The 60,948-nt window shown below is 36.1% G+C and overlaps 3 protein-coding genes and 1 long non-coding RNA gene across 9 annotated transcripts; 2 read left to right on the top strand and 2 right to left on the bottom strand.

Annotated features, from left to right (window-relative positions):
* Window positions 1-3,151: 3,151 nt before the first annotated feature.
* LOC104109151 (NAD-dependent protein deacylase SRT2) lies at window positions 3,152-14,201 on the bottom strand. The gene is made up of 11 exons (XM_009618370.4): window positions 14,016-14,201; window positions 13,340-13,382; window positions 13,008-13,242; window positions 10,406-10,471; window positions 9,618-9,663; window positions 7,530-7,690; window positions 7,326-7,455; window positions 6,338-6,499; window positions 4,489-4,616; window positions 3,877-3,976; window positions 3,152-3,611 (listed from the first exon to the last, which is right to left on the bottom strand). The coding sequence occupies exons 1-11, from the start codon at window positions 14,055-14,057 to the stop codon at window positions 3,561-3,563; spliced, it is 1,164 nt and encodes a 387-aa protein (XP_009616665.1). The 5' UTR covers window positions 14,058-14,201; the 3' UTR covers window positions 3,152-3,560.
* Window positions 14,202-15,910: 1,709 nt separating this feature from the next.
* On the top strand, window positions 15,911-19,583 carry LOC104109157 (psbP domain-containing protein 2, chloroplastic). The gene is made up of 3 exons (XM_009618377.4): window positions 15,911-16,280; window positions 16,957-17,112; window positions 19,055-19,583. The coding sequence occupies exons 1-3, from the start codon at window positions 15,936-15,938 to the stop codon at window positions 19,313-19,315; spliced, it is 762 nt and encodes a 253-aa protein (XP_009616672.1). The 5' UTR covers window positions 15,911-15,935; the 3' UTR covers window positions 19,316-19,583.
* Window positions 19,584-22,792: 3,209 nt separating this feature from the next.
* Window positions 22,793-34,361, bottom strand: LOC104109165 (proteasome subunit beta type-3-A). 6 transcript variants are annotated; one of them, XR_011415275.1, is made up of 11 exons: window positions 34,145-34,317; window positions 32,374-32,459; window positions 31,527-32,132; window positions 31,202-31,423; window positions 30,796-30,920; window positions 28,076-28,257; window positions 27,164-27,271; window positions 25,231-25,320; window positions 25,024-25,108; window positions 23,982-24,076; window positions 22,793-23,292 (listed from the first exon to the last, which is right to left on the bottom strand). XR_011415275.1 is itself a non-coding variant. In XM_033659461.2 (8 exons), exons 2-8 carry the CDS (start codon window positions 30,844-30,846, stop codon window positions 23,244-23,246), a joined length of 660 nt encoding a protein of 219 aa, XP_033515352.1. In that variant the 5' UTR covers window positions 30,847-30,920; window positions 31,202-31,334; the 3' UTR covers window positions 23,032-23,243. The 6 variants fall into 6 exon arrangements, 3 of the variants coding, with proteins under 3 accessions (XP_033515352.1, XP_009616684.1, XP_009616695.1); XM_033659461.2 differs by lacking the exons at window positions 31,527-32,132; window positions 32,374-32,459; window positions 34,145-34,317 and having other exon boundaries at window positions 23,032-23,292; window positions 31,202-31,334; XM_009618389.4 differs by lacking the exons at window positions 30,796-30,920; window positions 31,202-31,423; window positions 31,527-32,132; window positions 32,374-32,459; window positions 34,145-34,317 and adding an exon at window positions 28,400-28,593 and having other exon boundaries at window positions 23,032-23,292.
* A 16,097-nt stretch (window positions 34,362-50,458) lies between these two features.
* On the top strand, window positions 50,459-55,007 carry LOC117279844 (uncharacterized). Its single transcript, XR_011415274.1, has 2 exons — window positions 50,459-51,191; window positions 52,662-55,007. It is a non-coding gene; the product is annotated as an uncharacterized lncRNA (long non-coding RNA).
* The last annotated feature ends 5,941 nt before the right edge of the window (window positions 55,008-60,948 follow it).

Genomic DNA, 60,948 nt, shown 5'->3' with positions numbered 1-60,948 from the left:
TGCAAAATGTGAGTACAAGCCAATACCTCCAAAGCACAAATATTGACATCTCTAGATAAAACTAAAGCCAGTCACCAAATATACCCTACCCATAAAAAAGCAAATTCAACAACCAGTAAAATAAAATGAACTTGGTCATTATTATATCTGTCTGAAAAGGACAAACGAGACCACTCGTGCGCTGCCCACCTCAATACAGTCAAAGGATATTAGAAGAATATTAAACTAGTTTGCTCATGGGTCAAAACTTTAACTAGTTTCATTCTACTATCTTCTTATTACACCATGACTTACGTAAAACTCGAGTACTAAGAGTTCGTTGGGTTTAAAGAAGTTATACAAAAATTAATTATATTGGAATTAATTATATTGAGATTAATTATGTTGAGATTAGTTAAGTATTAGGAGTATTATTTTTATTGATTGTTTGGTATGTTGTATTAATTCTAGTATTGTTAATTTTATCGTTTTATCTTAGGATAACTTATTATGGGATTACTATTCCAGCATCTTACAGGTATAGTTATCCCGGTACTATTTTTAATTATGAGATAGTTTATCCTGGGATTAGTAACTAAATCAAGAGATAAGATGGTAATAAATTTTTAATCCATAATTATTTCTACTTATCCATCATACCTAACGACCCTTAAGTGTGATCTGTTTTTATTTTTGTTCTTTTTTTTACTTTCTCCCTATTCTTTTTTTGGTAATTACAAAATATTATTTATCAATTGCAAAATATGTACAAGCTATAGCCAACTAAACTTGGATATAGTCCCAAGTAGTAGCAGATATTCAAACTACAACTCCTTATCAACTATACACCCAAGACATTATAAGGATAAAAATTTGAAATTCTTAGCCCAAGACTAGTTAATTTTGGCTTCAAACTTCCTCTAAACACTGCTTCTTGAATTATCAAAAGTACGAGTATTTCAGGACATCTCTGTTTAGCTTGGAAAACTCTCAAATTTCGTTCTTGCCAGATAGTAAATATAGCTTGAAAAACTCTCAATATAGAAGCGTCGGACCACAAGGGTCTATTGTAGCGGCGAAGCCACATGCACCCACGGGGTGTCAACCGACACCCTTTCGTTAGAAAATTACACTGTTTAGCTCGGTAATTTTTTTTAAAATATGTATATATACTATACAATGACACCCCTTGACTTCTTGGTGAATTTATTTCTTATATTTTGACTCCCCTTAATGAAAATCCTGACTCCGCCACTGGTCTATTGTACGCAACTTTACTCTGTATTTTTGGAAGAAGCTATTTTCATGGCTTGAAGCCGTGACCTTCAGGTCACACGACAACAACTTTACCACTTACTCTGAGAGAACACACAAGGGAAAAATAGATGATTAACAGTTTCAAGACAGACTCCACAAATATTCGTATTTATGTCAAGTTATTTGAATAGGTATAAAGTTTAAAAAAAAAATTGATACTAGTGATTTTAGAAATGCTACGACATTTCGTTGGCTATACATTCATGTCACTAATGAAAAAAATAAAAAATTTAAACTTGAAATTATTTCTCATTATAAAAATATATAATATTTTTTAAAATATATTAAAAATGAAAAAAAATATTAGTACCTAAAATGGAACAGATGAAGTACCATGAGAATTGATTTTCTGATTTTCTCTAGATAAAACAAACCCAGAAAAAGCAAATTTAACAACCAATAAAATTAAATGAAATTGGTCAAATCTAAAAAAGGACAAGCAGGTGCTAAAACCTGGCAAAGGACAATGAATTCAAAAGGCTAATAACCCTTTGACTAGAAATTAAAGCACTTTAGGCCACCAAGCAAGAAATTTAAAATAAAATAAAAAAACTAAAAACTGCTGAATTTTTCCATTTTCATAAGACAGCTCAGATGATGTGAAGTGTTGACCACATTATTACGTGCTCCATGAGATTATGTTTGTGGACCCCACCCCTCGAAGCTTCTTATTGCTAAAATGGTTTGGGTAATATGTTTATAAAAAAATAAATAAAAAAAGATATTTCGAGTTCTAAATCTGGTATCATAACGAGGGAAAACAAAAATAAATCAGAAATACCTGATTTACAATTGGTAAATAAAAATAACACTATTTCAAAAGTAATCGAATTTAGTTATTTTGTTTATGTAAAGATAAAATCTGAATAAAAACATGCTTGATAATCCGGAAAAATTTCAGCATAATATGATGAAATTCGAATTTTTTTACATATGAAATTCTAGCATAATCAGGGGCGGACCTAGCGTATACTCTGCGGGTTCAATTGAACCCATAACTTTTGATGCGGAGTAAAAATTTATATGTAAAAATTTATTAAAATTGCAAAAATTAGTTGAGATGAACCCATAACTTTAAAATATAATGGGTTCAATGCTAAAAAAATTTAAAAGTTGAACCTACAGGATTTAAATCCTGGATCCGCCTCTGAGCATAATGTGCTGGAATTTCATAATATGTTGGAATTCCTATATAATCTGTTGAAAGTTTATACGCATAAGCTCCATAATCCAGCATATTATGCTGAAACTTTCCATGTGATAGAGTTCCAACATAATATGCTGAAAGTTTATACGCAGGAGCTCCATACTCTCGCATATTACGCTGGAACTTTCCGTGTTTCAATAAAATAGTAGTTATTTTTTAATGACTTTACAAACGCGGACTATTTTTCAATTAACAGTCCAAAAACTTACTAAACGGTACTATTTTCACCATAATGAGTCCTACATGGCTGCCTGAATTAATTGAGCTAGTTGATTTCGATTACCAAATAATTAAAAAAATACACACAGAAACGGTAATTTGACATTCGACTTCGTCCACATAAAAGCTTATAGAAGCAGAAACCTTAAAAGTGCAAGGGACCATCATAAGATTAGACAATTCCACAGTATGAACTTTAGAATAATGGAGAAAAAATATGGTGAAGGAATAGATGAGGACTCAGTGATTTAATGGTTAAATTTCCTTTTGATCTTCAAAAGGAATAGTAGTTTAGTAAATAAAATTACGTCATGCAAAAATTAATTCTCTTGTTTTTCTTCTCTGTAGCTTTTTACCCAAAAGCAGAAAACTACTTCAACAGGAATCATAATTTTGGGTTAAAAGATATTGTTTTCAATATTCCAAAGCTTGGCGAAAGATCTATGAGTTGATCTTATAAAAGAAATCGGTATTCAACTTGGTTCATATAGAATCCTAACTATACAAGCAGAAACCTTTAAAGATTTGCTAATTCCAAGCAATATCGTTTGTGCTCGACTTTCAGCTTCAATTCACTAATAAGGAAAGCCCAATATCCATTTCTAAATAGTCGAACTGTGTTGAAATACAGATATGTCTACACGTAAAGGTGCCAATCGATCGAGTGTGTGGGGGTATTTGAGCAGTTCATTTTTAAGAGCTACAACAAAATCAAGGTGGTAGTGATTGCGCAACACGTTAAATGCAGTAAGCTTGCATGTCCCAGCCAAGTGAACAATCCGTTGCAGCAACTGATGAGCAAGAATTGGATACTAATAACACAGTTCTGTATCTGGAACTAGAGAGCAGGGATACTCAAGGATCCAACATTAAGCAATCTTGGAAGTATCTGCACCGCACACCATAATAATTGTAAAAGCTACAGTTCCATTGGCGTTGCATTGCAAAAATAAATGCGAGGATGGCTAAAGAGAAAACTAGAACTTCCTATATTCCATATTGGGGGAATTCACTTAGCTCATTTTCCCTTTTTTACTTTCTTGGCGATATTTAGATATAGTATTTTGTATATCAGACTAGTGTAATTCCCACAGTATGGTATTTGGAAGTTCGAGTTCCCCATCTTGTTTTTCTCTTGCTATACAAAAACTAACCTCTCCAACTCGAGCATTAATTTTCAAAGGTACAAGATCGTCAGCTCGTGTCACCCCAATATTTACAATTGCAGTCGCAGCGCCTGCCTCGTGCGCAGCTCTGTGCAAAGCAATTTAATGGATTATTCTCCTGGTGTTGATATAAGTTACCCAAAACAGGGGGAAGTGAAAAAAAAACACCAACAGAAAGATGGATGTCATGATGCTGAAAATCAAACAGTTTTATGCTAAGAGAGAAAAGATGTTAAGTTTCCTAAACCATCAGAAATCCTTTTGAAAAGGACAAAAGAAAATAAACCAGAAAGGTCCACTCTCACAAATGGGACCCTCAGGTTACGCACCGCAATCCCAGTCGAAAACTTATGCTTGCTCTGGGACCAATTCATGAATTACGCACTTAGACAAGAACCAAATGAGCAAACAAGGTAAAACTTTTCAAGTACACCAGAGCTTTCTTTAAAAGAATGTAAGAATGAACCAATGCATTTCTTATGGGACCAATTCATGAATGACGCACTTAGACAAGAACCAATGAGCAAACAAGGTAAAACTTTCCAAGTAGACTAGAGCTTCTTTTAAAAGAATGGAAGAATGAACCAATGCATTTCTTACTTGATAAGCCGGAAAGCAGACATGGTCATCATAGATGAACCAAGTACAAGGAAGGCATCACATCCCTTTGCAGCTTCCATGGCAGCATCAGCTCTAGCTTTAGGGACATTATCCCCAAAGAAGACAACCTGCAATTATACCAGATCAATGACAATACCAATATACTACTACCGGTACAGCCATAAATTTAGTGGAAAATTAATTAATCAAATAACCATTTATAAAATTGCTAGGCAAAGGTGGATTGGTGTTTTTCTTCCTTTTCTTAATGCACTTTTAGAAGTTAACTATTCCATTGACTAGATATCGTAATAAGTAGCAGAAACTTTAAACAAACTATTAAAAATAACAAGGAACTTTTAGCATTCTGGTATCCTAAAGCGCAATTGAGTTTGAAGTTTCCTAGGTGTGAACTGCAAGATCAAACCTACCTTCTAACATGCAGAGCTATAATCAGCATGGAGCAAGAATTGATATATGTTATAAGCCGGACTAACACTGGTACTACTTAACATCAATTATTTTGTGATAGTTCAAGATAACCTCTTGAAGTAGCTTCAGGGATTATTCATGTATGCTTTACAGTATCTTGAAGTTGTAGTATATATGTTTATATTAACCAATAGGAACCGTGACATAAAACAGGGGAATCGTATTATCTAACATTCATCTTATGCATCTGCATTGACATATATAATCTGGTCAGACCTGAAAACAATGATAATTTGCTTCTGCTCTCTCATACATTTGTATTTGTCTCTCCTTCACGGGCCTCTGATTTATTGTCAACCAAATAATCTCTCTATTTATATTTCTGATCCCTGCCATTCTGCTCATATTTTTAACATACAGTGGGAAGATACCATCGAATTATATCCTTAAAGATGGCGCCTTGAAACTGGCTGAACCATAAAGTTGGTAGGGAAGTTTTTACATAGTAGACTGTCAATGCAAGAGATTAACCTTTTAAATGTTGCTATAATATTTAGTTATATTATGAGCAAGTTGTAATATGGAGAGGATGTTCAGAGGTCGCCGAGGAAGGGGCAATGGTATATCAATTCCATAAGCAGTTGCTTAAATGCACATTGGGCTTCTGTCCAAACAATACCTCTCTCCAGTTATATTGAGCTGCTTCTGGGACTTCCATCTCACTTATGGAGAAATGAAGTACATTCACTGATGTTCAGCAACTGAAGCACCGTAGATGATGTATAAAGTGACAACTAAAGTTTTTCAAAAATCAACTTTTGGCAGTTGTGGGGATATCTCCTTTCTATACATATGAGTTTCATTTTAAATCAGCAGACTAATTACTTGACTTTTTCCTATTGAGATTTTTCCAATGTAAGAATGGGAAAACCATTATTATTTGAACTTCTTTCCTATGGTATTGTGTGTATAATTATTGGCACTTCTTAGAATTTTGAAATCTCTACCTATAGGCTGTTCTTGTTCTCCATGGTGCAAGGCTCGTTGTTCAATTCCAGAATATTCTTCTAACATATTCGTAATAACAAGGGAGGTTTTCATCTTATGCAATTTGCTGAAATGCTACATTCGCCTAATCAGTGTCGTATTTAGCAATAGGTTCATAAGTTCAACAAAACTCAGTGCTTCAGAACTCGTTCTATCAACATAGAACCTACATCTAAATTCTGGATTCACACTTAATTGGTTTTAGTTATATGTTTAACCTTTTTTAGTAGGAGGGTGATCACAACTTGTAGACAGTGAGGGTATACCTAGTTTAAGCTCCAGTAGAAAAAAAAACATAAAGAAAGAGAAAAGAGAGGCTGCTCCAAGTTCATACAGACTAGTGCGTCTCATATGTAGAAAAAACACTTACGTCAGGTTTGAGAACTCCTTGGCACCTCTCACAATCAGGAATGTAGAAATCCTCCTCCCAGAATTTCTCATCGATCTCAATATCCCCATCAGGCCTTTGCTTCATACCAAAGCTCTCGTCTGATCGGCTGTCATAATCCAAACTTTCGATAGCTGCTGCCCACTGCAGTACTATAACTTCTCCAATTCAGTTTATGCCAACGGACCAAAACAGTGAATAGATTATGCCCAATCAATTGAAGTATGAACAACACATATAGAAACACCTAAGAAAGCTTAGAAAACGAGCACTAAATAAGGTCTAGATTCACCAACGTGCCTTGACACATGAAACAATTAGTGGAAAAGTCATTGTGACAATGAAATCAATAACATTCTACACGCCAAAATTTGGCGGCCAAAGTATCCATCATTTTCTTTTTGCCGGGCAAGTATAAGCGGTGTTATTACAAGCCATCCCTTTGTCACTTAAAGCGAGGAAGATATGCGAAGTAAGAGGATATTGCTTCGTGGATGAGCACTTCAAACAATGACGGACAAAGTGCTCTCAACGAGAAGTGAGCAGCATTTCAAATTTCAACTTTGGGATTTGGATTTATATATTAGTTATGTTAATTTCCATATGATCACTACATTGCTAAATTCATATATGTTTGGTTCGGTAAACCATGCACTTCACTTCAAAGAGGCGCACGCTTCACTTCACACTTTTCGCTTCAAGCCCCATGGACCTTGTCTTTTTTTTGTGTGTGCTTTTTGCTTTTAACAACACCAAGTATATGAAAAGCATATCGATGTCTACAGGACTTATAGGACCTGTGCCTATTAGCATAAGTGCCCCGTGGAACAGTGCTGAAACCAATTTCGCTCTCATCTTTCATCAAGTCAAATTCACATAACTCAAATCAATAGTTAGCAAGTGATTTCAATATCGTGTATGGGCTTATATGAGCATTAGTAGATTAATAGGATAATTGAACAAAGATAACCTTAGGATTTTGAGCCTTCACTTGATCTTGAAACAGTTCTCGAGGTAGAGTAAAACCACAATTTGTACAGGCAACAATGTAGACGGTCCCATGCAATTCAAGTGGATTGCTGCCAGCCCGATGATGCAGCCTGAGAGGAAATGTAATAAGTTAGTGTTAAAAGGCTCATAAAATCAAAGATAAACGAAAAGATGAGCCAACCACCTGTCCACATTCTGTGTAATCATAAAACTTATATGGCCTGCTTTCTCAAGAGATGATAGAGCTATATGACCTGTACTAGGTTGAGCTGCAGTGAAACGTCTCCAGCCAGCATAACTCCGTGTCCAATAACGCCTTCGAGCCTTGCTTGATCGGAGAAACTCCTGCAATAGGAAACAATGAAAAATTTAATCAGAAAATATGAAATGTCTGCAGTGTAGATAAACAAGTGCAATGTGAGAAAATGTTACTTGAAGGAAGACCAAATAGAAGCTAACACTGCAAATGTAAGAGGAAACTGACAACTTTTCTCGCACCCAAGGATATGGCTTAGCAGCAAATAAATTGGGATAAAATCATGGAAGACCAAGGCTCAAATCTCAGAGTTACCCGGTACATGTGTTGGTGGGAAGTAGCACCTACCGGGTGGAATAGCTAAGAGAGCGCGTGCTGACCCAGACTGATTTTTTTTTATTTTTAAAAAAGCTGAAAACTTTTTCTAAATCCTGTCAGGAAGATGAAGAATTAAGCTTTTGAAAATCCTGTGAAGAACAGGAGGATTAAAGAAAAACTGATTTCGGAGTGATAACTGGCATATAATATGCGATGAAGCATCTTTTGACTGCACCGATTAAGTAGATGCTGACACAAGAAAGTTATAAACTACAAAAGAGTGTAAAATTTTAACTTCAGAAAATCCAGGGACAAAAAGGACAGTATGTAAAGTCGCATTTCAGTTCATGTACTATCTACTTAATTTTCTTTTGAGGCTATTGTTTTTACCAAGTCTATGATTGCACACACTGACACTCACATCTTTAGGCAAATTATGCATGCATGGATTAACTTAAGGAACAAGGAAATACATAAACTGCATGAATAAATAAGAAAAAGGAGAAGAAACAGCATTTGACAAGTCGAGGAAGGATGCTAAAAAATGTAGAGTCATTATGGCAGTGAAGAAGAATGATCAGATTTAAGGAAGGAGATGAGATCAAACTACTGTTCGGTGGTTCCTAGAATGGCTGTTTAAACAAATAGAAGAAGCCATGCTAGTTCAATAACAGATTGAGAAATTTGTGAGAGGCATCAAATAAACAGGGTAATGAGATGGGGAAGGAAATCTATCGAAAAAATCATCAGAAACTGGAAGAAGATCATGAACTGTAGAAGCTTGAAAATTCAACATATTACTTAGCCAGATAAAAAAAAATTAAACAGTTTGAAGGATGGTTGCTCCAAATTTTTTATTCTTTGGGCATAAGTTGGATTTATTTTTTATCCTTTTCGGTTTCACAAGAACAACAACAACAACAACAACAACAACAACAATAAAAAACCCAGTGAAATCCCACAAGTGGGGTTTGGGGAGGGTAAAGTTTATGCAGACCTTACCCCTACCTTATGACGATAGAGAGACTATTTCTGGAAGACCCTCGGCTCAAGAGAAGTGATTTCGGTTTCACGAGAAAAAAGATGAAATGCATAGAATTACAATAAGATAGGTTGAAAGGGAGGAGCGCTGCTACATGAATATTATGCTAAAGTCATGTTCAATAAAAAATATTACAATATAGGAGTGAATATTGGGGATCCAAAGGCCTCTAATGAAGTATATGTAAGGTTAGATGATCTGTTTTTTGTAGGAAAAAATATCTCATTACCAAGTAGATTGCCAGTTCCCTTCCAGTTCAATTAATGCAATTCTTTAATTGAAAACTTCTTGTCCTCTAGCAACTCCTTATAACTCTAGTAGACAAATCTCTTTTGCAAGAAAAAGTATATGCATACATGTTTAGAGAAGACCAAAACCTAAATTCATGTAGGATTTGTTGTGGAGAAGATATATATATATATAGAACTAAACACAGTAGAATTTATTGCCTGATCATGCTAAATTATTTTCAAGCTTTTCGAGCAAACATATTATATGCACAGCTTCTCTTTTGCAACTGCAGCCGCTTTTTTTCTACCTTCAGGATCAGACTGTTGCATTTTTTCCCTCTGTAAGTTATGGGAGAAATGGTATTTATGACGCCAAAAATAACACTTTAATGAAACCAAGAATCACAGCACATGCCTTTAGATCACCTGATGGGTAATTGGTTTGAAACCAGTACTATATGCTCCATTTGGGCTGCCAAGAAAAGAGGGAAAAGCATTACCAGTTGCTAAATTATAAGTATTACTTAACTAACCATACAAATAAGTTCGAGCCCCAATATAAAATCTCGAAGCAGCACAAAGCTGTAATACCAAAATTCCCCACTCCATCTTTAACCTCAATCAAGACGTACCACCCTATAAAAACAGGCCAAGAGTGCAGACAAAACAGAATAAATAAATTTATGTTTCACAATACTTTAATGCATTGTTTCGAACAGGATATCTAGCCTGCACTTTCAGAATTAATCCTTACTTCATGCAATTTAGCTAAATGCTCAACACCGGAAAAATTGGCTTTTTAATATTCATATCAATCTGGATGTGTCTTTTGTTCTTCTCTTTAATGAAGCACCAGAGGAGTCGTTCAGATATGATGATAACCAAGACAGTAAAACATTTTATGAAATCACTCAAAGCAATCAGAGCCTCAAAAGCCAAGCCGGAGATCATAATGACAAAGAAAATCAATTTAAAGTATTACTGCACCAAATAGCATACAAACTAAAGATCGAAAACTTTCTTCTCTTTAGAGCAAAATGTGACTCCTTTTAAAGAGATGTAACTCAGATAGCATAAGAGTAAAGCATTGACAACTTTATTTTCTTTTCAGTAAATGTGTTCCCTTTTTAAAAAAATGTAACTCAGATGACCAACTTCAGAGAATGATCAAACTTTCAAGCACATTGCGCCTGCTCATCTAATTATTGACTAACCTCCTGTAATCCGGAATTCCACTCTCTGTGCTCATGCCAGCTCCCGTCAATACAACAAGCTTGGTACTACAAAAACAATGGAATAAAACTCGCCAGCAATTGATTTGGTGTAATAGATGTTATCTTTTGCAGTAGAAAACACATCAGAAAGAAAGTATTTTAAAACTCATGTGCAGCTAAAGGGACACCCAAGTTGACCTAGGATAATCAAGTATTCTCCAGCACAATAAAAGTAGCTAAACATCCACTTTTTGTACTTATAATCCGTGTCACACCTCCTTTTTTCGAAGATAGGGGTTTTTTACAATTAAAGTGACATTATTCGAAATAAGATTATTTATTTAATTCGAATCGCCACTTGGAATAATTATGATGGTGTCCCAAGTCACCGGTTTATTTTAAAATCCCAAATCGAGGAAATTGACTCTACTTATGGTCCGCGAACACAGAAGACCGGCTAAGGAATTCTGTTAACCCGGGAGAAGGTGTGAGGCACTACCGAGTTCCGTGGTTTTAGTTTTAGCACGGTCGCTTGACAATTAATATTTGGCTTAATTATCTAATATTATTGCGTGTTTATGAACCTTTTATGCATTGCTGCTTTTATACCGCTTTTATTTATTTTGAGCCATTTTCAGTATTTATGGAATTTATTTGAACAAGTCGCGATGTCGCGCACTTGTTGTTTTTGTACATATTGCAAATCACGTCACGTGAAACGTACCCGCGATTTACAACATGTTTATTTTATTACTTCTAAGTTGTAGGTCGAGTCACGCGAACGTGCACTTCGAATTTGGAGTTGCGTATCACGGCTATGCCACGGGAATCATACCCATAGCCATGATAATTTATTTTATTAATCGCGCCTAAAGCAAACTACGATTGTTCATGAATAATTTTCCTAAACTACTTGAGATTTGTTGTGAGGCTAAGAATTTATGAAATCATTAGGGAAGAGATGGTATGAATTGATTATCAACCTTATTGAAGATACGGTATTGGAACTTATCAATTATGTACTAAAGACTTGCTAATTATTTTTATTTTTTAACCATAGAAGACAATTCTTAGTAGGGCAACTTTGAACAATCATACAACAACATCCAATTAACACGAAATCAACCAGCAGAATATCCTTAATTTGACAAATCACAATGGCCTACCTAGATAACATATAGACTTGACCAAACCAAACTAAAACAGAATAGTGCTCACATGATTAATGGAGCTTACCTTAAAATCAAATCAATAAATATCATGCCAACAAACTGAATTTATGAGTATCTATATCAATGTAGTCTAGCAATAAGTGAAATGTGACTCTATTCCAACAAATAAGCAAATCAAGAGTAAGGGATCGTGTAGCTAAACGAGACCAAAATGCTAAAACATGAATATGCTGTGATATTTTTACACCTTTGAACAAATCATCTTAGTGAATATGAACACCAATCAAATAGTAAACACATCAATAAAATCAGCCAAGTGAAACTCAAATATTCTGTAAAGGAAAGGAATGGACCTTTAGAGGCTGAAATATTTTAGATATAAGAACTTCTTGGGATGTCGAGTACAAGAACATCCGGCAACAACGATTTGAACAGAACAAAAAACTAAAACAGGGGCCTTCAAACCGAGCAGAACTAATCGGCACCTCGAAAGCGACCTTGGCTAATCCTCAATTGCTGGAGCTATTTTGGAATTGGTGTTTTTTGTGAGAAAGGGCTGCTTTAATAGCATTTTTCAGGTGATTTATTGTTTTTAAGGAGGGATTTTGGAAGCTGCTTTTAGCTGCTTTTTGTGGGAGTTTAATGGAGTTTTGTAGCTAAAGTTGGTGTTTTCTCGGGTCTGTTGCAGTGGCGGATTTGGTGCGTTTTTGCTGGATTTTCGTTGGGTTTGAGCTCCTGTTTTGGACTGATTTTCACTGGAGTTTGGTGAAGGATTTGAGCTCGTTTTGGGGCTACTTGGTTATGGGATTTGAGCTGGAGTTTTCAGGTTACTCCCATGGCCAGAAATGGACCTTTAGTGGTGGTTTTGAGGGGGTGAAGCTGCTGTCTTTTGAGGGAGATAGAGGTGTTTTCATTTATAATGTGAGTGAGAGTGTGAATTGGAAAGCAAAAATAAAAAGTGTGTGAGCATGTGAGTGACGTGAGTGGAGGGAATATTTTGAGTAAGACAAAGTTCGTTACTAAATTTATATCCATTTGTGCCAAAAAGTGCTTTTTTTTCTTCTTTTTTTTCTTTTAAAAGGATAATAAATAAAAGGAAAATTAATATTCTTACATACTCAATATTTATTTGTTTAGAACCTCTAACTTAGAAAATACACTAAAGTAAATAAGAAATATATTCTTGGAAACTTTTCTTTCTTTTCTACAAAAGTTAAAGCTATTACTCTAAAAATTCGACACTCTCTTCTCTTTTTTTGCGATTTTCTAATTTTCTTAAGTAAAACCTACAAAAAGTGAAACAAAAGCTAAAATCAAGATTAAACTTTAAAACTATTTAAATACTAAAAAAACAGTAAATAATCAATTATGATAAAAAATTAAGTGCTCAAAATCCCCCCCCCCCAAAAAACGAGAAGTACAATTCCTACCTCCTATCAAAGAATTCATACAAACTGTCCACATCTTTCATGCTAGGGGGATCCGAATAAGGAACCTTCTTTTTGTGACTCAAAAAATTCGAAGGGGAATTATCTTTACAATCTGATGAGATCTTTGGAAATGTTATTCTTGCTGTTGTTTGCACAAACTTAACATATCCCTCAAAGGGAATGAACTTTTTTACTCCACTAAACCATTTCCTCATTGGGATATTCAAATGATTAGCTGTAAACAAGAAAACAAATTGTTAGAAAATCAGAGCCAGCTAATCAAGTTAGTACAATATATATTACAAACTTGCTATTCCTGAACAAAGACTTACCTGCCAAATCTAAGCCCAGCAAATCTCTTTTATTCTTTAAGCCCTGCCCATTCAGTTCACACACATTATCACCATAGTTTTATTAGAAAACAGCATCAGCAACAACAACAACAACGCATCCATCCCAACCAAGTTCCGGTCGGTTATATGAATCCTCACTAACCACGTTACTCCATTTAAACTCGTCTCATTCCAATACTAGGCAAATAAAAAGTAATAAAGTTTTATATATTTTCTTTTTGCACCCAAGGATGTAGCTTAGTGGTCAATTAAGTGGGTGGAGAATTATGAAGTCTAGCAGGTTAGTTCTTCTCATCTGTCTAAGCTTTAGTGGACAAAGTTAGCTGGTGTACCCGATGGAATTAGTCGAGGTGCGCCCAAGCTAGAATAACACCGTTATCAAAAAGAAAAAATTGAAGTTCTGTATATTTTCTAAACATATAAATCTCTGGAAGGTTATAACTCTATAAGTATCACCAAACATTAATCATGTTAAAGGCAACCACAATAAAGAATATTTGGTCCTAACATCAGATAAAATTAGCTACTGATATTAACAAACTGTGCTGGAATTTTAGCATCATCAAGGATAATTGGAATTACCGGAAAATAAGATAAAACATAAATTTCACGAAAATGACATAGAGATTTGGGAATGAAGATTATAATAACTTACAGAAATTGAGGGTTCGCAACAAAGTCGAAGAGACATGGACATGGATATGGCCAATTCGAACAATTTGTGTTTGAGATGTGCTCTCAGTCTCAAGTCCCTTTTTTTAGCTCACGTTCGAACATTGAGCGTATTGTCTTCCACGTAGCACAACTCTCCACCGCTCAGAACTGAAATTAAGTGAGGTTTTCAATAGCTTCTTTGCAACATGTTTTGACGGTTGTTTTGTATTGCATCCGATTGTTATTTTGATTGTTAATTAAATTTAATTATATCGTATCGTTAAATATATTGTTACGTAACGACAAAATGTGTCACTTTATATAACGATCGATTTGGTATGGTCACGTCGTTACCTTATTTTTTTTCTCAATCTCACCCTTCATTATTATTAAATAATTTTATTTTATCATTTACCCTACCTTTTTATATACCGTATTATAATTTTTTTTTATAATATTACAAGTTTATTCTTCATATTGCTGGTTGTGATATTATAAAACGACGTCAAATGGCACAATATATCCAAATATTATATTTATCAAACGATACAGTACAATACAATACAATACAATACGATACATTACCAAACGATACGTAACAACCATCTAAACAATGCATTAGTAGTGTACCAAAGGGAGGTACCAAATTAGCTTTTGGATCCATTTGATTTTTTGTGTCTTAATTTAAGTGGGACAAATAAAGAAAGTAGAGAGTTGTGACTTGTGATCTTAATAAATTAAAAGAAGTATACAATGTGTTTAGAAATTAGCATTTGAATATTGTGGTGTTAGATACGACAGGTGAGATGTTAGAATAAAATAATTATTACATATAAAAATTAATATTTTTAACACACTAAAAGGCAACGTAAGACATAAAAATAAAAACAAAATTTTATATTATTTTCCAGAAACCTAATTATATTGATTTGTAGTACTTTTTATGTAATTTTTAAATATATAAATTTTAATTTTAATTTTTAAAAAATTTATAGTACTTTACAATACTTTCTATATACTTTTTACGTAATTTTTACATATATATACTTTTTATATAATTTTTGAAAATAAATTTGTAGTACTTTTTATGGAATTTTTAAATATATAAATTTAATTTAAAAATTAAAAAATTGTAGTAAAATCACATTAAAAATTAGATATATTAACCGCATCCTTCATTCGGTTACACAAATTGAAATGGAGAGTAGTTTTTTAACCTTCTCTTTTTGTTAAAATCTTTTTTAAAAAAAAATCTTCTTTCTGTAAGTACTCCCTCCATTCAATTCATTTGTTCATTATATTAAAAATATATATTTATTTTTACTTATTCATTTTAGCAAATAAAAAAAATACAATCTTTTCTTATGTTATCTTTATTATTAACTATTCATTCCCAAATGATTCCAAAGACTTTTTGAAATGTTATCATATAAGTAAAATATATATTTTATTTATTTTTTCTTAAAGGGAGTGTAAAGTCACAAGTAACAAACATCATAATACTATTATAATAGTGCTGATTAGATCATCGAAGCTCATTTTGTTTCAACAGAATAATAATTCTACCACTCAAACATATTACTTTTTAAAAATATCTTTAAACATAAATTTTGTGATTCGTTAAGCTTAACAAAATAAACAAATCATTAATGTTTTAGATTACTTTTTACATAATTTTTAAATATTTACATATCACTTTAAAAAATTATAAGAATTCAAGCTTAAATTTATCCTTTCTTTTCTATCAAACTTTATAGTTCACCTTTTAATGGAAAGCGTTTTTTCTCCCAAAATAAGATGGCATTAATTCGAATTAATAAGGTATTAAGATGACACCAAAAGAGAATATCCTAATTTTAACTGCTTCTAAAGAATATAAGATGACACTTCCCTTCATTTTCGCCCAATTTATAAGGGAACAATGTCTACCTTAAGCTCAGTAACTCGCTCAATTGCGTACAATGGCTTCTTCCAAAACCTTATTATGACTATGCCCATTACTCCACCACAGATTATAAAGAGAAAGCGAAGTTTAACTGTATCATCACTCTCCATTCCTCACAATAATGAGACGAACAAATCCATGGCAGAAATGGTTCCAATTGTTTCAAACAGGCGAGTGCTTAATTTATCCATTTTGACGGTCTTATTGTGGGACCCTTTCTCAACCTTCTCTGTAGCCATTGGTGGTGAGGTGTTAGAGCTTGAAAGATACACTGATTCTACTGAAGGTTTCACTCTCCTCAGACCTTCTTCTTGGATTAAGGTCCGTCCCCCTTTCTTTGCCCCTATTTTTGAAACTTGCAGTTGTAAATATTACTTCTTCTTATGTCATCTTTGACTATGTGCGTTTTAGTTATTGCATAGTCTAATAGGTAAGATTAGCCTTGTCGGATTTGTTGTAGTCATAACAAAAATGTTATCAAGACCATTGTTGGACAATTCTTATTCTGGGCAGCCTGGTACTCTAGGCATCCCCGCATTCATGCAGGGTCTGGGGAAGGGTCGCACCCCGAGTCTTCCATAGTTCGAACCCGTGACCTATAGTTCACACAGAGACAATTCTTACTCTATCAAGTAGAAACACACACTCACATAGTGAACGGAAAGGAAATAGAAGTACTTTTAGAGTCAGCGGTGGAGCTAGAAATTGAATTAATATAAGGAGATTAAAAAAAATACTAGAATGTCATAGTTGAAATTTGAACTTGTGATCTAAAGCAACTTTTACACCCCTATAATAGAATTTTACCATATGTAGGATGTTACAATAGGTTATATATAACCAATTCTTTATTTTTTATATTTATCCTATTTGTACAGTATAATTTTTCAACAAAGGGATTTAATTGAACCTCCTTTCCTCTTATTAAGCTCCGCCATTAGAGTTATATCATATGAGGAGGTTTTGGAAATTAATTGTGCGATATTGGGTTCTTTAGGTTGATAAGGCTGGGGCAACTGTCCTGTTTCAGGATGCAAACAAGGGATCCAACAATGTAGGCGTTGTGGTTATCCCTGTAAAAATAGCAACCCTTAGCCAATTCGGGACTCCACAATTTGTGGCAGATAAGCTAATTCTGGCTGAAAAGCGCAAGGTCAGAATCCTTTTACTTTTGCAGTTCTTCTCTTTCTGTTTCTCTTTCTGTTTCTGTTTTGTTGCTGTTTTGTAATTCCATTTTACTAACAAGGGATTATTCAAGTAGCTTATATTGGTTTATAACAAAGTACGTGGGTAGAGCTCAAAAAGTAGGAATGTTGATGAGGTCGAAAGTCTAGTGGTTATTGCTCACATATTTTGTCCTGGTAATCTCCATTTCCTTGGCAGTGTCATTTTTTGTGGGCAAACTATTTGTATGTAGTAGAGTAGCTCTCCCTCTACTATATCGCAGTTGTGGGGGGGCCAACGTGTAATCCACTTGTGAATCTAAAGAAGGGTAAAGGAGGAGTCCAATCAGCAAGTGAGATTTTTAGATTTTGGGATTGAAAAGAAAGATGCATAAGTTAAGACTGTAGATCCTAGTGGAAAAGAATAATAAAAATATAAAATTATTTCAAATCACTGGAGAAGTAGAATTTGCAAAAAGATAACATGGGTTGAATGTTGCAATGTGTATTAATTCCCCATCCCTGATTTTTTTAAACTCTTTTTCATGAGTGTTGGACGCACTGACACTTGTCTTGGTGCATGCTGTTCGCGGATGATATAGTCTGATTGATGAGACGCAAGTTGGCGTTAACGAGAGACTGGAGGTATGGAGGCAGACCCTGGAGTCTAAAGGTTTCAAGTTGAGTAGGACCAAGACGGAATATTTGGAATGTAAGTTCAGCGACGTGTTGGGGGAAGCGGATGTGGAAGTGAGGCTTGACTCACAAGTCATCCCTAAGAGAGAGAGTTTCAAGTACCTAGGGTCTATTATCCAGGGAGATGGGGAGATCGACGGGGATGTCACACACCGTATCGGGGTGGGGTGGATGAAATTGAGGTTAGCGTCTGGAGTCCTGTGTGACAAGAATGTGCCACTGAAACTTAAAGGTAAGTTCTACAGAGCGGTGGTTAGACCGACTATGTTGTATGTGGCTGAGTGTTGGCCAGTCAAGATTTTACATACTCAGAAGATGAAAGTAGCAGAAATGAGAATGTTGAGATGGATGTGCGGGCACACTAGGATGGATAAAATTAGGAATAAGGATATTCGGGAGAGGGTGGGCGTGACTCCCGTGAATGACAAGATGCGGGAAGCGGGACGTAGATGGTTCAGGCACATGCGGAGGAGAAACCTAGATGCTCCGGTTAGGAGGTGTGAGCGGTTGGCTCTAGCAGGTACAAGAAGAGGTAGAGGGTGGCCTAAGAAGTATTGGGGCGAGGTGATCAGGCAGGACATGATGCGGTTTCAGATTTCCGAGGACATGACCCTTGATAGGAAGGTGTGGAGGTCGAGCATTAAGGTTATAGGTTAGGGGGTAGTCGAGCGTTTCTCTTCACTGCGCCGGCTAGTCTGATAGTGTTTTGTCCAGGACTGCTAGCGGTTTTTATTGTGTTTCACATTTTTTTTTCTATCTTTCACATTTTGGCCTTTCCATTTATTTGCTGTATTTTACGATACTATTTTTCTGATTTCTGTTGTTGTTACGGATCTATTGTCTCTGAGCCGAGGGTCTCCTGGAAACAGCCTCTCTATCCCTTCAGGTAGGGGTAAGGTCTGCGTCCACTCTACCCTCCCCTGACCCCACTAGTAGGATTCTACTGGGTTGTTGTTGTTGTTGTTTTCCATGAGTGTTGGAAAATTTGGTTGTTGTAAAGGGCAGCGCAGTGCACTAAGCTCCTGCTATGTATGAGATTTGGGGAAGGGCTGGACACATTGAGTCTTATGTACGCAACATTGGGTCTTATATATGCAACCTTACCTTGCATTGTTGCAAGAGGTTGTTTCCGTGGCTTGAACCCGTGCCTCCCGGCTACATGGAGCTTATACACAATTTTAGCTTTTGTGCCCAACAATATTGGCAACTAATAATACTATGTCATCTTACTCTTAGGAGAGTACAAAGGAGGCTGAGGTGATTGCAGTATCAGAAAGAACGGGAGAAGGAGGTCTTCAAGTGTATGAGTTTGAGTACAAGATTGATAGCACCAGAGGAGGGATGAAGAGGATATTGTCTGCTGCATTTGTGGCGTCTGGGAAGCTCTATCTGTTAAATATTGCACACTCTGATGGATTAGAAAGTCCTATCGACCCAGATAGAAGAAATACGTTGGAACAGATTCTTCATTCCTTTGATACTGCTCCGTCGACCTAAATACTCATAAGCTCATTGTTTTTCCCTCACTGGGCATCATTTTTCATGCCTTTTACTGGGATCAAAACCAAAGGTATTTTCCCAGTTTTTTTAATTTGAGTCCTGTGTTGTAATTCTCTGACTTAATAGTGGCATCACAACTTGTCGAAGTGGCATCACAACCTTGTCTCCAAGTCTTAGGTTTTTATTGAGCTAGAAGAGTATTCCAATCAATCAAGTACTCCGCAATCTGAAATATTTGGTGTTATCTACATAACTTCTGTATCCATTCTGTTCTATTCAGGTCCATTTCATTCTAATACTAAATATTTGTCTTTTAAGGCAAAGTAGGGGTTCTTTAAAACCATAAGTTCTCCAAATCTCACACTTATCCCTAATCTATAGATGACCGTCTTTGCCAACCAAATTGATATATACAAGCCAGCACAGATATACATTTGCAATATATGTACACATGAAAATCAGCTTGCAAAAGTCATTGGTATGTGTATTTTATCCAGATATATGCAGTTTTAGAATTACAAAGAACATTTTAACCCATCTCCCCCCTCATTACTGATTCCGTCGTTCCTTTCAGTTATTACTGCATTCAGATTCACTGATACTCTCCTGCTCACTGTTGAAGCAATCTCTCCAAAAAAATGCTTAGTTCTATGTTAAAATTTTTCTAGCAGCCCTTATACAGTTTGTTCCTTGTCATGTTATCGGTTCCGCAGAAACCTTTGTCACTTTTAATCAGCCACTATTGGCTGAGGCTTTACCAAATGGTGTCAACATGATAATGACATCCTGGGATGATGGAAAGTTAGCTAAATGAACTTTTTTTGTAATAGAGATTATTGGGCTTTCTTATGCGTCAGTAAGAACTTCCTATGGTCTCCGGAGGAGGTTGAGCCATCATTCTTAGTTCAGAAAGGAAGTTGGGAATATAGACCTTGGCACTAGTCTTGGATAGTAAGTCTCACATATTTGGTTCATTGGATCAGAGGCCTAGTTGTTGAAAATGTTATCGCATAGTTGGCATCCAAAGGTGTGGCCTAGTGGTCAATGAAATGAGTGCAAACCTACGAAATCAGGGTTCAAATCCCAGCTGAGTAAAAACAAAAAGGTGATTTCTTCCCATTTGCATAAATCTTGGTGAAGGAAATTATCCGGTACCTGTGATGGTGGCAAGTAGCAGGTACTCGATGAAAAGTCGAGTTACACGTAAGTTGGTCCAGGCATTACAGATATCCATCACTGTTGAGCTTGTGCCGAGTAAGAAAGGGATTAAGTCCATTCCCGGAGCTTTATTTCTTAAACTTCTTGTCTTCTCAGGGTGTTTTGTTTCGCTTAATCATATACAGGGTGAAGACATTTAGTTTGAGCTCCAATGTGGTGCAATTGTGGATATGAATATGCATCTGGTTGTAGACGATTTGGCACTAAAGCACTAAAACACATAGAAGCAAATGAATGTTCAACAGTCTTTGGTGAAGTTCTTTTAGCAGCTTTAGTTTATGTCGTTTTACTAATATAATCTGGTGGAAGATGGTATAAGTTAGGGCTATCAAATTTGGCCCAAGCCCAAATGACCGGTCCAACCGCCCCAAGGTTGTGTTTGGTTATTGACCCGCATATTTATTAAACTCAGCTCATCTTGACCCAATCCATCTCAACCCATTTAAAGTTGGGCTAATTTTTAACCTTAATTGATCTATGAGTAACTTTGCAAAAATATCTTAGAAATAATTCTTTTTTGTTTGATATATGACCATAACAAAAGAAAAAAAAATCTTATTTAATAATTATAAAGTTCATAAGAAAATAACACATACAGTCAGACCTCTCTATTACAATATCCCTGTATGACAACCATTCACTATAAAAACCAAGTTTTCCTTAGAACCGATTTTTTAAGATATATTTTACCTCTCTATAACAGTTTTTTTTACCTATAACAGCAACAACCATATCTATAGCAGAACGCTCTTTGTAAAATTATCCCTCTATAACAGCTATATAGAATCTTTAAGATTACTAATAATAATTCTAAAAATATGCACACAATCTTTTCCATTGAACAAAGTTTCTATCTTGCATAAGACATAAGATTTGAAGATCTGCACATGATATATTTTCCATTGGATATCTTTTTGCTGGAAATTTAGACACGAATCTTCGCCAATTCAAGCGTTGTATCAGTAGTAAGAGAATGAAATCTATGAAACAACTATAATTACAAAGTTTTTCTATCAATCTTGAAAGAATTTATTTTCCTAGTAGCTTTAAAATGTGTGCCTTATAGTTTAAATTTTTGTTCGTTTAGTTATGAATTAATTAATGTTGTATTAGCTTTCTTCAATATATACCTGGTGAAATATGCATATCTTCTGAGATTTTAAATTTGAAGAATTTTCTTATCTTTTATATGTAACATTAAAAAAAGAAAAATAATTAATTTTTGGATAAGTTTTATTTATAACGGCCAAAAAATATTTGAACGTCAAATGTTGTTATAGGTGTATAACAGTCATTCGCTATAAAAGCCAAAAGATATCGGAACAAACGATGTTATAGAGAGGTTTGACTGATTAAAGCTTCGTAAGAGTTGGGCGGGTTGGGTTATAACCCAAATTTTAGCCCATCTTGACCCAATCCATCTCAGTCCAAGTACCTTTTGGGTGGGTCATTTGACCCGCCTATTTATTGACTCGGCTCATTTTGACCCGTCCAAAATCGACTCAACTCGCCCATTTGACACCCCTAGTATAGCTTAACCTTCTGCAAAGCATTACTTTAAGGATAAATAGAAGTGCATGCCTTTTCCTTAAAGTGATGGTATTAGCATTGTTATTTCTTTACATGAAATGGGATACAAATGTTTAAGGACATATGGTTGTGAGTGGCGTGGATTTATAAGCAACTGTTAAAAGGTTTTTGTAATAAAAGTTGACTTTATTTCACACTTTTAATTGAATGGAGGGTGACATATTTATATAGTCTTCCCTTAATTTCTCAGCAACTAGGGATACAAATTCCTTCAATAATCATCGAAATATATACTCCACTCGAGCTCCATCAGTGCTTTAACAAAGATTCTCCTAACTGTTTTACAATCTTGATTTGAGATAATTTTCTGATGAATCTTTTAACAATCTAAATGACAATTAATCTCAATGTGTTTGGTTCTTCTGAAATACTGGATTAGAAGCAAGCAACATGAAGAGCAATTGGTTTTAACAACATAATTTGCAGTTCGAGTAGCAATCTTAAGACCAATATTTCAACACAGATTGTGCCATAGCTCTGTATTTGAGAGACCATGCTTTGTAACACAAATACCCCCAACAAAAACACGGTATCTAGAAGTTGATCTCCTCCGACTTAAAACTATATTTGTTTGTTCATAACGTCTTTCCAAAGTCTGCCATTTATTTAGTACTTGGTGAGAGATGATTTGATTTACCACACTGACCAACTATGTAATGTCAGGACTCAGGAACATCGCTGTAAGATTTTATTGGTGAAATTTTATCAGAAAAGGTCGACCAAAAAAATAAAAATAAAAATTAATTCCAACAGTAGGAAGGCAGAGTAAGTGCTCTATAGAGAACTAAATCTATCCTCGTCACACCATATTTGGTGGTCGAGTGGGACAGGATGTAGAAGGTTGACCATTTGGGTGGCGAATCCTCCCCACCGGCCCAACTGACACACGCTACGCCGGCACAATGTAAAGTAAATCCGTTAGAAAGCTCAAATAGCTAATTGTCAACTAACTAGAATGTTCACATTCATTAGTGACCAACCACTGAATATATAAATAACAATCCTGGAGAGAAGCGAATACGATAGTATCAAATCTGAAATGTGGAGTATTCATCAATGAAAGTGAAATGTCCTCCCAGTGAGTGCAATGTTGAACAAGTATAGCACCTACAAGTGTTTAGTCCATCCTTCCCTTCAAGATCTTCTCTGTCACTTCAGTTGGTGTACTGCAACCACACACAGATTGGACCAAATAAGATGGGAGTACCGAAAAAAGATTACTTGCTTCAACTAATATGATATCATGAAATATGCTCCCATTCCACCCCTAAGGACCAAATAACATAAAAGGAAAAAGGAAGGAAAACGAGAGAGATGCATAAAGAGAGCATGTTAAAGTTTAGTACTCTACTTGGAGCTGGGAAATGCGTCACATAAAGAGTTAATGACAACCAAAGTCCTCGATCTTTGGAAAAATAGAAGTGCAATAATAATCCCTTACAGCTCACGCTTTGGGGGAGAACTACAAAAGGTCATAACTATTGCCTCCAACCAACCATCCCTCCGCCAGAGCCCCTTCTCTCCACTATTGCTTAGGCTCCCAGCTCGTCATCTTCCAGAACCCAGTTCTCCCCGTTCCTGAGCCTCAAGTAAGAACCCATATCTCCAACATTTGAAGGGCGATCATTTCATCACTCCCACCCAGCCACCTCCCCATGCCCAATAATGTGTACCATACTTTAGGCTCATCTTTTTCTATTTCTGTTTTTAGGAGGGCATTTTCCCAAATATTACCTAATCCTCTAAACATGGATGATTATCATAGAGTAATTTTGTTTCGTACAGGGACTACGGTAGATATTACTAAGGAGAAATGATTAATAAAATGAGCATATGAAAGCAACTGAATACTTACACAACATAAACATGTCCTCCCCAACCACTTAAACAGTCACGGTCCACTGATGACAAAAGTGCCTGAGAGATGGTCTCAAACAATTCTTCTGGTTCCTGAAATGTTACCATGCAATAAAAAGCCTTAAAGCCAATAAAAATGAGAAATAAATGCATGACAAACACCAGAAGCATTGCAAGGAAGTACCAGATAGAAAAATTCTAAAGCATGTACATGTAATGTTGGATAGGAAGATCTGAACCTCGAGCGAACTTAAATACCTGCTCTAATAATTAACATGTACAAATTTAATCTTATTTATTAGTCAAAAATCATTTCAGTGACAACACACCAAGCTGGTGTCAGAAACTATTTTAAAACATGTGAGTGGCTCAACCACCATACTCTATCTGGCTATCTAATCATCTATACACACACTGTGTTCCTTCCTCTACAATCAAAAGAATATGTGATATGAAAATATCTTAAGAAACATCTTTGCACTACCACGGCTTAATCTCTTGCTCTCTATCCAAATAGACCAAAAAACGCATGGTGGTTTACTTTTTCATGCGGCTTTGTCCTACTAGTCAATTCTCTGTGTTTTCTAACAGGTGATATCTTTGCCGCCTCATCAGCATCATCAAAGTCAGATCAACTAAAAAAGTGCAAGATTCCACAACTGTGTTGTGAGCTGACAACATAAAACGATGTGATTTGTATCCTTATACCACTCATTACATAAAAACACCAATGCAGATCTAATAAAGCTGATTTTTCACCCATAAAGCAGCATCTTCTAGAAAGAGAAACCTGCTGGCAGTTTTACTAAATCAACACACAGAATGGTGACTACAAAGACTCCACGTTTTTTCTCTAAACGTGTCTACCAAATATACTAATCCTCAAATGCCAGCTGAAATAAGCATCGAATAAAAGCAGCACCTCAGCAACTCTAGGATGATTATCTCCATTAGGGAAGAAAAAATTGACATGTAATATATGTCAGTCAATCTAGAGATTATGTAATTATAAAAAAATAAAAGCAAGAGCGGTAACAAACCAGGTCAGGTTTGAACATGGCCTCACAGGCACCATATAGTGATTCAGATGCAGTGCCAGCAACAACAAAATCTTTTGCAAGCTCCCTGCACGACAAGAATAACATCCAAGTAACAATATTGTAAGCATTCAATGCATGGAGACCCCGGCAGAGTACAAAAGTCTCGATAATTTAAAACTTGATGCAGTAGGAAGAAACTCAACATACTTTGCTCCGATAGCATCCATTGTGCAAATAAAAGGTTTGTCATCGTCTCCTAATCCAGCAATTACAGGTTGGCAAAAGTATGGACCAAACCTAGATAAAAGCAAATGGATAATGCAGTTATTACAAGTTGAAGAAGCATCAATCATGGATGACCAGACAAACACCCCCGACTCGAATTTTGATAGGTTTTGTCCAACAAAACATCTATTTGGAGTGAACAATTGTTATCAAGCTTGTTAATTTCAAATTCTTGGCTCGGTGAATTTTTGAGCTAAAATATGAACGAGGAGATGTTCGACAAGGAAGTTCGAGAGCTCGGCTTGATTTTAATTTATCACTTAATATGGGTCATACCCGTAAATTCATTGTGTGGGATGTTTAACATGTCTGCATGAGGATTGCCAAGACATATTGACAAATTCTCGGGTTAGAATTTTATTATAGAATTCAGTTGGAAAAACTAATGGGAAGTAAGAACACATCATCTGATGTGTTTTTTACCGACATTAGAATTTGATCCTTCTTTTCTTCCAGGTACATCCTCCTATCTCGAGTAGCCTTTACATACGATTTAGGAAACATTTTCACGCTAAAGAGTACTTTCTGCTCTCGTCTGATTTGTTGCTAATCATTCTTCAATCTTCCCATATCTTCTCTCTTTTCATTAATCCAATAGATAATAGATCTCAGATCTAATCTATTAAATGGCAAATGATGCCTTACCCCACTCAAGAGCTGAAGTCAACTTAAAACTAAGATCCAATGGATTAATTGCAAACTTTTGCTCAAAACCAAGCATTAGTTCATGTCATATTTGAGCTTGACTTTCAAAGTTAGTACATACATTTGATTTAACCAAAACTTTATGGAGTTCAGCTTAATTTGTTTGGATTACTGCTAAAAGAAAGATTGGGGCTAACACAGATTTATAAGAATCAGAAAATAAATAACACTGTGCTGGGACCAAATATTTTCTTCATCTATCTACTCAAATCTAGAACTAAAAACCACAAGATACGAAGAACAGTACATAGGCATAGAGGAGAAAAATCTTTCACAGCTTTAAATGTGCTTCAATGACTTGCAACTTATTTCATCCCCCCCGCCCCCCAACATATATCAGGAAGTATTATATACACCAAGAGGTATAATGCCTCTACAACTAGGTTCCAGCGATATCTCGCAACTAAGCGGACAGATAGAATATACAACAGTAAGTGTACAATAGCACTTCACTGCTACTCAATTGTCCATAATGATGTCTTTGTAAACGAAACTAAGGATCAAGGTTAAATGATTTGCCAAGACTAGAACACATTGACCAATAAAGAAACAACAGAACCTTAAGATAGATATTTCTTCAGATGTTGTATTGGCAGGAATTAGTTACATTTAAAGTGGGGAATCCTCCAATAATCATGGGCAACCTGCAGCTCAAGCTCCGCATGGAAGGCAAAATGGGATCATCAGAAACCCTTAACCAAGGAGTTTCCAATAGGTATTTGGTGGAACATGAAACAAGTTAAAAAGCGAGCCCTTTTTCCCTTTTGCCAGCAACAGTTCGTTTTTAACTTTATCAAGGAATAAAATCCAGGAATCCTATAAAATTACGTGGCATATTGAAGTCCTTCACCAGAAATTTGGTGAAGCTGTTCTAATGTTTCTAAATATTTTGTTAAAGATATGATAGGCATATAAAGAAACTTCATATAAAATTATAAACATCTATAAAAATAAATATATTTATATGTTTGTTTGGTGCAGTATTTTCTTATTCAATACCAAACCAAATACATGTCAGTTTTTTTGAAGTCAGTTTTATACAGTTTTTAAATCTGATTTGGTCTTCTGGTTTTCCTTGAGCACCCATAACCGTGGGTAATCTTCAGGAAATAAACGTTAATGCCACAGAACATATAACTAGTTTACCAACCTTTTCTCATAAAGAATAGCAGATACAAGGCTGGCAAAAGTTTCAGGCTTCATATCCCTCTCTTCTCTAAGCTCATATAGCTTGTGACGGAAGACAAGCCTTTGATACCTAAAAAACCGTAATCAAAAACACAAATCAGTGTGCAAAATCCAAAGAAATCATGCTAATAAACAGATTTTGATGCACCCCCTCATCATCCCACAATCAACAAGAAAGCAGCACCAAATAAGAGAAAGATAAAAAAACAGTTCCACCCTTTATTTCGCACCCCCCACATCCCCAACCTGGATGAAGCATCTTAGTCAGTTATCACTAACTCCAAGCACCAGTCAATTTCCATGCTTAAAATTTCTACAGCAATATAATTTTCTATATTCTTTTTTGGATGACGGTGGTGTTTAGCCCAGCGGGAGACGCACATCACTATTGCACCAGGTACCTGCTACCTCCCACTAGCACAACTACCGGGTAACTCAGCCCACATTTTAAGCAGATTGAAAGAAACCACTTAGTGTTTTTTTGCCTCTGCAATATTTGAACCTAAGACTTCATGGTTCTCTTCACGCTTCATGACCACTAAGCTATTCCCTTAGGTGCAAAAAAAAGGGTTCCCTTTTATTGACAATGTGGTGTTTGGACAGCTTATGCGCACCTCGATTATTCAACCAGATACTCTCACCAAGTACATGTACGTGGTAACTCAACCGACTAGGTACCCGTTATCTCCCACCAAGTACAGGTACCAGGTAACTCTACCGACCAAGGCTTAGGCAGATGAGAAAGAAATACTTAATAGTTTTTCTTATGCTAGGATCTGAACTCTAAAAATGTTCAAAACGCCCAATCCAATAAGCAGGAAGGGGAAAATAGTAATAAAATAATACTAAATAGAAGAGAGGGATTGAAAATTACAGGGTTTGGGCATCAGTACCGAGGCCAGAAAGGCCAATAAAAAGCTTGTCATGTATTTTATAAATTCTTTGGAAATCAGTAGCAATCGTTTGCAGCTGTACACCAAGCCGCCGGTCACTGGCAATAGCGAAACAGTTTTTCCCAACCATAGCCACTAAAGCACTTCCATTGTACTCGAAGATCTGTTCATAAATTTACCAAATTTTCAGAAATAAGTATTATAAATTTTCATATTCGATGCATGAGAGCTAGGTTTACAACAGTTATTAAGCACAAAATTAAGCATTTGTGCACATCAGATGAAGAAGAAAAAGAAGAACTTACCGACATCGTAAACTGATTAGAAAATGATTCGATATTTTCCGGTATACTTTGCTGATGAAGAGATTGTTTTGGTGTCTTGGGGAACACTTTAATTGCAGGACCTTATATTGAATCTTTTTGCAATATTCAATATGGGGATTGCAATTTATTTTTTGGTTAATTAATTTTCTGGTTTTAGCATTACTTTTTAAAATCAAAATAGCCAATTATCAATGTAAGTTGTAATATTTATTTTGTAAATACAAAATTATCTGGAATATATTAACTATTTCTTTATTTTTCCATCGGTTGGAACTTGGAAGGGACAAAAGAAAAAATCTTGTTATTTCTTCAATAATTTCTGATCCCTAATGGACCTCTCAGTAGGATTCGAACCCAGATAAAGTTCTAACCATCTATCAGAGAAAAAAAGAACGAACGGATCTGGTAGGATTTCTAAGAAATTCGTCGATTTCTTCGAAATAGATGATTAATCATCTGCTTCTCACGTTTGAATAGCCGGGACGTTGAGAAATATTCAGAAAGACATTTCAAAAATCGACTTGATTCTATCTCTTTCGTTCCTTTTGAAGAAAGTAAGGATCCCAAAGAATCGATCTTTCTTTTCATTGTTGAATCTCTCTTTGATTAATCAATATGTGATATTTCGAATTCTCATTACTAATGAAATTCAAATGATCTCTGGATTGATCAGAAGATCCTCTCGGTTGGCTAGAATCCATTACTTGAACGAAACTAGATCTTGTGGAGTCATATTGAACATGGTGCAAATATAATAATCTATTAAGCTATTCTACGATTATTAAGTAATAAAATAAGTTGTGAAAGTTAATGTAATAATGATATCAATGAAATTGTGTCAATCTTTCAAGGATATCGCAGATAAGAGTATTACATAAACAGAAAAAGAAAGAAAAATTTCTTCTAGTTGATTACTTTTAACATTTAGCAAATCTAATCTATAACTTAATTATTTCCTCTATATATATGAATAATTATAGAAGCGAGTCCACCCTTAAGTAGCTCATGGTTTACAAGAAGCAACTTGTTATGATCAATATTGGTATATGGGTATGCGGGACATTATCTTTCAAGTAATTTCAATAAATTTTTATACTTTATTCTTGAATCGGAATATAAATTTTAAAGAATTAAACCTCAGCTACATAAGTAAAATGTCAAAATACCCCTCTTTCATTCAAGCTCATAGTGGTCAATGAAATGTGTTGAAAACTATAACGTCTCATGTTTAAAATTCTAAGGTAATTTCTTCATATCTGTCCAAGTCTTTATGGACAGAGTTACTCGGTACATGTGCTGTTGGGAAGTAGTAGGTAGTACCCTGTGAAAAGAATCAAGATACGCGCAAGTTGGCTCAATTTCTACGATTATCAAAGAAGAAAAAGAAAAACTATCAGATAAAAATACAAATCTTGCTCCTGGCCTCCTGCAAATTGCAATGCCTACTGCCTAATAGCAATACCTACTGCCTAATATCTACATCGTTTCCAAATACAACCAACCTTATGGTTGCATTTCACAGGACATTACTAGAAGCTGCTCCCCCCCCCCCCCCCCCCTTATTTTTTAAAATTTTTATTTTTTGATAACTGAGAAATTCACGAGGGGCAGCAATGCACGATTCAAACTCGGTGGATAATGAGCCTGGTCCTCTACCTTTCTCCACTTAAGTACCAAGCATTTGTGTGCGGCAAGGTTTGAACTCATGATATGCGTCTAACCCACACATCACACGCTGCATTCTTACCACTAGACCAAAGCCCTGTGAGTCAGCTTCCTTGCTTTATTCACCGGGTTACTTACCAACAGCCCTTGAATGCATTCATGAGGCCTCAAAATTTCATTTCGGTCAAATAGTACAAAAACGAGCAGGCCGTTATGCTCATTATTAAACTCCTAGGTTTTCAAACCTTTGTTTTGCACCAAGAAGAATTGTCTAACGAATCGTCTGATACTAGATGAAGAGGTACCCGAAAAGCAGGAATAGAGGCCCAGGCCTACCATTAGAAGAAACCTTGAAGAGATGAAATATAACTGAGGTATATCTATTGAAAAGCTCGGAGTTCAGATGCTTCAGGAATTGCTAGACGCAAGGCTTGCGCTATTGCTTAAAGGGCTCATAGGACTCTCTGCACCCCAACTTTTGGCTTTCACAAGGTTTATCTTATCTCTGACATCCAAAACATTCCCTGGAGTTTGAAGCATCATAGATTTAATCCCATTCGATACCATTTGAGAGCTACTAGAATCCTGCTTTGCTCTAAAAATGCCCCACAAATAGTGTTTGCCTTGGAATCCTGCCAACCAGTTTTCTCAAGCAACTTAATAGAAATTCCAGTGATGCAGTGTTTATCTAATATCAAATAAAAACTTACTCCAGTGAAGCAGGGGCAGTTCCGTGGAAGTGAAAACCAACAGCTCCGCATTTGTCACAACTGCTCGGAGAGCAAGTTGTTCGCCAATCATCTCCTCAACCAAATGATCAAAATACCCCACATGTCTGTACTGAGAAAATATATAATGACAACAAGCGAATATGATGGGAAAAAAAGGTCAGCCGGTGCACAAAGCATCCCACGTTTACGCAGGGTCCGGGAAAGGGCCGAACCCTAAGGGGGTATGATGTAGGAAGTCTACCCTAATACAAGCATTAGTGGCTGATTCCATGGCTCGAACGCGTAACCTATAGGTCACATGGAGACAACTTGACCGTTACTCCAAGGCTCCCCTTCAATCTAATGAAAAACAAAGTGTAAAATAGTGAAAATATAGAGTAATTACCTCGCATCCAAAGGAAAGAAATACATTGCAATGTTATCATCAGAGGGTTCTGATGTATTGAAACTCTTAGGCCATATATCAGATTTCGGAAGCATTTCCAGGCGAAGCAAAGGAGGAAATAATTTTGCTTCTTCAAAAACCTTTTGGCATGCTTTGACTGATAGGTGAGCTACAAGTCCGCCAAATTTTTCATATTTTTTGTTCCATATATTAAAACCACCCCTGCCAAAAAAATGCAAGAAAACAAGAAATTTCATTCACAATAAAACAGGTCCATACTGATAAATAATCTCCCAAGCGAATAATACGTGAAATATCTCCTGACCTCCAAATAGGATCATAAACAGGCTGTGCTTGTTCATGGACACCATGTATAAAATCTTTTGGCAGTTCGCCTTTCAAAGATTGAGAAGCGTCTCCATTTAGAGCAGTTCTATTTTCAGGTGTCGATCTCCTATCTCTTTTTGATTCCCTTCCATGACAATCATTAGACGAAAATATACTCCCCTTTTCAGTGATGACAGAACAATCACCCATTGCGTCGAGCTGAGTATTTGCCTCACGAGGTTGCTCGGAAATACAAGGTTGAAGTCTTTGCCCAACCATCTCGGCAGGTGAGCAATCAATCCCAGTTGGCAAGGGAGAAAGATCAGTTAATTGAGTTCGTTCAATGCAATCAGTTCTTGCTTGTAATTGCTCCGAAGAGCTAATTACTCGTGCTGTTACATCTTTCTTATCTATCACATAAGTAGGATCACATTTCTCCTTCTCGCTAATCTTCCTACCTTCGCTATCACCTCCTAAAAGACTATGCTCTACAAAATCAATCTCGGGACATTTCTCGATATGTTTCGGCACCTTCGCCTCACAATCATCACAAACCCAACATACATATTCATCAAATGTTTCCGGAATTTTATTGAGGCAGTATCTGAAGAGATAAAAGAAAACGGAGGATTAGAAAACCAGAGAAAGGCATCTGAAAGATTAACCTAAAATCTTTGTCAGTATTTAAAGACAACTAATGTATGTTCAAGCCATCATCAACTAATGCAAAACGGTAAACCAGAAATTTTCACACAAGAGAGAACAAAAACGCAAAAAACAAAAGCTAATAAGAGACAGTAAAATCATTGAACTTTAAGAAGACATTTAGTAGCATGTCAACTTACCGATGCACAGCAACTTCTAAACATTCTACACAGAAAACAAAGGCGTTAGAGAATCCTTTGTCACCACACTGTAGACATATTGTCGCCTGCAGAACATGGCGAAATAAGTATTAAAATACAGTTATATGCAAAGCAATATACAACTAGTGGGTAGCTTCCGCCTAACTAGAATTTCTTTCTTCGTTTGTATTGCATACTGTGCTTCTAGTTCGATATTGAGTAGGCTAAGTTCACCTTGCAGATAGTCTTTCTGAATGTTTTTAAAAGTGAAAAGCGCAAAAAAGCAACAAGGTCTATGGAGCTTAAAACAAAAAGTGAGAAGGGAAGCGCACACTTCTTTGAAGTAAAGCACACATTTCGAGAAAAAGTAATAAATGCCAAACATATATGAATTTTGCACTATAACAATCAAATTGCAATTAAAATACTAATTTCGATCTAATATACAATAATGACGATATTAATTCAATTCTTGAATGTTGATATTCAAAGAACCAACCAATTCTCATTTGGATCACTGTTTGAAACACAAACTTCTCTGAGGCGCATGGCTTTGCTCATGAAGCAAGAACCCCTAGCTTCACATCGTTGAAAGACAGCTTTTAATTAGCACCGTTCTTTCTTTCTTGCCATTGCTGGTTAAGGTGAATGCAAGTAGAGTTTTGGACACGTGGATTCACTAGTAAGTTAATCCAGCCAAACTTTGCGCTATGCTTGGCTTTTATGCAATTACAACCAGGTTAATGATTGTTCTTAATGTACATAAGACCTATTAACACATTGAAACAATTCATACACAATTAAACCACATCTATGCACGAAAATTCCTATTTTATCCAAACAATTTCACAATCCACAAACTATAACAAGCAAAGAAATTACACTGAGCAAATAGGGCTAAAATAAATTTTTTTAGTATATACAATTTGTTAAATCCCCTTGACACAAGGGAAAATTCTAGTGTAGTGGTAAAAAGGGTTTAAAAGTTGTTTTATATCACAAGTTCAACTCCCAACTATGACATTCTAGTACTTTTTTTTTAATCCCCTCATGTAAATTTCTTGCTCCGCCTTTGTTTAATCAGCATATCGCGAAACAACAAATCACAAGTAAAAAGTTCTTTCATAACTGTCAATGAAGAGAACACACATTTTCCTTCTCTGTGATGAACCTGGTGGTATAAAACTAAATAAATTCCTGAAAGCCCAAAATTGGTGATAATTAAATATACACATCATACTCCTGATTTTATTTGCAAGAGCTCGAATACGCCACTGATGCTCGTGTTGGGTAGACTGCCTACATTACACCCCTTTGGAGTGGGGCCCGTCCACGGACTAGGATTTTGAAATAGTTAATTTAGAGTTGACTCTGAACTCTTAGGTTTCGTTTGGTACGAGGAATAAGGGATAATTAATCCCGGGATTAAATTTGATATGAATTTATCCCAATTTTGTTGAGATAAAATTGCAGTATAACTAATTCAGTATCCCGAGATTGTAGTGTTATTTCTATCCGTGGGGAGGGTGGAATAACAATCGCGGGATAACTAATTCTGGGATAACTTGTTTCCCAACCAAGTAATCTCTTAATATTAGTTCTATCAAAATTTAGAGTATTAACCGAAGTAATTACAATGCTTTCGTGAATCGAGCTGCCCTTTTAATACTCAGGACTTAGCAACTAAAAATCCTACATTGAGAACAAAATGAAACAAAGAGAAACTAATACTGAAGAGAACAAGAAAACTGTACAAACACTTAAAGCATACCATGGTTGGAAGAAATTTAAGGACCCAGAAATAAATGCACATAGACAATGGAAATATGCGAAGGAAAAGCTCATGTAATAAGAATTGAGGAAGATTCTGAACACAACAACTGCGTTTGTGTTACTTATTTCGTCAACTCAACTCGCAACTGTATGTTTATTAGCTGGTACTTGTAAGTACCATACCATTGGAATTAACGGGTTACAAATGGGTGAGTTGGGTCAAACTTTGGCGGGTCAAAATAATTATATATATAGACCTATAGTAGTGGAAAGTGCATATACAGTCATTTTCAGGGATGTTATTTAGAGATTAGCCAATATATATTTTGTCATGAATTTTAAACTAAAAATCATAACTTCAGAATATTTTTGTCCTGAAAACTGAAAAACTAAAATTCAGAACGCTGACTAATTCCTAAATAACAGCATATCGTGTCGACCCTACAGTAACATCACTTAATAATATGATCATTTGAATATGGGATTATAAAACGGAAGTTAAATAATGAGGACAAGGCTTTAATTTATACTAGGGTGTACTTCATCTCAATTTAGTTTTTTTCTTCTATTTTTATTTGGAAAAGGAAAAACAAGATTGTGAAGATAAAGGAGATAGAACGTACTCCCTTTGGTTCAATTCATGTAACTTATTCTTAAATTTGAATTTTTTTTTGCAAACTTTCATTTTACCAGTAAAGAGAAACTTTTTAGCTGCGCAAATGTTATGCATCTTTAAAATCACAAGATTCAAAACTCTTATAGACATAATTGTTATGACATGTTTAAGATCATAAACTTCAAAAATCTTTCTTTCTTAAATTTTGTGCTGAGTCGAATAAGTTCATATAATTTATAAGGAGGAAGTATGATTTAAAAATATTTTTTTTACGAGGAGAGAAACCCTCGCAAATAATGTTTTCGAGAAGTCTCAAAAAATATTCTTTTGACCATATATGCCCTAACTCAAAAACTGAAATTTCTGACTTAATTAAAGAAAACAATTTCTAGAATTGACAATTGAACTTAATTAAAACAATATTATTTGAGAAAATAAACAAATCGAAAGTTAAAAAGAAACTTAAATTATCACATGGGAGCCCGACTAAACGCTATCAAATACTAATTGTGGATTCTAACATTGTAGTTGTGTAGCAATAAATCTTCGCGTCGAGTAAATAAATAATCAAGACTAAAAAATTACGTAACAAATGTAATATTTGATCCAATAAATAATTAGTGTTAAAATCTCTATGTATTTCTTTGATTCTTCAAGAACGTAAACTATCTTAATGAACTTGATTTTGATTTTGAATCAAGGGCTTGTAAAGCTTGGTTTTGAATCTCCTTCTTGAACTTGGATTTGGATTTGTACATGAACAAGTAATTTGATCTCGAACGCCTTGGTATTTGATTTGCCTTCATTCTTGATCTTAAACTTGAACTTATAGTTTCAGTGCTTGAACTTGTAGCTTGTAGAGAAATCTGTAGTGTTTGATCTACGAGCTCTCCGCTTGCTTCTTGTTATCACTTGTGATGTCTTCAAGCTTTATGAAGATCTCTATTATAGTTGTAGGGAGTGGTGTGACTCGACGATTTGATTGGTCCGTTTGAACTAACCAATACCATCTGAACACTTGGCATAACTCTATTGGTTGTTGATTTGACTTGGTATGCCACCCCCTTTTTACACATCGCATGATTTAATTGGCTAATTTATTTTGCATGGATTGACATATCACTTGATACGTGGCATGATTTTGTTGGCTCGTTCTTTTGACTTGGATTCCACATCACTTGACACGTGTCATGATTTTATTGGCACATTTATTTGGCTTTGATTGCCATATCACCCGACACGTGGTATGAGCCTGACCTTTAAGATGTGCTACTAACCATTTGAACCTTGGGCTAGTAAAATAGGTTCATTTTTGTAGCTCAATTAAATGGACTAGCCCAGTATATTTGGATTTAAATGACTAACTCAATTATATTAGATGCAATATTTACTCGGACTATTGTCTTGAATTTAATATAGTCCAAATAATTTGTGGTTTAAAATCCAACAAGATTTGCATGCTTACAAGTTGATCTAGAATTAGATAGCTTTAATTTTAGATTTAAATTTTTATCTAATATCTAGAACTTTAATACAACTAAAAACTTGTTCTTTTCCAGCAATTCTAAAATTAGAATCCTGCTAAACTTTTCTCTAAGGTCATGAACAACCATTATAATAATTGAACGAATTTATTAAGGAAAGAGGGGATGCGACGCCACCCCCAAACCTCGGGCGATATATATATATATATATATATATATATATATATATATATATATATATATATATATATATCATACTTCCTCCGTTCAAAAATGAATATGAATTTATTTGATTTTGTACGGTGTTTAATAAAGAATAGAAAACTTTTGAAACTTATGATTTAAAACAAGCCATAAGTATATTTATGTAGCTATAAATCATCTCATTAAGGGTAATTTAAAGTTTAAAGTTACATTATTTTTAAATTTAGGAAGAGATCATTCTTTTAGAAATGGACTAAAAAAGAAAATGAGTTCATTCATTTTACTTTATTAATTCTCGATATATTTTATTCTTCTAAATTATTGCTTTACCTTTTTCGTGTCCTTTCTCTTTAAGTATAAATTAATAAAAATTTCTTTCCTACAATTTTCTCTCCCAGTTATTTATCAACTTAATACTTTTATGATGTAATGCGAGGTGGTATCCCAACTTGCCCAATTTGCCAAGAATTAGTGAATTGGCAAAAATATTGATTTTAGCAATCCTTTTGGATACAATTATCTATATCTATATATTAATATAAAGCAGGTCTTGGTCTAGGTGAGGTGATACTATCTAAAGTCAAGAAATGTGTTTATCTTTTTTTCTCATTTTTTGTCATTTTCCCTCATCTTTTATACACAATTCAATAAAAATGTTTAAAACTTAAAAAGTCACAACTTTAACCGTTCACAGCCGTTACTAAAAGTCAGCACTAATTAAACCCTTCCATTTACTTGAAGGCCAAAGCCTCAGCCGTTACCAAAAGTGACAACTAAACATTTCCGTTAATTAGGAAGACCAAAGCCTCATCAGTTTTTATTTTTAGGCTAAATATATAACAGACACAAGCAAAAGAACTCTATGCTTTGAAAGTAGGGTAAAAAGAAACGGGTTGGAGGAAGAGGAGTGGAAGACGGTAGAAACTTTATACCATGTCATGTTAATTCTTAGTAATATATTATGCTATGATATCAATTACGATTGTGTATGATTTGAACATATTTAGGCGTGTTTTCCAATTTATCTAATGATTCGTGATTGATAGTTTGGACATAATGGGTATGCTTATGTGTAGTGTGTAACAGTGTAACTCTGCTATTTCAGTACAGGATGCTCAATGTCGTAGCAGTTGAGGAAGGAGTTGACGCAACGGTTTTGATCGATTCTTGTGTATATTGAATTACATGGCCTTTTACGAGTTCATGTTATGCTATTTTTGTTTTGTTTTATCCGCAGTGCAGTTGAATAGTTTTATTTGATTCGTTTAGTCCCACTGTTATCCAAAGCATGAGTTTTTCTAAGTAGTACTTCCTCACTCTTTAAACCAACATGAGATGGTCTTTATTTTCAGGAACAATGTCCAAGTATTGGCATACTGTTTATACAAGATTGCTCAAGTATTATTTATGAACAACATTTATAGGGGTATCAAATTACTGAGTCATACCATGAAAGTGTGGGAGAGGGTGGTTGAAGCGAGGGTGAGGATGTCGGTGTCTGTTTTCGACAACCAGTTCAGGTTCATGTCGGGTCGTTCTACTACAGAAGCTATACACCTTGTTAGGCGGTTGGTGGAACAGTACAGAGATAGGAAGAAGGACCTGCACATGGTTTTTATTGACCTAGAGAACGTATATGACAAGGTTCCTAGAGAAGTTCTCTGGAGATGCTTGGAAGCAAAAGGTGTGTCGGTTCCTTACATTATGGAGATTAAGAACATGTATGATGGGGCTAAGACACGGGTAAGCACAGTAGGATGAGACTATGATCATTTTCCGGTTGTTATGGGGCTACATCAAGGCTCCATGCTCAGTCCGTTCCTATTCGCCCTTGTGTTGGACGCGTTAACACACCATATTCAAGGGGAGGTGCCATGGTGCATGTTATTCGCTGATGACATAGTTTTGATTGATGACGCGAGTCGGTGTTAACGAGAGACTGGAGGTTTGAAGATAGGCTCTTGAGTCTAAGGTTTTCAAGCTGAGCAGGACGAAGACGAAATACCTGGAGTGTAAGTTCAATGCTGAGCCGAGGGAAGTGGGCGTAGATGTGAGGCTTGACTCACAGGTCATTCCAAGTAGAGGCAGCTTCAAGTACCTTGGGTCGATTATCCAGGGGGAGAGGAGATCGATGAGGATGTCACACACCGTATTGGAGTAGGATGGATGAATTGGAGGTTAGCATCTGCAGTCATGTATGACAAGAAAGTGCCACCGATACTCAAAGGTAAGTTCTATAAAGAGGTGGTTAGACCGGCCATGATGTACAGGGCTAAGTGTTGAGCTGTTAAGAACTCACATTTTCAGAAGATGAGAGTAGCAGAAATGAGGATGTTGAGATGGATGTGCGGGCACATTAGGATGGATAAGATTAGAAATATTGATATTCGGGAGAAGGTGCGCGTGGCTCCCATTGATGACAAGATGTGGAAAACGAGACTCAGATGGTTCGGGCATGTATAGAGGAGGAGCCCAGATGCCCCGGTAAGGAGGTGTGAGCGGCTGGTTATGGAGGGCACGAGAAGAGGTAGATGGCGGTCGAAGAAGTATTGGGGAGAGGTGATCAGGCAGGACATGGCGAGGCTTCAGATTGCCGAGGACATGGCACTTGATAGGAAGATGTGGAGGTCGAGTATTAGGGTTGTAGGTTAGGAGGTAGTTTAATCTTGCCTTATTTCGTATCGTTGTGAGACTAGTCTGGTAAGGTTTTTGTCTAAGCTAGCTAGTAGCAATGTCGTGTCTTACTATTTTGCGTTTCAGTGTCAGACCTATTTACTAGCTATCGTTTTTATTTTTGCTTTTTTCGTTTTTGCTTTGCATCTTTCTTCTGAATTTCATATTGTTCCTATTTTTCCTATGGTTTATGTGGTGATACTGATATTGTCTTATTTTGTCTTTTTGTCCTCTTGAGCCGAGGGTCTTTCGGAAACAACCTCTCTACCTCTTCGGGGTAGGGGTAAGATCTGCATACACATTACTCTCCCCAGACCCCACTAGTAAAATTTTACTGGATTGTTGTCGTTGCATTTAGCATCCTGAAAAAGTCATGCCACGTAATTTTTCTCTATAAAATTAGCATTAACTCTTTCTGCAATTGAGAAGATTTTTTGTGGGAAACCCTGCAATTATTAAACTACAAATAGGTAAGCATTGTTCTATTTATTTGGATTTGTTTTTTTGTTTTTGTGTATGTACCTTTTCATATATGTTTGATCTTTAGTAGTTTTCTTATGTATGGCTTACATTATATATTTGTTTATTATTTTTTATATGATTATATTCTATCTCTTCTACATTAACTTATTTCACCCAAAAACAATGTCTAATCACGCGAACCGCGAGTTTATTAACTAGTTAACTTGTAAAGTTTATTAACTAGTTAACTTATAAAGTTGACTCTAAGTTTATCAATTGCTATTGCAACTGTAAAGAAAACATTATTAACACCAACGATCAGTATTTAAAGCATAATGATTATTTAGTTTTCTCCAAGTTCTCATAATTATGTAAATCTGATACCGCGCCATGTCCTGCCTGATCATCTTGCTCCGTAAAAATAATACGGGCTAACCAGTTTTCGGACTGGTCATTCAAAAATAGCTAGTGCTTGCAAAGTCATTGAAAAATAGACACTATTTTGCTGCAACACGGAAAGTTCCCGCATAATATACTGGAGATTGGAACACCTATGTATGAACTTCCAACATATTATGTTAGACCGGTATTATACTGGAACTCCAGTATATTATGCTAGAAGTCCAGTATAATATACTGGAGTATTTTTTCGGATTTTGAATAGTGTTTTCGTTCAGATTTATCTTTACATGAAAAGTGGCTAAATTTCGATTACTTTTGAAATTGTAGCTATTTTTGAATGACCACTTGTAAATATGGCTATTTTTGAATGACCACTTGTAAATCTGGCTATTTTTAAATTTCTCCCCCTCGCTCCAATACTTCTTAGACCTCCCTCTACCTCTTCTCGTACCTGCCAAAGCCAACCTCTCACACCTCCTAACTAGGGTAGCTAGGCTTCCCCTCCTCACTTTTTCGAACCATCTAAGCCTCGCTTCCCGCGGCTTGTCGTCCATGGGAGCAACGCCCACCCTCTCCCGAATATCTACATTCCCAATCTTGTCCACCCTCGTGTACCCGCACATCCACCTCAGCATCCTCACTTCGGCTACTTTCATCTTTTGGATATGTGCATTCTTGACTGGCCAACATTCAGCACCATACAACATAGCCGGTCTAATCACCGCTTTATAGAACTTACATTTAAGTTTCGTTGGCACATTTTTATCACACAGTACTCCAGACGCTAACCTCCATTTCATCCACCCCACCCAATACGGTGTGTGACATCCTCATTGATCTCCCCATCTCTCTGGATAATTGATCCCAGGTACTTAAAACTTTCTCTCTTGGGGATGACTTGTGAGTCGAGCCTCACTTTAACGTCTGCTTCCCCCGTCACGCCACTGAACTTACACTCCAGGTATCCCATCTTAGTCCTACTCAACTTGAAACCTTTGAACTCCAGGGCCTGCCTCCATGCCTATAGTCTCTCATTAACGTCACCTCGCATCTCATCGATCAGAACTATATCATCCGGGAACAACATATACCATGGCACCTCCCTTTCAATTTGGTGTGTTAGGGCGTCCATCGTCAGAGCAAATAAGAATGTGCTAAACACAGATCCTTGGTATAACCCCATAACCACCAGAAAAGGCTCTGAGTCACCTCCCACAGTCCTAACCCGAGTCCTAGCTCCATCATACATATCCTTTATCGCTCTAATGTAAGCTACCGACACACCTTTCACCTCCAGGCATCTCCAAAGAACGTCCCTAGGAACCTTGTCATATGCCTTCTCTAGGTCAATAAACACCACGTGCAAATCCCTCTTCCTATCCCTATATTGTTCCACCAACCTCCTGATAAGGTGGATAGATTCCGTAGTAGAACGACTCGGCATGAACCCGAACTGGTTTTTATATATAGACACAACCCTCCTAACCCTCACTTCCACTACCCTCTTCCAAACTTTCATGGTATGACTCAATAACTTGATACCTCTATAGTTGTTGCAATTATGGATATCACATTTGTTATTGTACAACAAAATTATTGTGCTCCATCTCCACTCATCTGACATCCTCTTCGTCCTGAAAATAACATTAAACAACCCAATCAACCACTCCAAGCCTGATCGACCCACATACCTCGAAAATTCTATTGGAATCTCGTCTGATCTGGTCGCTTTGCCCCGACTCATCTTATTCATAGCTCTCACGACCGTTTCCACCTTAATGCACCTACAATACCTAAAGTCTCGATGACTCTCGGAGTTTCCCAATTCCCCTAGCATAATGTTGTCGTCCCCCTCTTCATTCAGAAGTGTATGAAAGTACGTCTTATATCTTTGCTTAATCTAGGCCTCTTCCATCAATACTCTACCTTCCTTGTCTTTGATGCACCTCACTTGATCTAGGACACGAGCCTTCCTCTCCCTCACTTTGGCCAGCCAAAATAACTTCTTGTCCCCACATTTGTCCCCTAGTTCCCAATACATGACCAAACGCAACAGTCTTAGCCTCAGTGACTGCTAATTCCTTCCTGGCTTCTCTGTTCGCTCTCCTCTGCTCCTCGTCGATGCTCTCCACTAACTTAAGGTACACTACTTTCTTTGCTTTCACTTTACCTTGGACCACGTCATTCCACCACCAGCCGCTTTGGTGCCCGCCGGAATAACCCTTCGAGTCCCCTAACACCTCTCTCACCGCCTCCCTAATACACTCCGCCGTTGCTATCCACATAGCGCCAGCATCCCCACCACTATTCCAGGCTCCCATAGCCACTAGTCGCCCCTCCAACTCCCAACCTGATCCTCGGTTGACCCCGTATACACATCTTCTTCCTCTTTATCAAGGTACTGAAGTCCATCACTAGTAGCCTATGTTGAGTAGCGAGGTTCTCACTCAGGACCATTTACAATCTTTACAGAACCCCCTATCACACCTCCTGAGGAGGAGATAATCAATCTGAGTCTTAGCCACCATACTATGTAAAGTAATCAAATGCTCCTCCCTCTTCGGAAAACTAGAGTTCGTGATCACCAATTCAAAAGCTCTAGCGAAATACAACAGTGAAGTACTTCCTCCATTCGTATCCCTAAAGTCGAAGCCATCGTGCACCTCACCATAGCCCCCAGCAAACGACCCAATATGACCATTAAAGTCCCCTCATACAAATAACTTCTATGTAGGGGGAGTACCCCGCACCAACTCGTATGAAGAGTATCCTTTTAAATTCATCAAAAACTATTTCAATATAGTGTTATTTTTCAATGACATTAATAAATAAAACACATGGACAGACAATTTCTAATGTTGGCCTATGTTTGTTATCATATGTTTTCTCACAAGAAATAGAATGTTGTACTTTCAAGAGAGAAATCAACGTCGACAAGTTTTAATCGTGATAGAGTAAACAAAAAGACACAAAACATACACTAAAAATTGACTACAAAGAAGTATTAAATAAGATATGATCACATTGCATACTTTTATGCACGGTCCATATATCTATACTAGAAGTTCAAATACTATCGAACTTGTCACGACCCAAACTGCAGGGCCGTGACGGGCACCCGGTGTCTTACACAACCGAGTGCCAACTTAACATATGTTTCTTATCATACCGTCATGGGTAAGTGGGATAGAAGGACCGTCATGAGATAACGGGAATAAAACATAAGGGAATACTAGACATAGGACGACCCAACATGATGTAAAAATTTATACATGTGACATATGGGCCTATAAGGGCGACATGATCGTTTGTACACTCAAAACATAGGCCGACAAGGCCATACAAGTATACATATACATGGCATATGTCTACAAGTCTTTAAGAGTACATAAACATCATAAAGGTTGGGACAAGGCCCCTCCATACCAATCAATACATGTCCAAATCATACTGACCAAATAGGAAACTCCGAAGCAAGTGGAGTGCACCAACACCTTCCGCTGAGCTGATAGCCTATTAGGAGGACTGCCAACCTGTCTATCGGGACCTGCTGGCATGAAATACAGCATCCCCAGGTAAAAGGGACGTCAGTACAAATAAAGTACCGAGTATGTAAGGCATGAAAAACAGTATATATAAGACATGAAAGAAACATGGAGTAAAGAACTCAACCTTTAAGTCTGAATAGCTCTGTGAATCATGAAACATTTACAATATCATGCATAGGTATATGCGTACATAACATCATCAAGCCTCTGAGGGCATTCCATCATATCATCTCGGCCTTTGTGGGCGAAATCATCAACGTATACCAGCTGACCAGGTGGTGGTGCGTATATAACGTTATAATCTTTTCCATACCCCATATACATATACTATACGCGTATATAACGCCATCTGGTCATGGGTCAGTATACATGTATACATGGATGTAATGTATAATGAAGTAAGTAAATAAGATCTCTCGAAATATCATGAGACCCATGAACAAACGATATGATAGTAGGACATATGGGTAATCCAGAACATAGGCAACACTATTATTTCTAAGAATAGAATCATTTATGAAAGTTGTGTGCTTGCTCGTTTCGTTTATATCATATGAATCATGCTAAAAGTAAAGAAGGGATAGCCTTAACATACCTCAAGTCGTCAATGCAACTTAACAACAATCTTATGATAACTAGCGTGCCAACCCCATAACAAAGAAATACATTTACAACTTAGATGGCGCTAGTATATCACGTATCTCAAACGATAACTCGATTTTAAAATAAAACGGGCAGCATTGACCCTGATTTTACTGCTATCTCAAGCCTACTATAGGCGAGATACAAACATAATACAATCCGCAACTAAAAAATAACCCAACTACAATTCGAGACCTTCAATACAATAAAACCCCCAAATATACCATAACACACCCAATCAACAAGTTATCAATTAGCTTGAAATTGCAACGACGAGTGACCAGCCTACTACCCTACAACATGTGGCGTTTCTCCACACCCTTCATCCTTCTAAACTCCATAAATTAGCAGTACAATAGGCCAACACGAGTGGACTACAAAACAATCTACTAAAAGTGAAATAAATCGAACTCACGACTTCCGATCACCGTCCCGTAAATTTTAACTATTAGGAAACAAATTTATCAACCTTCCTTGATATTTAAAAGCTTAATTGAAGAAAGTAAATGTTTTATTAATTATGAAGTACCTTCCAAAACTCAAACTACAAAGAAAAATAAAGGTGATATAGCGATACTTACGTCGTAGGGATCGTTCTAATGTTATCGTTTCTTGATTTCGCAATCAAGATGTTAATCTTCTTTGAAACCCTAAAAGAGAGCTTAAGGATATGTTTATGGGTGTTCTCAGGTCGTATGCTATGGAAAAATGAAGATAAATACGACCTAAGACCTTAATATATCAACTTTTGAAAAGTCAAATAGGTGCTAGCTTGGCACCCTATCATTGGCCCTTCTTCCGATGCGTATATCTTTTTATCCGAATGTCTTATAAATGAACGGTTAAGAGTGTTGGAAACTAAATTCCAAGAACTTCAATTTGATATATAATATGTCCTAAAAAGATCTCATATAACACACGAAATGTATTGCTCCAAAAGCTTTAGTGACACACCTACTTGCCACCTATATAGTCTGCGCAGTCTCGCGAAACTGTAAATTTCTCTCTACTCCAATGTCGTATCAATGAAAGGTTTAATGACTTAGAAACTAAACTCGTAGATATTCAATTGGATATGTGAATTATCCCGTAATTCAATGTATGGAAATGGGCCTATACTATCCCTATTATTTATTAAATGGTTTATAAATACCCTCCGTCCATCTATTCGTCCAAATATATCCTCATCTTTATTTCTATTGCAAAAATTACCCCTCGATTTAATGACAATAGATGTGAGCCCCACTTTTAATGAGTTGGTAACGTATTACTGGACCACGTGGCTTATTGGGTCAGACAAAAGATATGGGTATAATATACCCGCTCTAATTATTTTTTAACTTAAAAAAGAAAAAGAAAAATACTTAACATGTTCTTCCTTCATTATTTTCACCCCCTTATTTCTGCCATAACCACCACAAATCTAGACCACCCCATATGTATTCATTTACAACGACAATGTGGGGAAAAAGCGTCTTCTCGTTGTAATAGTCGGAGTACTATTTATTACTAGTAGAATTTTCTAACAACTAAATCCATCAGAATCGCGAAACATGTTCTTTATTTAATTAAGATATATTCACACACATAATTAATTTTAAAAATTGAAGGAGTAAATACAGTTTGCTAGAAAGGTGAAAAAGTTCTATCTAAATTGTTAAAAATTTGAGAAAATATCTACCAAATCTTGCAGGTACATTAAATATGACTTCCCTTTGCCTTTAATTTGTCGGCGACTATTGATGCCTCAGCCGAATCCGTTGCTTTGGAAGTTTTTTTTTTGTTTATATTTCTTGCATTAAAAATACAAAACTTTTTTTCCCCTCGCTATGACTCCGACATAACAGGTTGCGGTGAAAACGGGGAAAATAGGCTGAATTTGACGGTCATAGAATAATTCCCCAACCGAAACTTCTGAATTTTTCGGGGTGGTTATGGGGTGGTCGTGTAATATGGGAAACATAGAGTGCCAATTGTCTAAAAAGTTTATTACATTGATGGACATAGATATTTCTGTAAAATCAAAAAAGGAAAAACTCTTACGAGTGGTCGCCGAAAATATTTTATGACTGAAAACGGGGTTAAAGATGGTAAGGGAAGAAAATGCTAAGTATTTTTTAATAACTAGGGTCATATCCAGTTAGTGGGTTGAAATTAAATCAGAATTTGATTTTTGGACAAGAGTGCCACGTGGCCCAGTAAAAAAAATGTCAACACATTAATTTGAAGGCCTACCTGATCTGCCATTAAATGTAAGTGTATTTTTATTAATAAAAATAATGTAGCATGTATTCCTAGACTAATAGATGGATGTAATATGTATATTTGGACTGATAGATGGATGTAATATGTATATTTGGACTGATAAATGTAAGGCAAAAGGGACGTTAGTACAAATAAAGTACCGAGTATGTAAGGCATGAAAAATAATATATATAAGACATGAAAGAAACACAGAGTAAAGAACTCAACCTGTAAGTCTGAATTACTCTGTGAATCATGAAATATTTATAAGTCATGCATATGTGTATAAATGGCATACCATGCATAGGTATATGCGTACATAAAATCATCAAGCCTTTGAGGGCATCCCATCATATCATCTCGGCCTCTGTGGGCGAAATCATGAACGTATATCAGCTGATCAGGTGGTGGTGCGTACATAACGCCATAACCTTTCCCAAACCCCATATACATATACTATACGCGTATATAACACCATCTGTCATGGGTCAGTATACATGTATAGATGGATGCAATGCATAATGAAGAAAGTCAATAAGATCTCTCAGAATGTCATGAGACCCATGACCAGACGATATGATAGTAGGACATATGGGGAATCCAGAACATAGGCAACCCCAGTACTTCTAAGAATAGAATCATTTATGAAAGTTGTGTGCTTGTTCGTTTCGTTTGTATCATACAGATCATGCCAAAAGGAAAGAAGGTAGCCTTAACATACCTCAAGTCGTCAATGCAACTCAACAACAAGCTTGTGACAACTAGCGCGCCAACCCTATAACAAAGAAATACATTTACAACTTAGATAGCGCTAGTATATCACGTATCTCAAACAATAACTTGATTTTAAAATAAAACGGGCAACATTTTTCCTGATTTTACTGCTACCTCAAGCCTACTATATGTGAGATACAAACATAATACAATCCGCAACTGAAAAATAACCCAACTACAAGACCTTCAATACAACAAAAACTCCAAATATACAATAACACACTCAATCAACAAGTTATCATTTAACCTGAAATTGTAACGATGAGCGACCAATCTACTACTCTAAAACATGTGGTGTTTATCCACCCCCTTCATCTTTCCAAACTCCATAAATTAGCAGCACAATAGGCCAACACGGGTGGACTACATAACAGTCCACTAAAAGTTAAATAAATCGAACTCACGGCTTCCGATCACCGTCCCGTGAGTTCTAACTATTAGAAAATGAATTTATCAACCTTCCTTGATATTTAAAAGCTTAATTGAAACCTTCCCGTGAGTTTTATTAACTATGAAGTACCTTCTATAACTCAAACTACAAAGAAAAAGAGAGGTGATATAGCGATACTTACGTCGTACGGATCGTTCAAATGTTATCGCTTCTTGATTTCGTACCCCAGGATGTTAAGCTTCTTTGAAACCTTAGAAAAGAGCTTAAGGATATGTTTATGGGTTTTCTAAGGTCGTGTGCTAGGAAAACATGAAGATAAAGACGACCTAAGACCTTAATAAATCAACTTTTGAAAAGTCAAAGAGGCGCTAGCTTGACACCCTATCATTTGCCCTTCTTCCGATGCGTATATCATTTTATCCGGATGTCATATAAATTAACGGTTAAGAGCATTGGAACTACATTCCAATACCTTCAATCTGGTATATAATATGTCCCAAAAAGACCTCATATAATACATGAAATGTATTGCTCCAAAAGCTTCAGTGACACACCTACTTGTCACCTATGCAGTTTGCGCAGTCTCGCAAAACTGCAAATATATCTCTACTCCAATGTCGTATTGATGAACGGTTTAATGAGTTAGAAACTAGACTTATAGATATTCAATTGGATATGTGGTTAATCCCGTAATTCAAAGTATATTAGGGGAAAAGTTCCGGTACATTTGACCTAATTTTCAACATATTTGTAATTGTAACTTATGATGACCTTTGCCAACTTTTGTTTCACAACTCGCTTGATTTCAAAACACAACACGCGACTATCATACGACTAAAATAACTCATAAAATAACCTCCTTATCATGTTAAGTACCCTAGTATCACCCCAAAAGTATATGTTATAATATTCCAAACTTGTCGACTTTCGACGAAACTTATTTTCTTCAATTCGTTTAGCATCTAAGCTTTCCAACTCTCTTGGTACTTGTTATCCATGATATTAAAGATTTGTAACCTCCAAGGTAATATGATTAACCTACCATATTTACTTTCAAAAATGATTTTATTTATGAGCTTGTATCAGTTGTCTTACAACGTACTCTTAAGTACGAAAACATGGGGTGTAATAAACTAATCTCACCGAACGAATCATATTTGTAGGTTTAGACAGTATCCAATTCTTTTGAATTCATGTATTATGTCGATGTAACAAATACTAATAATAATATTAATTTTTAACATCTAAAAGAGTGTTGCACTTTAGTTATCTATGTCAATCGTATTGAAGATAGGAGTGGCACATGACTGGCATGTGAGCCAATGAGATTAGTAGGATAGTTAGTTATAACTAATTATGGGATTGGTAGTTAGGGAACTAACGAAAAGAGTAGAGTTAGGTGGCCTTAGTCAATCTATATATATAGATCATTAGTCAATGTATTTAGCAAATCTGAGAAATTATCTTAGCTTACTTTTGCTCTCAAATGGAGCTCTTGTTCTAGAATCTTCTCGCACATTTTCTCTTCTCATTCTATCGAGCTAATCTCAAATTCTCATTATGGTATAAGAGCATATGAGTTAGATTCACGCTCATTGTGATTGTCATTCTATTACCGATTGTTCACATTTTCCCTTTTTCGATTGATTGAGCTAGGGTTTGCATTTCCTTTTTGATTTGTAATTAGCTAGCTGGTAATTCATTGAAATGAGAAATTAACTCAATTGAACTTATCAACCATGTCAATTGGAGAGGAAACTTCAACTGGAATCAACGGAGGAACAACCATAGATCATCATCATCCCCTATATCTACAACCATGTGATACTACAGGTAGCTCCTTGATTTTGGTTCAGCTAACTCGAACTGAAAACTACACGTTATGGAGTAGAACTATAAAAATAGGACTAATTGGAAAGAGTAAGTTAGGTTTTGTTGATGGCCGTTGTACTAAGGACAAGTTTGATCGATCACTGCATGAGCTTTGGGAGAAATGTAACACTATAGTTTTATAGTGGATAATGAATATTGTGAGCAAGGAATTGCGTCAAGTACACATAAAGTAAGGACAGATTTGAAGGATAAATATGATAAGGTTGATGGATCTCACATTTTTTTCTGCACAAAGAGATAGCCACTCCGACGCCAGGGGCGGCCCAACCCTAAAGCAAGTGAAACACTTGCTTTAGGCCCCAAATATTTAAAGGCCCCAAAATTATTAGTATTCTTTATATATAATAGTATATTATTTATATAATTATCTTTTATTATTGATAAATTTATTTCTTTATTGTCATATTAATTTTTAATAATTTGATTTCTTCCTCTAATTAATATAACTAAAATAATTTTCTGTCAATCTTATTTTACTTTTTAACTTAATTATATTTCTCTATTCATTAGTTGGTCACGTAACTATATCTAATAATCTAACTTATTATTTATTTTTCTTACATAAATTATACTCTCTCCGTCCCAATTTATATGAAAGTGTTTGACTGGCATGGATTTTATGAAATAAAGGAAAGCTTTTAAAACTTGTAATCTTAAATAAATCATAGAAGTTTTTGGGCTAGAAATCATCTCAATAATGATAAAAAGAAAAATCTAAAGTTGAATTGTTACCAAATATAGAAAGGGACTTACTAAAAAAAAAAGAGTCACTTATGTTTTCTGGATTCTCCCATTTCAGTTGTGATGCAATCAACATTAAATTCATTTAATTTTCTGTATTTTATAAAACTAAGTTCTCATTTTTTTTAATTATACATCCTCACTTGTCTAATTTTTTTAAAAACGATGTTCATTATATATATATATATATATATATATATATATATATATATATATATATATAGGCATCTTATTAAGATTTTGCTTTTGACCTCCGATGAGGTTGGGCCACCCCTGTCCGACGCAGGGAATTTCTTCTATTTTTTCATACTTCTCAAAGTTGACAGATCTTTGGGAGGGATATGGTGCATTAATGCCATGTCCTGGTTGCGATTTCCCAAAAGCTAAGAACTATTTTGAGCATTTTTAGTACCAAAGGTTGTTGCAATTCTTAATGGGGCATAATGAGTCCTACGCACAACCTTGAAGCCAAATTCTGATGATGAGCCCGGTGCCTATTGTCAATAAGGCTTACTCTATGATAGCCTCTGAAGAAAGCCAAAGATCTCTAGGAATGTTCTCACAAGCATTTGATATAGGAGATGGAACAATACTATTTACTAATAGAGGAATGAATACAAGAAACAATTATAAGCCTAGAAGGGGCAATTTGTTATGTGACTATTGCAACCATAAAGGACACATAAGAGAAACTTGTTTCAAATTGCATGGTTACCCGACTGACTTCAAAATGAGGATGAGAGCTGTAGGCTTTCCTCAACAACCTATGGATAATGCTACAACACAAGAAGGACAACATTCAGTTACACAACCAATGGCCAATGCAGTATCACAACAAGGACAATAGATGATGAATACAACAACAGGTACTGTAGCACATGGAATTCCAATCATGTTTACTCAAGAGCAGTATGATCAGATCCTAAAGCTGATAAATAAGGATCTATGTGAAAACATGAAGAATTTTGCAGGTACAACTAATATTTCTGTCATAGATGACAAGACTAAAGGTGAAAACTAGATAGTATACTCTGGTGCAACCAACCATATGGTACACACCGGAGAATTACTTGATAAGATAAACACCAATACATTAGGAAATTAATCAAAGGTATATTTACCTGATGGCACATTACTTGACATTGCTTGCACATGAAAAAGTAAAATTGGTGACACTGGCATCATTAAGAATGTGTTGTATATTCCAAATTTTAAATACAACTTATTGTCTGTCTCTGAGCTTACAAGGGACTTAAGGTGTTTTCTATCCTTTTATCCCGATTTTTGGATAATACAAGACCTTCGCATTGGAAAAGTGAAGAGGATTGTTAAGGAACTGAATGGTTTGTACAACTTACAACATCAAAAGGCTAAAGCCAAGGTTGCAGCTGTACATTTACATAATGACTTTGCGAAGGAAGAAGACTTAAGGCTCTGGCATGGAAGGCTTGGACATGCTCCAAATAGAGTAGTCAAGCTTATTCCAAATATGAAGTTTAAGAATAGTGATGGCAGAATAAATGAGTGCACAGTATTCCTTCTAACTAGGCAAGGGAGACTGCCTTTTCCTAAAGAAGAATTAACAAAAATACCAGTTCACTCTACCACTTAAATTAAAAATAGTCGGTGAATGTATCATATATGCATAATTTATGTATTACATGTGTATAATTATGTATAATAAATGTATAATCTTTGTATATGGTTAGAAAAAGTAAACAATTAATATGTCCGGCTATTTGTGTAAAGATCCCTTTCCTAAAAGTACAAATAGGCCACATAAACCTTTTCAATTGATACGTGTCGATGTATGGGTCCATATAGAGTTTCAACTCATAGTGGACACAAATTCTTTCTCACTATAGTAGATGACTATAGTATAATGATATGGATTTACATGGTGAGGCTTAAAAGTAATGTGGTTGTATGTTTGAGACATTTTCTAGCCGTAATAAAGACTCAATTTGATGTAACTATTAAGCTCCTAAGGAGTGATAATGGTTCTGAGTTTTTCAATTCTGATTGCAATAATTTGTTTCGGTTCTATGGAATGGTCCATCAAAGTTCTTGTGTCCACACCCCACAAGAAAATGGGGCGGTGGAAAGGAAGCACATACACATATTGGAGGTAGCAAGAGCTACCAGACTACAGGGACACCTATCTCTCAAAATTTGGGAGAATGTGTGCAAGCAATTGTCTATGTAATTAACAGACTTCCTCTATCAGTCTTATCAGGAAAATCATCTTTTGAAGTACTACATGGGAGACCACCATCACTACTACACATAAGAACTATAGATTGCTTGTGTTTTGCTAAAATAGAAGGAGAATGAGATAAATTTGCAGCCAGATCAGTTGGGGCTGTACTGATGGGATACTCATCTTCCCAAAAGGGTTACAAACTATATAATATATCTAATAACTCTTTTTTTGTTAGCAGGGATGTCAAATTTATGGAACACATAATTCCCTTTCTACTTGTTAAATGAAGGGAAACTACAAATGTTCCCTAATGATGTTCTAGCTTTTCCGCCTGCTGATCCAAATGATTTAACTTCCACTGACTCTGCTGATGTCCTAGAACCAGAAGAATCACCAGATGAGGGGGCCTGTTTCTCCAGCAGCAACACCCATTGTAGATGCACAAACAATGTCGCCACTAGTTAATGTATCTTAAAGACACACAATTTATTGAACATATATAACCTCAACCACAACTCCTTTCAGAACACAATGTAGATAATCAGCTTAGAAAGTCAGCTAGGACTGTTAAAGAACATGTGTGGATGCATGATTATGTCTGTAATGGCTCTTTGACAGATTCTGTTGAGAAGCTTCCTTGCAAGTATCCTATGCAAAATTATCTCAGTCAGGCAAGTGTCTCATCTAAGTATCAGTCTTATCCGTCTAAGATTACCAATATCAGGGAACCTATGAGTTATGGGGAAGCTGCAACTGATCCTAAATGGGTTGAGGCAATGCATCAAGAACTGACTGCACTCAAAGATAATGGCACTTGGACCCTGGTTGATTTACCAGCTGGAAAAGTACCTATTGGATGTAAATGGGTATTCAAGATCAAATATAGAGCTGATGGAGAGATTGAAAGGTACAAGGCACGACTAGTGGCCAAAGGATAAAATCAAGTAGAAGGATTGGACTATCATGAGACTTTCTCTCATGTAGTCAAGATGGTGACAATGAGAGTTGTCTTAGATCTAGCAGCAACACACAATTGGCATTTGCATTAGATGGATGTTTACAATGCATTTCTCTAGGGGATCTTACTGAAGAAGTTTACATGTGCCTCCCAAAGGGATTTTCCAGCCAGGGGAGAAGGTATGCAGGCTGAACAAATCCCTTTATGGATTGAAGTAGGCTTCAAGACAATGGAATCTAAAGTTGACTGAGGCACTACTCAAATCAAGCTTTGTGCAAAGCCATTTTGACTACTCTTTATTCACAAAGAAACATGATACTAGGCTAGTGATTATCCTAGTATATGTAGATGATCTTCTCTTAACAAGGAATGATCAATGTGTGATTTCTGAGGCAAAGTCCATTCCACAAAGCAATTTCAAAACCAAAGACCTAGGGGACTTAAAAATTATTTCTTGGAATTGAGATAGCAAGATCCAAGGAAGGAATATTGATGAACCAAAGAAAGTTTGCAATGGAGCTGATCACTGAACTTGTACTGTCAGGCTCAAAACCAACAACTACACCAATGGAGTGCAATCAAAGATTCACTACTGTGGAATATTATCAACACACAAACTGGAAGGAATATGAGAAGTTGGCAGATGTAAGACCATATCAAAGGTTAGTTGGGAAGTTGTTGTACCTTACTATAACAAGGACAGACCTATGTTGTATAGTACATGTGCTAAGCCAGTTCATGCATTGCCCTAAGAAATCACACATGGAAGCAACAGTCAGAGTTGTTAGATACATCAAAGGTGCCCCAGGATTAGGCTTGTTAATGATCTCCAAACAATCTACAAAACTCAGAGCTTTTTGTGATAGAGACTGGGCATCTTGTCCAGTCTCTAGCAGATCAATGACAGGTTATGGGATGAAACTGGAAAACTCTCTAGTGTCCTGGAAATCAAAGAAGCAGTGTGCAATTTCAAGAAGCTTAGCAGAAATAGAGTATATGAGTATGGCAATAGGAGTTTCAGAAATCCTATGGTTGAAAGGATTATACAAATAATTAGGTGAGAAGATTGATTTGCCAGTGGAGTTGCATTGTGACAGCAAAGCAACAATTCAAATTGCTGCCAATCCTATATTTCATGAGCGTTCGAAGCACATTGGAATAGATTTGTATTTTATCAGGGAGAGGATTCATCAAGGGATTATGAGAACCAAACATGTGATGTCCAAATACCAAGAAGCAGATCTGTTTACAAAGGCTCTAGGAAGGCCACAACATGAGTACTTGATGAGCAAGCTAGGAGTGCTCAATCTATTTGCACCACCTAGCTTGAGGGGGAGTATTGAAGATAGGAGTGGCACGTGACTGGCATGTGAGCCAATGAGATTAGTAGGATAATTAGTTATAACTAATTATGGGATTGGTAGTTAGGGAATTAACGTAAAGAGTAGAGTTAAGTTGGCCTTAGTTAGTCTGTATATATAGACCATTAGTCATTGTATTCAACAAAGTTTGAGAAATTATCTTAGCTCACTTTTGCTCTCAAATGGAGCTCTTGTTCTAAAATATTCTCGTACATTTTCTCTTCTCTTTCTATCAAGCTAATCTCAGATTCTCATTGCTTTACAATGATTCTTTCTTCTTGTCAATACTAGATTTTAGATTGTAAGTTATGTTTTATTTGGTACTATATATGTTGTGTTTATAGATGTTTGGTTTGGTAGTCTCTGCCTTCTGGTACCAGAAGTTGAAAAATTATTTGAATGTAATTAAAAATCACGAACTAATTAGGAGTAGGTGAAAACTCATAGTATATCACTAATAATTTTAAAATAACACAAATTGTCTAAAATCAACTTAAATACGAATTTCTGGAGGACGCTCAAGACAACTTTTTATATGCCTCCTTAAACAGCCCGTGCCATCCCACTTTCGACGAACATTTAAGACTCGACCACAATTCTTGCACTTTACTTTGTGAACTTTTTCATTTTCTTCAACCACCTCAAAGTGTTCCCAAACATATGAGCGCACTTTAGAAGCACGAGTCATGATTTAACTTGAATTGAGAATTTGGGTTTGAGAATTGTGAGATGAGTGAAGAAATGAAGAAGATGGGGGGGGGGGGGGGGGGGGGGGGAAGAGGGGGTCTATTTATAGTTTTTCAAAGGGCTAAATTAGTAAATAATAAAAGTATTATTTTTGAAAATAAATGCCCAAAAAGGCTATTCTGGCAAATTAGCCATTGGGAAACGATCAAAATGGAAGCTGCCCGTTCCCGACAGTCAATATTATATAATTTTTTTTAACTAGCCATTGAAGTAGTCCGGGTCGGTCCGGTTAACCGGTTCCCAATTGACTTGACCTTAACGGGTCGTACCGGTCCAGTTAACTGGTACCAAAATTTTACAAGGCATAGGCCGGTTCCCGTCCTAATCTAGCCCTGCCCAGTCCCCTTACTACCGATCCGGTCTGGTCTAAAGTCGGTCAGGGACGGTCCGGAACCGAGCCAGTCCGGCTTGTTTGACATCTTTAATTATTTATGGGATATATAAATTTATTAAATGAATCAATTTAGAAAAAATGAGAAGCCGAATATTTCTATTATAAATCTATGCCCGTTAGGTTTTGTCTCTGGCTAGATCCTACATCCAACGACGAATTTTTAAAGGTATATAACACATATTGAACACCCTTTGTCGGGAATTGTTTTTCACTTCTTTCAAATTTGAATACCCTTAAAAAAATCCATACTCCATCCGTTTCAATATTGAACACATTTGTGTTGTTATAAAGGCTTCTCATTAAAATGGGTAAAATGAAGAGTTTAAGATTGAATTATTTCCAAATTAAGAAATGTATCATTTATTTTGGAACAAACTAAAAAGGAAAGTACCTCATCTAATTTGAAAATGGAGGGAGTAGCTTTGCCACTACCTACATCAAAGAATGTTATATTCACTATTGTAATGGTAAATAAAAAAAGGGGTTATTCTAGTCCATTTAGGAAGATATAAGGGGCATATCGGTGTGATGACTCGATATGTCATCTTTAAATTTAACATTCAATTCTGTGCTCCGAGACCTCGAATAACATTATGCAACATTTCTCGACTTGCGTGCGCAGTCCGTATACTTTTCTGAAAATTTTTTATGTGAAAGATTGATAAAAAGGTGAAACAATGCTTCAAAACTCATTTGAGTTGATTTCGGTCAATGTTTTGAGTAAACAGACCCGGATCAATGTTATGACGATCCTTGTGGGTCTATATCGTAATTTGGGACTTGGGCGTATGCCCAGAATCAAATTCGGAAGTCCATAGCTCGAATTATCGCCATTTGACGGAAACTAGAAACCTAAAGGTTAAAGATTTCCAAAGTTTGACTGTAAATTAACTTTGTCGATATCGAACCTCGGATTGAGATTTCGAGAGTTGGAATAGCTCCGTTATGTCATTTGGGACTTACATGCAAAATTTGAGGTTATTCCGAATTGATTTGACATATTTCGACGCGAGTTATAGAATTAAAAATTTCATAAACTTATAAGTCCGAATTGATATGCGATTTTTAGTTTCGATGTAGTTTGACATGATTTGAGGCCTCGAGTAGGTCCGCGTTATGTTACGGGACTAGTTGGTATATTTTGACGGGGTTTAGAGTGGCTCGCGTGAGTTTCAGACGAGATTCAGATTGTTTAGAGCATGTTGAATGAAGCTGGTTCTAGGCAGAACCTGGTGCAATCGCACATGCGAAATTGTGATCGCAGGTGCGTGGCCGCTTTTGTGGTATTTTGGTCTCTTCTGCGATGATAGCGATGACCATGTCTTGCCACTTCTGCGGCTAACGGATCGCAAATGCGATGGGCCTCGCTTCTGCGGATTCATTTGCGCTTCTGCGCAGTCGCAAATGCGACGTGAAGTTCCGCAAGTGAGGTCCTTTGCCTGGTTGCCTAGCATCAAATACGAGCTTTGTCTTGCAAATGCAAGCTCGCAAATGCAAAATCTGAGTCCGCAGATGCGTAAATGCTGGACATAATGCATAAATTCGGGAGTTCAACATTTTTGCTCACTTTTGAGTTTTAAGTCTCGGATTTGGGCTATTTCAAAGAGATTTTTCGCGAGTTTGAACTCGGTAAGTGTTCTTTATCCTAAATTGATTATATATCATGATTCTATACTTATTTACATCATGAATCCATGAATTTAATTGAAGAAAATGAGATTTTTTATAAAATCTTCTAAAAATATAAAGTGAAGATTTGAAAGGCAATCCGATGTCAGGATTCAATAATTTTTGTATGGTTGAACTCGTATTGGAATGGGTGTTCAGATTCCATGATTTTTCATCGGGTTCTGAAAAGTGAGTCCCGCATTGACTTTCAGTTGGCTTTTCCGAAGATGACTTAAATTAAGTCTCTTTCGAATTGTGAATAATTTCTAAAGCTCCAATTGAATTATTGTCCTATAAATTGCTAGGTTTTATTGATTTGGAGAATAATTCGAAAGGAACGGCCGTGGTCGAGTGATCACTTGAATTTTGAAGTAAGGTAAGTATCGTGGTTAACCTTGACTTGAGGGAATAGAACCCTTGAACTATATGTTACGTGAATTTCATGTGTAGTGGTGTATAGACGAGGTGACGAGTGTTTGTACGTCGTCAAATTGCTTGTTTTCATGCTTTTACGTATTTCACTAATTGCCTTATTTCATGACTTAATTATTTTATAAATTGATTCCCTAATTTTCATTGCCTACTATTATGCCTTGATTTCATGCTTTAATTGCTACATGCTTATTTAACTTTTGTGTCATAATTGCTACTTGACATTTAGCATTTCATATATTAAATTGACTATCTCCTCCCTGATTCCACACTTATTTGTTACTTGTCCCTATTTGTTTCCTACATAAATCATAATTGTTATATACCTTGTTGCCTTATAGTTTCATATTAATTGTGGTATTTATTGAAATAATCTCACGTATAAGTGCCGTTAATTGATATTGTTGGGGAGCGGGTTGCACGGCGTAACAGAAATGAAAATGATAATATATATTGTTTTGAGGAACGGGTTGCACGCCACAACAAAATTGATTGAAATATATATTGGGGATTGGGTTGCATGCCACAACAGAGTTGGATAAAAGTTTGTATTGTGGGATCGGGTTGTACGCCGCAACATAATTGATTAAAAAATTATATTGTGAGAACGGATTGCACGCCGCAACAGAATGATAAAAGTAATAACTGATTATGACTGCCGAATTGGCCTCGATTGTTGATATGACTTACCTGTTTTACCTCTATTCCTATTATTATTATTATTATTGTTGTTGTTGTTGTTGTTGTATGCTGACCATCCACAATCCTAATTACATCAATATCTATAGTCTAAGTATGTAGATACTCCGACTAAGTGCGTAACAAGATCAACACAGACTACATTGTAGCCTAAGGATAATAATTCAGCTGATTAAGTGCTCCTTGCCATTTCTGTATTGATCTTCCTCTAGTGTGTACATGTATTACGATTTCTCTATAGATGCTATCAACTGTTACTGTCCCTCCATAGAATCTGAGCTTGTTCCTGTCCCTCCATATAGTGTAGATCAGCATGCCAAATACACATGTCACTATTGCCCATATGTCCATTTTTTCTTGTAGCACCTTGATTTATCCAATTAATTTCATCTTGCCAATCTCGAATAGGTCTACCGTGGCCCAGCCATTTCAGCAATCTCGACCATATTTCCTTGGTTATAATGCATTCAAAGAAAAGGTGGTCAAATAATTCATCAGTTTGCTTATAGAAGACACATTGCTGAGGAACTTGAATCCCAAACTTCAGAAGCATGTCAACTGTAACCAATCTTCTATGTAGTGCTAACCACAATATGAACTTGAATCTAGGATGTAGATTTGGTTGCAAAATAATAACTTTCCAAGGCACCCGCTGCAACTGAGGGAATTGCAGACGATAAAGATTTTTGATGCTAAATACCTCTCCCTGTTGTAGTTGGCATAGCCTGCTATTGAAATCGCCCTGAATACCTTGAAGTTCTCGAATGAATCTTCTTGTCTCCAGAATTTCCCTAACTACCCAAGCTGCATTCTTAGGTATTGGCATGTTTCCTAATGTGTGGTGCTATATATAGAAGGTATGAATCCACCTGATCCATAAGCAATCTTTCTTCTTTGCCACTGCCCATAGATGCTTTGCCACAACGGCCTTATTCCAGTATATCATGTTCATCACATTTAGGCCCCCTAAAGCTTGTGGTAAACATACTTTCTCCCATGCAACTAATGCCTTTTTAGAGACAATAAATATTCCTGTCCATAATAATGACCTACATATAGCCTCCACCATCTTCATCACCTTTTTAGGTAATAGAAAAATCTGTGCCCAGTAGGATTGAATTCCAAATAGAATTGATTTAATTAATTGTAGTCGACCTACATATGAGAGTAATTTTGCAGTCCAGCAGTTAATCCTCTGTCTGATCTTCTCTACTAATGTACTGAATGACTGATAGCTTTTTAGATGTCAAGGGAACACCAAGATATCTGAAGGGTAGAGTGCCTTCAGAGTAGCCAGTTCTTGTAGGATGTCCTGTTTTCGGTCATTTGAAATACCAGCTAGGTAAATAGAGATTTTGTCTGCATTTACTTGAAGGCCAGAGGCATTAGAAAACTTTAGAAAGGCCTGCTACAACAATTGAATAGAGTTTATTTTAGCCTTGCAAAATATAAGAAGGTCATCTACAAAGCAAATATGTACCACTCCTAGCTTTTTGCATCTGGGGTGAAATTTAAAGTCTTTGTTCTTTGCCAATTACGCAAACTCCCTCTGTAGATACTCCATGGCTAGGACAAATAGATGGGGAGACATAGAGTCTCCTTGCCTGATCCCTCTCCTTCCTTTGAAAGGTGCTGTCAATCCACCATTTATGGTAAGAGAGTAAGTCACTGTTGTAATACATTCCATTATCTAGCTGATATATTTTTGAGGAAAACCAAGCTCTATCAGCATTCTCTCCAGGAAAAACCAATCCAGAGTATCATATGCTTTCCTCATATCCACCTTCAATACACATCTTGGGGAAATTCCTTTCCTATTATAGCCTTTGAACAGTTCATGTGTGAATATGATGTTGTCAGTGATGCTTCTACCTTCAATGAATGCAGATTGTGAATCCCCAATGAGTCCACCAATGACCTTTTTAATTCTAGAAATAAGAACCTTGGTGATTATCTTGTACAAGGTTGTGCAACACGTAATGGGTCTGTAATCTTTGACATGGCTTGGGTTTTTCACTTTAGGAATTAAGGCCACAGCAGTACAATTGATTCCTCTGTGCATTTTCCCCGTTGTGAAGAATTGCCTAGTGGCATCACAAATATCATTGCCAACCTCCTGCCAGTGCTTAGTAAAACATTCAATGGGAAATCCGTCCACCCCTGGAACCTTATCATGGGGCATATCCTAGATAGCATTCAAAATTTCCTCATTTGAAACTTCTTTTATCAATTCAATCTTCTGTTGTAAGCTGAGGCAAGGTCCCTG

Source organism: Nicotiana tomentosiformis, chromosome 4 (assembly GCF_000390325.3).
Source record: "Nicotiana tomentosiformis chromosome 4, ASM39032v3, whole genome shotgun sequence".
NCBI classification, from domain to species: domain Eukaryota; kingdom Viridiplantae; phylum Streptophyta; class Magnoliopsida; order Solanales; family Solanaceae; genus Nicotiana; species Nicotiana tomentosiformis.
Note: the sequence above shows the minus strand (reverse complement) of the source record. Positions and strands in the feature narration are given on the sequence as shown.

Bases quoted from the DNA above. Each gene is read 5' to 3' on its own strand.
- LOC104109165 (XM_009618400.4), bottom strand. From the start codon at position 34,186: ATGTGCATTTATTTCTGGGTCCTTAAATTTCTTCCAACCATG. The intron at 31,424-31,526 runs GTCAGGAGATAT...TTTTTTTGGCAG, and splicing joins GTTTATGATCCTATTTGGAG to GGGTGGTTTTAATATATGGA. The intron at 30,718-30,795 runs GTAAGTTTTTAT...ACTGGTTGGCAG, and splicing joins ACTGCCCCTGCTTCACTGGA to GATTCCAAGGCAAACACTAT.
- LOC104109151 (XM_009618370.4), bottom strand. From the start codon at position 14,057: ATGTCCATGTCTCTTCGACTTTGTTGCGAACCCTCAATTTCT. The intron at 13,383-14,015 runs GTAAGTTATTAT...CTGAATGGGCAG, and splicing joins GTTGCGAACCCTCAATTTCT to GGCTTAAAGAATAAAAGAGA. The intron at 13,243-13,339 runs GTAAGTCTTTGT...TCTTGTTTACAG, and splicing joins GCTGGGCTTAGATTTGGCAG to CTAATCATTTGAATATCCCA.
- LOC104109157 (XM_009618377.4), top strand. From the start codon at position 15,936: ATGTCTACCTTAAGCTCAGTAACTCGCTCAATTGCGTACAATGGCTTC. The intron at 16,281-16,956 runs GTCCGTCCCCCT...TGGGTTCTTTAG, and splicing joins GACCTTCTTCTTGGATTAAG to GTTGATAAGGCTGGGGCAAC. The intron at 17,113-19,054 runs GTCAGAATCCTT...TCTTACTCTTAG, and splicing joins TTCTGGCTGAAAAGCGCAAG to GAGAGTACAAAGGAGGCTGA.